Source organism: Eschscholzia californica, unplaced genomic scaffold, assembly GCF_041429995.1.
Source record: "Eschscholzia californica isolate CP2 unplaced genomic scaffold, dmEscCali1.0.p SCAF_1, whole genome shotgun sequence".
Classification (NCBI taxonomy): domain Eukaryota; kingdom Viridiplantae; phylum Streptophyta; class Magnoliopsida; order Ranunculales; family Papaveraceae; genus Eschscholzia; species Eschscholzia californica.
In genome coordinates this window covers 2501570-2552047 of record NW_028238198.1, presented here as the reverse complement: position 1 = coordinate 2552047, position 50478 = coordinate 2501570, and the positions used below count along the sequence as shown (strand labels likewise).

General features: G+C 36.8%; 4 protein-coding genes and 1 long non-coding RNA gene across 5 annotated transcripts; 3 read left to right on the top strand and 2 right to left on the bottom strand.

Annotated features, from left to right (window-relative positions):
• The first annotated feature begins 12473 nt into the window (after positions 1-12473).
• Positions 12474-17666, top strand: LOC147563172 (uncharacterized). Its single transcript, XM_086635419.1, has 7 exons — positions 12474-12534; positions 15276-15377; positions 15789-15878; positions 15971-16075; positions 16174-16510; positions 16631-16681; positions 17414-17666. Coding segments are annotated over exons 3-6 (501 nt in total). The 5' UTR covers positions 12474-12534; positions 15276-15377; positions 15789-15821; the 3' UTR covers positions 16633-16681; positions 17414-17666.
• A 2695-nt stretch (positions 17667-20361) lies between these two features.
• LOC147563171 (disease resistance protein SUMM2-like) lies at positions 20362-23579 on the top strand. Its single transcript, XM_086635407.1, has one exon. It carries the CDS (start codon positions 20551-20553, stop codon positions 23341-23343), a length of 2793 nt encoding a protein of 930 aa, XP_086491533.1. The 5' UTR covers positions 20362-20550; the 3' UTR covers positions 23344-23579.
• LOC147563170 (uncharacterized) lies at positions 23003-26216 on the top strand. The gene is made up of 3 exons (XM_086635412.1): positions 23003-24023; positions 24985-25803; positions 25911-26216. The coding sequence occupies exons 1-3, from the start codon at positions 24014-24016 to the stop codon at positions 25943-25945; spliced, it is 864 nt and encodes a 287-aa protein (XP_086491538.1). The 5' UTR covers positions 23003-24013; the 3' UTR covers positions 25946-26216.
• Positions 26217-39471: 13255 nt separating this feature from the next.
• On the bottom strand, positions 39472-41127 carry LOC147563169 (uncharacterized). Its single transcript, XM_086664706.1, has one exon. The coding sequence runs from the start codon at positions 40976-40978 to the stop codon at positions 39701-39703; it is 1278 nt and encodes a 425-aa protein (XP_086520832.1). The 5' UTR covers positions 40979-41127; the 3' UTR covers positions 39472-39700.
• A 624-nt stretch (positions 41128-41751) lies between these two features.
• LOC147563168 (uncharacterized) lies at positions 41752-49342 on the bottom strand. The gene is made up of 2 exons (XR_015223530.1): positions 48688-49342; positions 41752-41896 (listed from the first exon to the last, which is right to left on the bottom strand). It is a non-coding gene; the product is annotated as an uncharacterized LOC147563168 (long non-coding RNA).
• Positions 49343-50478: the final 1136 nt, after the last annotated feature.

Below are 50478 nucleotides of genomic sequence, written 5' to 3'. Positions count from 1 at the left end.
TAAGTGACAATTCCAGCCTTCACATTATCAGGTTCGACATATATCTGCTTACGTGGGCTAGCAAGATGCACCTTAGAAAGAAGATTAAAATCATAATTTCGTCCTAACATGACTAGAACAGAACACAATTCGATTCTTGAAATAGACATTACGAGAGAACTAAAGAATAACAACTATTAAGAGAAGAGCGAAATAACATAACGAGCAAAGAACTTACCATTGTTCTACCCAGCTGCAATCAGGGTCAATGCCCACAGCTCCGGCTGAAGTTGGCGAGGAGTATTTCTCATTTGATGACCTAGTACACACAAGATTTTGAAAGTGGCTCAAACCAGTTGCGCATTGCACATAAGATACACGCCTTTAAAAGTGCCCGATCGTCCTCATTCCCATATCTATTTTTCCTCTCCTCCAGCATACTACCACTTTTTACCAATTGAGGACCTCTGTGACAAGCAAACATCGTATACAAATCATATGTTTGTTAAGTAGTCGAAAGAGTAAAGGAAGTCTACAAAGACAAAGACACACAAAAAAAACTACGAAACTCACCAGTTGTATAGAGAGAATATTTGTTGTAGTAGGAAGTAAAAATAAATATTAATCTTGTTTGTTAAGTAGTAGGAAGTTTTATAATTAAAACTCAAAAAAAACTTTTAAGATTAATATTTAAAGTTTTTAATAAATTAATATTTGTTGTAGTAGGAAGTAAAAATAAATATTTGTTGTAGTAGAAAGTTTTTAATAAATTTACTTCAAGATTAATATTTAAAGTTTTAATCTGAAAAAAAAGTAAATTTAGTTTAGGGTTATTTCTCTAATGGCCCCCTACTTTGTGACCAGCTTCCCGCCTGGCCCCCTACTTTACAAGAAATACCCATATGGCCCCCTTCCGTTATAACACCGTCACTCTCTCTCCTCCATCATGTTTTCTCTCTCTGCCAACTCACGCCACATCATCTGTTACGCCACCTCATCACCTTCTCCGGCAGAGGTCGCCGGCCGGCCAAATTTCCGGCCGACGACCTCCATTTTTTTTTTCTCTCTCTAAAAAAAAATTTTTTTTTTTTTTTTTTTTTATTCTTCTCACGTCTCTCTCTCTCTCTCAACTCCATTTTTTTTTTTAATTCTTCAAGATTAAAGTTTTTAATAAATATTTGTTGTAGTAGGAAGTTTTTAATAAATTTACTTCAAGATTAATATTTAAAGTTTTAATATGAAAAAAAAGTAAATTTAGTTTAATCTTGTTTGTAGGAAGTTTTTAATAAATTTACTTCAAGATTAAAGTTTTTAATAAATATTTGTTGTAGTAGGAAGTTTTTGATAAATTTACTTCAAGATTAATATTTGAAGTTTTTAATAAATTTAGTTGTTAATAAATTTAGTTTTTAATAAATTTAGATTAATGTATGTATGGAAGGCCCTTGCCCTCCATTTTTGTAACAACATGTGTTTCCACGTTATACTTATAAACAAACCCTAACGAATGGAACATCACCTCCCCATTGGCACTTTGGTCAAATGGGTAGAACTTCAACAAGGGGCAATTTAGATACATATATTCTTCCTTATCCAAATTGAAAAAACCCCACTCTACAGTCTTAAAAGTTTTAATATTTATAATTTTAAATATGTCTTCCTTCATAAGTATGTCTTATTAACAGCAACTGCTAATTCTCCATTGTAAAACCAAAACCGGTAAACTCGAAACGTATAATCATACCGATTGATCGAGTCATACATGGATAGACAATTTAAATATTTTAATCTTAAATGTTTTAATATTTTAAGTTTTAATTATAAAAGTTTTAATATTTAAAGTTTTAATCTTAAAAGTTTTACTAGTATTTAAGATTAAAACATAAAATTTACAGTTTTAATCTTAAATGTTTTAATTTTAAAAGTTTTAATATTTAAAGTTTTAATAATAAAAATTTTAATATATAAAATTTTATTCTTAAAAGTTTTCAATATTTTAAGTTTTAATTATAAAAGTTTTAATATTTAAAGTTTTAATCTTAAAAGTTTTAATATTTTAAGCTTTAATTATAAAAGTTTTAATATTTAAAGTTTTAATATTTAAAGTTTGAATCTTAAAATTTTTAATTTTAAAGTTTTGATATTTATAATTTTAAATATGTCTTCCTTCATAAGTATGTCTTATCAACATCAACTGCTAATTCTCCATTGTAAAACCAAAACCGGTAAACTCGAAACGTATAATCATACCGATTGATCGAGTCATACATGGATGGACAATTTAAATAACTATAGACTTCAGTTTCCAAATTAAACACACCAACTAGTCCATCCAAAAGAAACCAATACAAAGAACTCATGAACTCAACACTACTTATTAAACTACGTGACCTGCCAACTAGTTCTGGTTCTTGGTAAATCTTTCTCCATTCAAGATCTTTCTCCCCTGAGATGAAGCTATAACTCTTCCTATACTTACTGAATCAACCAACTCAAACTTGATGCCGTTTTTTTTTGTCTTCTTCCATTTCAAAAAACAACTTTTTAAACGTAAAGCCTCCCTTCAGCTGATTTTTTAGATGCAATATAGCAAAAATTTTCCAATTCATATCTTCAATAGCCTGTAACCAAAATTTGTTAAGTAACTTAAACTGGATGACCTTCGTTGCCAGGACCGGTCCTGACATTTTGGAAGCCCGAAGCGAGTTGTCAAAATGTGGCCCCTTTACGTTTGTCATGATTTTTACACGAATATTTATTAACAAGATTTTTTTGGCTGCAATGGAGATTACATATTGTTGATTTCAAGTGACGATACTCTGATTACAAACTTAGATAGAGTGTTCAAACATTACATCTACGCATATTGGGAACCATCTGACAATTTAGTTGTAACTTAATATTTTAGGATAAGTCTTGAATTTGAATTCGAATAATTCCAAAAAATAATTTATGTTTGACATCTTGGTGGAGAGCAATTTCTATTTTTATTTTCTGATTACATAAACAAATCCTACCATATTTTGACATCTGTCAGGCACAATTGGATGTCAGATCAACATCAGATAGTAATAAAAAGCCAAATCGATCAGTTGGTCACACCAAAACGAAATTAATCCATCATTTTTTACCTTATGCTTACATGTCTACCTGTACCTTGTCTACAAAAGCTAGTCATTTTTTTTACGTAGCCACCAAACTAGATGAGTAAGATACATTATAAATATATATTATGTACATGCATCATGAATTGAATAAGTTCCATAATTGTCATCATCAAAAATATGTTAAAGTTCTAAAAGTATACAAACCATTAGGGTCATCTTAGTGGACCTAAAACTTATTTGTTCATTTCTTTATTTTATTTATATTCTTCATAATCTAAATTCAATACGGTTTCTTCTTCCACTAAGAAACTTGAGACCTCCCTCTCGAAATAGATGTCTAACTACTACACCCAAAATAGCGTGGACCATTATTGTCTTATTAACCATGTCTACATTAGACAAATCAACTTTAATATTGTAACTACAAAAATAAACCTAATAAAATAGACAACTCATGTGTAGTTTTTGTTATTTAGTGATACGTCTTAATACTTGCTTACCAACAAACATGGAAAACAAATGATGGTTTGATGTAGAACGCAGCGGAATTAAAGAAGACAATAAAATTAAACAAAGAACGATAAAATAACGATGAAATAACTCTAAATACTTAAAACTTTATTAAACTTCAATGGGGTTTCTCTTCAACTTGAGAATAATGGACAAATTAGATATCCTTTTCTAGAATTCTGGACTTTCCTAGATAGACTTGAATTAGACTTTCCTAAATAATTAAAGGGATATTTTATAGGGCCTCCCCAATTTTGTTAAAAGGCCTCCCCATGAACCATTTTACTTTATAAATTATCACTGGGGGTCCTTTTAACAAAAATGAGGAGGCCCTATAAAATCTCCCATAATTAAAATACTGCAACTTCCTAAATAACTAGACTCAAATCTGGACCTTTCCAATTATTGGAAATACTAAAATAACATAATTTCCTAAACCTAAATTCTCTAATAATCATACTAGAATTGGAATTCCTAAAACTACTCTTCATGGCCGGATGGCCCATGGCCCGGTTTGGTCATGGAAAAAGCCTCCACGCCGGGTGCCCCTGCATCAGCTTCCCTTTCTCCCACGAGGTTCGTCCCGAAACGTTTTGATAAAGAAAATAATTTGATGCACCCGCATACGGTGAATTCCGTCATGGCAATCCGTAATTCCCACTTTGCTCGAAAGGTGCATGAAAACCAAAAGACACGATCATGAAATCTATCATTAGCTTCAATCTCATATTGCAAGGAATCTCGAAAGATCGATTGTGAGAAATAATCTTTCAACAAATTTTGACATCTCCCGTCATCTAGTAAGTCGATGAAGAAGATTATACTCAACGCCGTTGAAAACCCCAAGTCTACGGTCATCTTCTTTGCAATATCACTTGTTGTTGTAAGTCTCCCCGAACGACATAAATAAGTACTAATAACAAAAGAGTAATGCTCTTTGGCTAACTCAACTAGGTGGTTTTGCATTCTAGCCATACAAATCTCTACGCCCTTCTCGAGAAAACCACCATGAGTATAAGAAGAAAAAGTTGTAGTAAAAGTAGAAACAACTCTCATAGACAATTCATCGAATACCTTCCGAGCCAATTCTTTTTTTAACTCGTCTAATACAAATTTCTCCATATCAGAAACCAAAACCACACTCCCATCAGTCCACATTGTGAATGAACCAGCACCTGCCACATTATCATGAACAGTTACCGGTGCCGGCCAGCTGTACCCCTTCGAGTTCGTGTCGTAATCAGCCTTAACAAGTCCAAGATCCGTCATCGACCCCCTTCCACCGACATTGTCACTACCCGACGAGTTCACCGCCATGGAGATTTCACTACCAAAGTATGATTCTCCATAGCCATTGCTAGATCTCCCATTGCTTCCCATTATAGAAGAAGAAGGTCTCATACGCATTAGTCCATGAAGCATTGTGGGTTGGTTTTGAGAAAACCCTTGATTAAACTGGGTAGATCCTTGATTTAGTGTACTGTTACAGTTTTGGTGAAGGTGAGTGTGCATATAATTTTGATGAATTTGAGGGTCGTGAGTGAAGTGGTAACTTTGTTGGTTTTCTACAGCTAGTAATGGTTGAGTTTGCACAAATGGTGGAACCACTGGATAACCTTGAAAACCAATTGAATTTCCATTGTAGAAGCTCGAATCGATAGATTTTATCTCCTCTCTCTTTCGTAGTGTTTCCGCATCTTGGGTCTCCTGTAATATCTTTGAAGCTCCTCCAATCGGCAATGTGTTGCTTTCGAGAATGCTTTTAACGTCGTACCGATTCATGTCAAAGTTAGTTACTGCATCCAGTCCTCTAAATATTATTGCAGCCATGATATAAGCTTCTGTTGCTTCCTCTTCAGTACTGAATGTTCCCAAGTGAGCTTCATATCTCCCGGTCGATCCATGCTTCGTTACACCTAGATATATCGATGTTTGCTGCCCAAATGTATAGATAACTCTTCTTGTTGCTTCTTTAACCACATTAGTACTTGTACCAATACTAGTACTACCTTCACCATTAATATTGGAACCCTTACCAGTACCCATAGACAATGTCACGGACTGTAGATTTTCAACAGTTCCTTGAGATTCGTAGTTTTTGCTCAACAATGGAGAAAGGTCTGTGTGGTTGTCGATTTGCTCAACACCGAGAAAACCCTCAATCTTTGGTACTTCGTTGCTGCTTCCACCGCCAAGAGATGAGTTCATGAAATTCCAATATGTGAAGTCTTGGTTTTGGAAGGAATGATCCATGTTATCATTAACCAATCCAAGAGAGAACTGATTAGGCTGATGGGATGGTAGAGTACTTGGTTCCAACTGCTGCTGCAAAAGTTGTTGTCCTGTCTGTACAGGTTCTATCCCATGATTCGTGGATAACAATTGACTCGTGAAATTTTGAGGATTTAGAGGACTCACAACCAATTGATCCTGAGTGAGCTTAGGAGAGGGAGTCAATTGACATGGTTGATTTGATGTCATTATAAACGTTGGTACTGGTTTATCAATATAGGGTTTGAGTGACGTTGAGAACTGAGTTTCAATTTTAGTAGAAGATTGGCAATTTTCGGGTAAAAGTGTTGGTGATGTAGAATAAGAAAGAGACGGTTGTGGTGGCGGTTGTGGTGAATTGGAAAGAAAAGATGATTGAGTTGGTGGTGGCGGTGCCGAAGATGGTATAAGAGGTGGTGTAAAATAAGAGTACGAAGGTGGTGGTAGTGGTGGTGTTCCGTATGGTGTTGGATGATAATAAGAGGGATGTGATGGTGTAGGGTACACTGGTGGTGGTGACGGTTGGTATTGACAAGGAGATGGTTGTGGAGGGTTTTCTTGTACGATTTCTGCCGGATTCCAATGATAATTGTACGAGTCGTTATTCGCATATAAACATGATGAGCATGAACATCGATTCGTTATCTCTTGATGAGTATAATCTGGTTGATTATAATCTTCTTGCGGGATAGAATACGATCAATACTGATGTAACTGGTCTGGAAAAAAATTTCCAGAATCATTCACCCAAAACTTTGGTGGCTCTGAATACCACATGATGTAGAACGCAGCGGAATTAAAGAAGACGATAAAATTAAACAAAGAACGATAAAATAACGATGAAATAACTCTAAATACTTAAAACTTTATTAAACTTCAATGGGGTTTCTCTTCAACTTGAGAATAATGGACAAACTAGATATCCTTTTATAGAATTCTGGACTTTCCTAGATAGACTTGAATTAGACTTTCCTAATTATTAAAATACTGCAACTTCCTAAATAACTAGACTCAAATCTGGACCTTTCCAATTATTGGAAATACTAAAATAACATAATTTCCTAAACCTAAATTCTCTAATAATCATACTAGAATTGGAATTCCTAAAACTACTCTTCATGACCGGATGGCCCATGGCCCGGTTTGGTCATGGAAAAAGCCTCCACGCCTGGTGCCCCTGCATCATGGTTGCCATCAATTACATTGTGTGTCTTTTCCACAAACATAAAAAAATTAAGTGTGGTCAACAGTTAGTAGCCCAAGTGGTTTCAAGGTGTTTACATAAACTCCAGAAATCTCTGAAGATCCCAAGTTCGAATTCCAGAGAAGGTGGAATCTTTGGTTATTTGAATTGGGGTTATTAGGGTGTAAATAATGTTGTTGGGCTTTAGGCCATGTCTTGTTGGGCTATAGGCCCGGTTCTGCTAGTGTTTGAGTGGGCGGTTATCGAGCTTATCACATCTATGATGTATCAAGTGGCAAATGTAACGACATACGTAGACCGTAGTCGACTTCCACAAAAAAAAAAAAATAAATAAAGTGTGTGAAATTAGATTATAATGTACAACCCCACATCCTAAATTAAATTGAAAAAATCATCAAGTTGATCCAAATTATATGGACCCACTAATTAATAACATTCATCCATAAAGTCACTATAAATCTTGTTGGGTGGTCCTGAGTCTTTCTTACCCCAAAAGCTAGCTCAAGAGGTAAGGCTTCTCCCACGCTTATTAACACATCTAATGCCCCTTCCACAGCAAATGTGGGATTAACCTAACAATCTCCCCCTCACACATTGACTCTCTTCAATAGTTATTGGGCCGAGGCATGTCATTACTTGGGATTAACCTAACAATCTCCCCCTCACACATTGACTCTGATACCAGTGTTGGGTGGTCTTGGGCCTCTCTTACCCCAAAAGCTAGCTCAAGAGGTAAGGCTTCTCCCACGCTTATTAACAAATCCAACTCATTTCAATAACCAAGAGCTCCATCAACCAATCCAAACTTTCTCTTATCTTTTTCTTCAATCTTCACTTTCCCCACAATTCCTTCAACTTCAAACTTCCTTTCTTGGGTTCTTTTTGTTCTTCACTTCTTGTTTTCTCCTAAAAAGACCAAATCCATCTCTTGTGGGTCTTCCTCAAATAAGCAAATACAATTTGTGGTCAAGTCTATTTCCTCATTTTTCTCCCTTATTTCGGCATTATACTCTTGAGTCTTGAAACAAGTTCTTAAATACCATTAGAAAGTTTTCTCATTTTCATACTCATAGAGAGATATTTACCTTCTTGAGCTCAATGGCTACTCTAGCAATAACATCAACCTGCAAAACCAACCCATTAACCGTCGAAAATGGTAACTTGGAACTTAGAGAACCTTCATTTTCTTCTTATCTTAGTACTGCAGAAGAAAGTTTTGCCCGAAAACTCGCCGATTCAACTTATAAACCAGTATCCATAAATGTTCCTCAAGAGCCTATTTCTCTCTACCAAGTAAGTGTAGGAAAAGGGAAAACAAAAGATGGTGAAATTAACATTTTTGGTGCTGAGAAATACTTTAATGCTGTTATGGGTGATAACAAAACTAGAATTGCAGAAAAGGGGTGGAAGGAAAACCCAAAGAGTGGGTAAAAGTTGGTCGACGAAATCGTCTAAGTATGGAACTCCAAGTACTTATTCAGATTTGAGTTGGACTAGCCAAAATGAATTCATAACAACTCCGAATCGAAATAATAGATCAAACAGTAAGAATATTTTCTCAATTTTTGGTTGCAAGTGTTATTGTTCTGATAAGAAATCTATCGATGTCGATGATCATTTCGAAGAGAATAAATCGAATTACATTGAAAAGGAACATTATGATTCTGCAAAAGTTTATAGTAAAGAACTCATAAAATCGCCACTTCAAATGGAGCAGAATTCAGTTGATTTCGCACGAACAAACCAGTCTCAACCAGAGCCTTGGTTCAAGGAAGAGATTCTCACTTCACCAAATACGAATCCTGGACTGGAAAATATGAAAAGGAAACAGTACTGCACCTTAACACATGATTCAAGCGAATTCGTGAATGAGAGTTGAATGCAGTTGGAATGTGAGATATCAGTGGATCCAAGACGTTCTTGAAGAAAAAAGTGTTGAAGATCAAGAAAATCCATATAGAAGACAATATTTCAAATATGATGAGAAAACCGTTGCCCAAAGACAAGCATGAGCTACATAGTAGTATTGTTGAGTTTGGAATAGTGGGTCCTTTTCCTATTCTTCTCTCCTGCATACCATTTCTAGTCAATCTATTGGAAAATGTCGGGAGGGGGAGTTTGTTGGGGTCCCTCCTTATATAAAAAGGATTCCTAGTTGAAATAAGATTTCTCTTATTCCTTATTTGGAGAGAAATAGAAGTTTCTATTTCAATCCTAAATAGGAATCTTATTTTTAGTAGAATACCTCCCTAATTATCATTATAAAAGTGAATGAAAGGGAAGAAATTATTCATACTTTCTGGTCAGAACGTATCCTCCCAGTTGGGAGAGTTACAATAGAATCCTCTCAGATATATCTTCTCAGGTTAGAGAGAGAGATGTGAGAAACCGAGAAGTTTGCAGCACTTGGGATGTAATTTTTAATTACTTTTCATGTGTCTTTCAGGACCTAGTGACGGGATAGAAGATTGGACGTGGTGATCCTAGAGATGGTCTCTACTTCCTTCTCACGGAGCCTTTAGTCTCTTTTTCTAAGTTTTCTAGTAGTAGTTCTAGCTCGGACATATGGCATGGTCGATTGGGCCATCTTAGTATTTCTCGTTTTAAATTTTTAACTAGTAAATTTCCTTGTATTCCGTTTGGTTCAATCAATAAAGCTCCGTGCATGATTTGTCCTTTATCTAAGCAAACACGATTACAATTTCCAACTAGTTCTTCAACGACTACTAAACCATTCGAACTACTAGATGCCGACTTATGGGGGCCCTTCTCTATCCCATCATTTTCGGGGTGTCGATACTTTTTAACTCTCGTCCATGATTTCTCTCGATGTACTTGGGTATTTTTACTTTCATCTAAATCCGATACTAAAACTTATTTATCTAATTTTTCTAACTTTATAAAAACCCAATTTAATTCTAAGATATCCACCCTTAATACGGGAAAAGGCGATATTGTCTTTCCTCCCATTCAAACTTTTCGTTCCGATAACGAAATCGAATTTATGAATAAAGAAGTACAATCTTGGCTCCAACATAATGGAATTATATTAGAGAGAGGGGAATCCTAAAAAGCTCTGCATAACCGTTTTTCCAGGAGAGAGAAAGAGAGTTCGTGTTCGTGTGTTCCGGCGAGGGGTCTCCCCTCGCCGGATCTTCCCCTTTTGCTTTCCTTTTTCGTTTTTCTTTTCCTTTTTCTATCTTTTAGCGTTGATTGATCCGGCTATGGTGGTGGTATGAGAGGGGGTTTGGCTTCAGAGTTGGTGGTGTTTAGAGGGACTGGTGATGGAGTTTGGATGGTGGTTAGGGACGGTTCTTGTGTGTAGGTGGAGGTGGTTGTGTGGAGAAGTGAAGAACATGGAAGTGTTTTAATGGTGATGGTGGTGGAGTTGTAATTCTGTGGGGTGGTGGTGGGTTCTGTGGTCTTCCTTGGGTGGGTTATGATGGTTTAGTCATGGAGGTGTGTTATAAAGGTGCGTTCTTTCTCTATCTGTTTGTTGCTCATAATCTGTTCGACGAAATTCCTGACTCGAGAGTGTTGCTGTTTTGCCTTACTCATTTGAGTCTTTTATTATGGTTGGATGGTGGTATGGAAAGCCTCATAATTACATCTTCTAGTATCCCAACGTCACTTGATCCATGTTCACTTCAAATGCGACCGACATGTATCAGTTCTTGCATAAGTTTTGCATTCCTACTCCTCAAGTTAGACATCATAGAAGTCAAAAATCGATCCAGTTAGTGATACAACGCAAGGGAGACGAAAGAGTTACTAGTTTTTATTTTCTTAGTACAATAAAAGTTTGTTTCTTTATGTCTCTTTGTTGGTCTTTTAGGGCCTGTTATGTTGGTCTTTAGGGCCTGTTATGTTGGTCTTTAGGACCTTTTGTTACTTTCATTTTCTCCAGGGTCGAGTGTTTTGATCATCAAAGAAGAAGGTGAACGAAGCATCGACTATATAACTACCCTTAAATGGCGAGTGGTGGTGTACTAGAAGTAGCCCACCAGTTAGACCAGGTAGTTCCAGAGGCAACCCAAGTGGGCATATCTTGGCTTGTTGGCTCGTTTGGTTTTGTCTTTGTTATTTTAAACTTCATGTTGTAATTCTCATTAGCCTTTTGGCCGTTATATGAAGTTTGATTTCCAAAAAAAAAACATAATGGAATTATTCATCAACGTTCTTGTCCTTACACACTCCAACAAAATGGGGTGGTCGAAACAAAACACCGCCATATCTTGGAAGTGGCTAGATCTCTCCAACTTCATGCTAACTTACCACTTGACTTTTGGGGAGAGTGTGTCTAATCGGCCGTATACACTATTAACAAACTTCCCACACCCCTCCTTGATGGTTTGTCACCTCATGAGCGTTTACTTGGCTCCCCACCTTCTTTCTCACATTTTAAGGTTTTCGGTTGTTTATGTTTCGTTCACAACCCTCATTCGAAAACTAAACTCGATCCACGCTCTTTACCCGGCATTTTCGTCGGATATCCTCACGGTCAGAAAGGATGCAAAATCTATTGTCTTTCTACTAAACGAATCATCTCTCTCGAAACGTTATTTTCCATGAACATCGTTTCCCATTTGCCTCGTCTTTTCCACCTACATCATCGAATCTTCCTGTCCGACCCTTTATCAATCTCAACGATGACGGTTCCTATAGGCACGCCCTTGTTTCTCTCCCAACAGCACCGTCCCCTCAGTCCCTGAAAACTCACACGCCTGTTATAGGCACTCCCACCCCAGCTGACGACTTACACATGGACTCTCCTGTTTAGGCACTCCTGTTTTGTCTCCCGAATTGGCACCAACTTCCGCGTCTTCTACCGACAACGACATTGCTTAACCTCTTTCAGATTTCATTTATCACTACAAAAATCCGGAGTTTTCGTAACGACTTATTGTAACGGCCACCGTGGACGCCGTTACAACAATAACTTTTTATAACGGCTCTCTCCAGTAAAGCCGTTACAATTAACACAAAAAACTGGCGCCACTTCTCGCGCCTATAATTGGTGTTTTATAACGGCTTTTATTTTCCAAACGCCGTTACAAAAGCCGAAATAATGGCGCCAGAGTTGGCGCTGGTGGCAAAACAGTTGTAGCGGCCCATGGCCGTTACAAGAAGTTCCTATTATAACGGCTCTTTTGCGTAAGGCCGTTATAAATGTGAAACACCTAAATTATTTCGTTTTAGCAGCCTTCAACTCTTTCATCTTCTCTCTCTAACCGTGAAGGCGAAATCCGGAGTTCACTACGTCAAATCTTGGTCTCCCTCTCTCGTAGTTAGGGTTCTATCCTGGTAAGATCTCTTTCTCCTCTCATCTTCTCCTAGTTAGGGTTCTAACCGTGAAGGCGAAATCTGGAGTTGACAAGAAATTCTTATCTCCTTCTAGCAGTTAGGGTTCCAGGGAAAAGGGGCGAAAGGTCGATCTCTCGTTCTTCTCGAGCTGGTATCCAGGTTTAGTTTGATTTTTACCTAATGTTAACTTGATTTTAGTTTGATTACTACCCAATATTGATTTTAGTTTGATTTTAGTTTGATTATAAATCCACTTGATTTTAGTTTGATTACTACCCAATATTTGGTTGCTTGTTGTTCTGTTCCAGTACTATATTAAGAACTCGACAGTGAGGAACGTACTTGGTGCTAGGTTTTGGGACTGGAATTTTCCACTAGAAATTTTAGGGTTCGGAAGCATAAATAGGGAGGGATTAATGTTGGATCTTACTAAAAAAAAGAAATTAGTACCTCAAATTGTGGAAAGAAAAGGATGTAAACACGAAGTTCTTTTGTAGTATAAACTAATCTAGATTAACGAAAAGTTTAGTTCAATAAATCAGTGAGAAGAAGTTTGTAACTTGACTATAATACTTGCTGTGTATATACTACAACAATTGACACAAAAAGCACATTTTTATCCATCATTTATTATTTTCTTTATACTTATTTCAGAAAGGACCTTGCTAATATAGTGAGAAGAGGATATAAACTGATCAAAGAGCTTCTTACAAGCACTATTGAAGGACATACAGTTACCTCCACTGAGAATCAGGAATCAGGTAATGGTTATGAAAATCTCCCAGTAGGTCTGCCATGTTTCTTGTTTGTTTTCCTTTTTCTTACAGGGGTTCTCCCCTAATTTCATTGTTATCTTGTTTTTTGAAGTAATCTGGTGTTCTTTCTCTTGGTACCTATTTTCTCCTTCTCTTAATCCATACAATTTAATTTTGACAAGTAAATCATATAAGGAATAGCAGTAAATATTTATTACCATATCTTATTGATATTGATATTGATATTGTTAGTAGTAATAGTAATAGCTTCATGGATGAAGATAAACAATGTTGCTCAAACTATTCTTTACTCAAAAGAATGTTGTGTTTACTCAATAGAACAGTTGATTTTGCTTAACAACAATTTTCATCTTAATCAAATGTCTTCTTCTTCTTCTTCGTCTTCTTGAAATCGCGATCATTGAAAGTACTTTAATGGCTTAATGGATGGATATAACAGTATTGTTTTTATTGTTGTTGTTGTTTTTCTGAATCTGGGTTTTAGGGTTTTAGTGGCCAGATTCAGCAGAATGTATCAGGTTTTGGCTTATTATGGAGTATATGTTTAAAGCAATAGAACTTTGGGTCTGTTAATTCTCTAACTAATTTGATGCATATATTTCTTGAAACCTTTGGTAATCTCTTGTCTTGTTTTTCACTAATTTTATTTTTTCTTTATGTTCTTCAATTTGTTTATCTTGTAAAATTTGGATTTAGCAATCAGCAATGGTGGAGTCATGTCTTGGTTTATCGTTCATCCTCTTCCAAAAATTCAGGAAGAGATTGAAATTTTCTTTTAGCAATCAGCAATGGTGGAGTCATAGCAATCATCCTCTTACTTCTGTTCATATACTCTGGGCATTTATTTCTTTCTTACTTTTGTTCATATTAGGTAAACTTTGTTTTGCAAGTGAGTGGAATTAATCCATGTGCTAGTAATAGGACAGTATATAGTTTTCGAGGAGATTTGTTTTCTTTGTAGTTGTGAATTTGTGATGATGGATTTCACTGAAGGACCTATGGGTTTAAGGATTTTGGAAGAGAAAGATGTATATTTGCCCGTTAATCGCGAATTTAGAAATTTGATTGCATTTGAAAGTTGATCATGGCAATACTATGGTTATAATTTATAAACACTTTACTGTTTAGTGTTTAAGAAATTGTAACAACTATAATCCAACATAGCTAGAGTTGGGACATTAACTGAACCTTGGGCATGATTCACATGAAGGATTTGTATTTTTGATTTGTGTAGATTATCCAATTATGTGAGTCGCCTCCTACATCGGATGATCTTGCAATTATAATGTAATATACATATATCTTGTAAGAGTATTGTTGTTAGATATGTTTGGTAAGTCATTCGAGTTTTCATGTTTTTCTTACAGGAAACATGGTTAGCATTGGGTGGGTTTCATGATATCTTGTAAGAGTATTGTTGTTAGATATGTTTCTTAAGTGAATTATTCCAGATAAATAATATACGATAAAACTGTGATGCCAGTCACCCGCTTTATAGATCTGACCTTATTTCTGTCTATAAGGATCTTTTAGCATCGAGGTTGTGTTACTATTGAGCTTTCAGTGATATCAGTGTCTTTCTTATCTACTTCTATGTTTAGTTGTTACTGTTATGAGAGCATCAGTTTCTTAGTATAATACTACTGTAACACAATGACAATCCCAGGTAGCTTTTCCGTGTTTGTACTAAATCGTAGTATACTGAAAATATTGCTGAAATTCAGGGGCATCGATTTATCTTTTCATAGCACATCTCATTGAGCTCTTTAATATCTCCGTTCCAGCTAAGTCCATTCAAGTTAAACTACTTGCTGCTTGAAGCGATGTCTTGCCCTGGTTGTTTAGGTGCAGTTCGGCTGTGAATGGAAATTAGTGTTGCTCTCTTGAGTCTTCACATATTTGATTTGAATTACGAATTTTAATTTCTGTCTCTGTCAATGTGAATGGAAATTAGTGTTGCTACTTTAATTTCGCATCTTAATGATCTGACTCAAGTTGTTTTCAGAATGCTTTTGACTCGTATGCTTGATCCAACAAAAACTAGGACTAGTCTAGTAGTGTATTTTAGATAAGGAAATGACCAACCCTGATTTTTCTAAAATTCTCGTTCTCCATCTCTAGCAGTTGCTAATTGCTCAAAGTCGAAGGAAACTCGGTAGCGACGGCGATAAACCGGAGAAGCTTTTATACACGGATTTGGCTGTGAATCTCAACTCTTCGAACCAGGTTCGGTCTAAATGTCTCAAAACTCAAATTAGTTGTCTTTGTTGTTTATGGTTCTAAATGTCTCAAAACTCAAATTAGTTGTCTTTTATACACGGATATGACAGTTGTTATACTCTTACTTAGGCCTGAATGCTAATGTCAAGTAACCCATTTTTGATGAAATCATATGTCACAATATTGTGCTGATAATGTGTCCCTTTTCAATTCCTCTCCTTATGAAAAGTTTACAAGCATCTATAGTTGTTACTTCTTAATACATTGATATGTTTAAACATTGAGTTTAAATTTTAGTTTGATTAGCTTCAGTTTTTGTCTTTAGTATGTTTTACCTATCATCTTAGAATTTTAAGCTTGAACTATGTAACTATACCTTTCATAGGTACTAACAATGTACCATCTTCCGATATACAGAAGGTAGCTGAGACCAACAAGAAAAACAAAGCTATGACAAAACATCCTTATGTTGGAGGGCGTCAATCTATGGCCCAAATTGGGCATGCGGTAAAAATTTTCAGTTTCTTTTACAATTTTTGGTTCAATTCAGTTGGTTTTGTTTGAAATTGATAATTGTCATTTACTTTGTATATTTGCAGTATAAAAAGAAGTATGGCACTCAACCTAGTCGATTTTGTATGTTCCACAAGACTAGATTAAGAGCGGATGGAACTTGCGTTAACCAAGTGACAGCAGATATAATTGTAAAGTTTTAATTAAACTCAATTAAATTTTATTTTGTTCATATAATGTGTAAGAACTCAATCTTATATAGGTAATCAAGCGCATGTAATGTTAACAGGAGCTGATGGAGGAAGATCAGGAGAGGCGACGAAGCGAGAGCTCGAGCGAGTTTGTCGACGCCCCTGGTCCAAATGATGTTTTCGGTAGTCATATGCCACCAGAGTCACGTGGGCGAATCCGAATGATGCCCTTTATCTCACCTACGGATGCAGGTTTTAGAAATTCAAGCTCGGGTGGTGTTTCAGGTCTTCGAAAAGAAAATGACGGGCTGAGAAAGGAATTGGCTGAACTGCGTGAAATACAAGAGAGACAAGGAAGAGATATGGCTGCACTTATGGCACTCATTCAGCAGCAACAACGACCACCATCAACTTCAGAATCTTCACAACAACTCTGTAAGCATGTTTTCTTCTTCAATTTCATCTTGTTCAATTCCTCAACCATCTTGTTGTAGTCCTTAATTTGTGAATGCGTGGTTTAGGCAAGTTTTATAAACAACTTTTCTGGTATTACAGAAGCGGGGACTATTGAAGGAGCATGCAACTTTTTGATCAATGTTTTTGGAGGTTTGGTCTCTCCTTCATGGTTTCCCATATATGTGTACTGTGTTTTGAATTTGTTTTGATGACCATCTGAATTTGGCATGTAAACTACTAAGTCTAGGTTGTGTGATTCCGATGTTAACAAGATTCCATTTGCATCTGAATTTTCCATGTAAACTAGCAAGTTTAGCTCTCTAACCCCATCATCACTCTACTAACACTACCCACTCTAATTCAGTTAAGTCATAACACCAACACATTAGAATTTACTTCACTTTTGCATCTGTTTTATGCTATGTTTTGTTGTATTTCATAGGGAAAATGTGATCGAGAAAGGCAAACTCTTTAGTGTAAAACGTACCCTTATAGTGAGTGTGTATATGAAAGAGTACTTCTTAGTATTTTTATGAATTATCATTTCCATGCCTACAGGTTTTATGCTTACATTTGCTTTGATGACCATTTGAATTTGACATGTAAACTACTAAGTCTAGGTTGTGTGATTCCGATGTCAACAAGATTCCATTTGCATTTGAATTTGGCATGTAAACTACTAAGTCTAGCTTTTTAACCCCATCATCACTCTTTTAACACTACCCACTCACTAGAACCAACTGTAATCATATTGTAATTTGGTTACTTGTTTGTGCTTAAATTGGTTGTTTCTGAAGAATTCTCTACTGATATCTCTGTTTCTGAAGAATTCTTAATGTCATGTTAAATGCGCTAATGTGTATATATTCATCGTTTTGGCAGGGTTTTTAAAGTTTTGCGCAATGATGAATCCACACCGATTAGAGATTTTGCTTGAACTCTCATTGCGTATGAAATCTATCATCACCTAGTACCTACTTGTTATCTCTATTTCGTAAGTAGTTGAAATGCATTTAGGGAGCTGAACCGTTAGTTTAGTTTATGATATTGTACTCAGATAAACAACTATCGACATCTTGTGAAACATATTGACATTATAAAGTAGTTTACTAGTTAATTCATCATCTTTTCTATATATTTTCATCTTGTGTAGCTTAAGTTCTATATTGTGTTTGGGTTGAATGTTTAAAGGTTTTGTGTGGTTGGGTTGAATGTTTATGACTTTGAAACAGGGAAATGTACAGCAAGTAAAAGCAGCAAAATAGTGCTGCTGGTTTTCAGATTTTGCTGCGGTTTTTTTTTTTAAAAACAAACATTTGCAACGGCTCAAAGCCGTTACAACTATTTATTTGTAACGGCTGGTCCTCCCTCACGGCCGTTACAAATTGACTCCCGCCAACAATTCCCGCGCACTCAGTTATAACGGTTTAAAAGAGGACAGCCGTTACAATAAAACTAGTTGTAACGGCTTCTGCTCGTTACATTTTTTATTGCCACGGCACTTATTGTAACGGCCTGGTCATAAATAGCAACGGCCCGAGGCCGTTACAACTACACTTTTTGTAACGGTTTTTCCCTTGTTGTAACGGCTTAAAGCCGTTACAACTAGTCCGTATTTTTGTAGTGTATTTTGATTCATTTTTCGTTTCTCATCGTGTTTTCCTCACTTCGGTACTTACAACCGTATAACCTCGCAATTTCACTCAAGCTATGACCTCACCTCATTGGGCGAGGCTATGGCCAAGAAAGTTTAAGCATTAGAATCTAACAATACTTGGACCTTAATAGACCTTCCTCTCGGAAAGAGACCCATTGGTTGTAAATGGATACACTCAAATTGAAGGATTGGATTATAATGACACATTTGCTCCAGTTGCTAAATTAGTAACGGTTCGTGCTCTCCTCTCTATTGCCGCCATTAAAGGTTGGTCTTTACATCAATTGGATGTTAATAATGTCTTCCTTCAAGGCGATTTAGACGAGGAAGTTTTTATGAAACCACCTCCCGGTTTTTCGCTTAAGGGGGAGAATCGCGTATGTAAACTTAACAAATCACTCTATATCCTCAAAAAAGCTTCTCGTTAGTGGTTTTCTAAATTCTCTTATGCCTTACTCGAACACGGCTTCGTTTAGTCTCTTGCAGATTATTCCTTGTTTACCTATTCCAAGGGTTTTGTATCTCTTTACGTCTTAGTCTATGTAGACGACATTATTACACAAATGCTATTTCAAATCTAAAAACTTTTCTTGACAATACGTTCTCTCTCAAGGACCTCGGCAAACTCCAATATTTTCTTAGAATTGAGGTCTCTCGCTCATCCAAAGGGATTTTTCTGTGTCAAAGACGATACACTCTCGATATACTTGAGGACTCTGGATTAACGGTTGCCCGTCCTTCCGCCTTTCCCATGGAACAAAAATCTCGTCTAGGTCCCGATCATGGTACTCCATTACCTGACCCCATAATTTATCAGCGTCTAATTGGTCGTCTCATTTACCTCACGATTACACGCCCCGACATCACATATGATGTTAATAATCTAAGTCAATTCATGCAATCCCCTCACAGCACTCACCTTGACGCCGCTCATAGAGTTCTTCGTTATCTAAAAGGATCTTTAGGTCACGGTATTTTTCTCTCTGCTTCTAGTCCTCTTCACATCACTGGTTACAGTGACTCTGATTGGGATGGTTGTCCCACGTCTCGCCGTTCTACAACCGGTTATATCACCTTTTTGGGCTCTAGTCCACTTTCATGGAAATCAAAGAAACAACCCACTGTTACAAGATCTTCAGCTGAAGTTGAATATAGAGCTTTAGCCTCTCTTACATGCGAGCTTCAATGGCTCAAATTTCTTCTTCATGATCTCAGTATTAATCATTCGTCTCCTATGTCTTCTACTGTGACAACTGAGTTGCCTGACATATCGCCGACATTCCTGTTTTTCACGAACGCACGAAGCACATCGAAATTGATTGTCACTTAGTCCGTGAGAAGATCAAAACGAAGTTAATTGCTACCCACTTCACTCCTACAACGAAACAATTGGCTGATGTCTTCACCAAACCATTGGGTGCAGATAACTTCAAGAAGATCATTAACAAGTTGGGCATTCTCTCCATTCCTACTACAACTTGAGGGGGGTATCACGGATCACATATCCGACCCACATGGTCGGATCACCAACCCGGTCGAAGACCCCAAGAGAAGACCCATAGACCAAGTCAAATAACTAACTCAGATTTGTATCTTGTGTATCTTTGAATATCCTAGTATATCTTATCATAACATAAACTATAAATACTTGTAACCATAACACATATGAATACAAGAGAAACTTTTCTCATTTATCTCTCTCATTCTTCTCCCCTACTCGGTTTCTCTCTCTCTTCATTGACAATAGATAGACCTCACGGTCTATCCCTCTCAATCTCGGTTTACTAAACTTCACAAAATTGCTTCAGAACAAATTGAACATCATAGTCCTATTAGTATTAATAAGGGGGTCGAGACCAAAATCTTATTGGAAAGAAAAATTCTAGTTGCATGAATTTTCATCCTATTCACAACACGTTTTAATTTACAACATTTATTATGTGCAAATAAGAAACGGTCGGACATCTTATTATATACAAATCTGATTCCAATCAATAAGATTTAGCTTGTTAAAGAAATATTCCAAGAACACTTCACTAGCTTGGGTTTCAAGCATTATTTGGACAAAAAGAAAAGGAGTAGGCCCAAAGCTTGCTTCAACTTGGATATTATACCAACCTCTTCTTTGAACTTCCTCTTTATTTTCTCATCTTATAAGTTATATCCCAACTCTTTTATCTATAAGAAGAAATGATTTATGCTAGATTCCTACTTTCATGGCATAAAGAAGAAGAATGAAGGCATGCATAGCCAACTGTTTTTTTGACATTTATTTCATTGTACCATCTCTTCTTCACTTCTTATCTTTCAAATACAAAATTTACCATTACTTGACTCTTTAGAAACACAAACCTTTCTTCAAATGGATATTGTAACCTCTATTATCGACCTCATATCCCGTCTATGGGATTGTTGTTCTCCTCATCTTACTAACCTTTGCAACCTCAGAAGAAATCTCGTTTCTTTGAGATATACGATTGATCAATTGAAGAGTAAAAGAAACGATGTCATGAAGAAGATCCGTCTTGCCGGGTCAGACCTAGTAGAACCCAAGGAACCCACTGATGAAGTCAAGAATTGGCTCAGAAGGGTTGAAGCTATAGAGCTAGAAATTGATGAAATTTTACAACAACCAATAACTACTCAAATACTCGATTCACATGGTTGTTTTTGTCGTCCTCGTCGTTCAAATAATTGTTGGACTGATTACAAGCTTAGCAACTTAGTGGTTGAAAAGCTATCAACACTTAAGGAATTGATTAATGAAGGGGATCGATTTAGTGTTATTGCTGAAAGATGTGTACAAGAACAAATTCAAGAGATGCCAACAGAAGCTATGGTTGTTGGTATGGAACCAAAGCTTGAAGAGTTGTGGAAATTTGTTAATGAAGATGATAAAGTCAGGAGTCTTGGGATATATGGGATGGGTGGAGTTGGAAAGACTACACTCTTGAAGCAACTTAACAATGAGTTCTCCAAAAGAAGCCATGATTTTGATTTGGTAATCTGGGTTGTGGTTTCTAAGGATCTGAACTTAGAAAAAGTTCAGAAACAAATCGCGAATTCGCTTCGGTTGACACTGCCTGCAGAACCAGATTTAGCCAGAGACGCGAAAGAAATATTTAGGGTGTTGACAAAGAAGAAATTTGTGTTGTTTTTGGACGATATTTGGCAACGCATCGATTTACAAAGTATAGGAGTTCCTTCTTGTGACAATACTACTGATCATAAAACTAACAAGTCTATGGTCATCGTTTTCACTACTAGATCTGAGGTTGTTTGCGGGCAAATGGAAGCCGATAGAAAGATACAAATAAACTGCTTAAAGTGGAGCGAAGCTTGGAATCTGTTCCAAGAGAAAGTAGGAAAAGAAGTGATAAATGGTCACCCACAAATACCTGTGCTTGCAGAAGTCGTTGCAAAAGAATGTCATGGTCTACCCCTTGCGCTCAACACTATTGGTCGAACTATGGCTAGCAAGAATACGGTTCATGAATGGAGGCACGCGATAAATGTACTGCGAAAATCAGCATCAGCCTTTCCTGGTATGGATGATGAAGTTTTAGCAATTCTGAAGTTTAGCTATGACAGTTTATTAAGCGATAACATCAAATCTTGCTTCCTCTATTGTTCATTGTTCCCTGAAGATCATCGTATTATTATAGAAGAACTTATCGAGTATTGGATAGCCGAAGGATTGATAGATGATTTTGAGAACATAGACGAAGCTCGGGACCAAGGTTATGACATCATTGGATATCTCAAGAGTGTGTGTTTGTTAGAGGGAGATAATGATGACACGAAAGTTGTTAAAATGCATGACGTAGTTCGCGATTTAGCAATTTGGATAGTCTCTGACTATGGGAGAAGGAAAGGAAGACATCTGATAGACAATGGTGTAGAACCAAAACTTGATCAGTGGGAGAAAGCTGAAAGGATATTAGTACTTGATACATCTGGCAATTACCGCCTACATATTTCGTCATATTGCTCAAATCTCTCAACTCTGATATTCTTCGGCCGGCTAAAGTACAGTACCGAACTTGGTGAGGCTTTCCACAATATGCCTAACCTTAGACTTCTAAGAATGATTGTAGAGAATGTTTATGGATTGCCAGCAAGTATTGATCAGTTACGTGAATTACGATATCTCGAAGTAGGGGGAGTTGATCGATATTCAACTTTTGGTTTACCTAGTTCATTGAAATTTTTGGTGAAGTTGATGTTCTTACGTTTGGGAAGGTGTAGGATTACAATACCTAATGGGGTAATACATTGTCTTTCACAGTTGCAAGTATTGGACCTATTTGAATGTGAGTATATTCATTGGAAAGTAGATGTTTGTTTAATGGAATTGGAGAGCTTGAAACACTTAAATGATCTTGGAATCACGATACACAATCTTGTGGATCTTCAAAAGTTGGTTGGCATCTACAAATTTCAATTATGCACGAGGCGTCTATTTATTAACCAAGGTAAAGATATCACCTCCCTCACACTATCAATATCACGATCTTCTTCTTCATCGACTTCACCCTCTTTATGTCTTGCTAACTTGAAGAATTTAAGGACACTTAAGTTAAAATCTTGTTTTGAGTTGAAAGAATTGAAAATCAGCCCTTGGGGGATGCAAACCTTGGAGTGTCTAATTCTGATTAACTTACCGAAGTTGGAGTTTGTGTGGGATAATAAGCTTAAAGAGGAACAATTGTGTCTTTCAAACCTTCAACATGTAGCAATTCAACTGTGTGAATCAATAAAGAACCTTACATGGCTTGCTTATGCTCAGAACCTTCAAAGCCTTAGTTTGAGTCGGATGGGTGGAATAGAAGAAATAGTTACTGATGGGTTTCGAGTGGACGGGCATTCAAAGTTAAATATCTTTTCGAGTCTGACACATCTACAATTGTTTTCTCTAAAGAATTTAAGGAACATATGTTCAGATAGTTTGGCTTTCCCCGTTTTGGAATGTATGGACGTAATAGGTTGTCCTAAATTGAAGAAGCTACCACTCCACAATAATAGTAACAAAAATAATACTCTAAAAGGTATTCGTGGGGAGAAGGAATGGTGGGATAGCTTAGAATGGGATGATGACGCCGTCAAGACCACTTTCTTTCCTCATTTCAAGTACGATCGATATGGCTTTTTCTGAAAGGACTGAACACAAGGCAATAAAAATCTAGCTTCACATATGGACCCATTGGTGAATGACCTGTAAACATGGGCTATGTTCATGCAAGGCCCATTCGCCAATTTTCATGAACAAGACCCATTAGTATGTCCCATACAATAAGACCATGTATAAACTTATTGGGCTAAAGGTTTGTTGGGCTCATAAAACTCATTCATGTATTGAATCTATGGACACTAACTATGTGTTGACAACAAGGCCCATCTATAAGCATGAAGTGTATAGACTAATGAGGTATGTTGTCTTGTCTTGTGTCTTGACACCTAATGGTCTTGTGGCTTGACACATAAGAGACACTTGTCTTGTATCATGACACCTAATGACACCTAATAGACTTGTTGCTTGACACATAAGGGGACACATGACACCCATGTCTTGTACAAACTCTATGATGGATTAGAGAATTGTATAAATAGAGATGGAGAATGAGATGGAAAGCTATGCTCTTGCTCAATAATTCAAGCTAGTCTCTCCATCACTAGTGCTTGAAGAATAGAAGAGAAAAGAGTATACAAGTTCATCTTCTAGTAAGTAGAGATTTAAGGAGTTAAAACTTATTGAAGTAAAGAGCTTATATTGGTTATAAGGAGCTTATATTGGTTCTATTAAGAAGTTGTTTCTAATCTCTACAATGGAGAAAGGTATGTAATTATTTCATGTTAATAATTACCTAATGTTCATATTTCCATATTGATTTTGTGACAAACATGAGTCCCTAGATTCTTGTGTGTTCATGAGAAGATTTTTGAATTGCTAACTTGTCTCATGAACACTACTTATAGAATGTATAACATGTGGTATCAGAGCTATGGGTGTGGACTTCATGTTTGTTCAAAATCGTTTTGGCAAATTATCGAATTTTAATCTATGTTTAGTTGCCATATTGGAAATATATTTTAGAAGCTATATGAGTTGATTTTGAAACTTAAAATCTTTTGTATTAAGGAACTCATGTAGTTTCATAAAAGTTGTTTTAATTGAGTTAAAAGTTATTAAAAACCACTAATGAATTTTGGTTTGATTTAAGAGAACCTTTCTTTATGTGTTTTATCGCCTTATGAATTTTCGATAAAAACGAGCAAAGGTTAATTTTAGAACTTGTAAGGAGACAATATTAAAGTTCATTATGTTGACTAATTAAAGTTTGGTTATAGTCAAATAATTAAAGTATATGAAAATTGTCTTTTATAAAAGTTTTAAATGAAAATTTGACATAAGAATAAAAGTTTAACCATGATATGTATAATTAGTGAAAAGGTTGCCAAAGTGACTTTTGAACTAATCTTACATATCTAAGAAGGTTAATTAATGTTCAAACTTATGTCGGATAATTTGCATTAAACGATTTCGATAACGTGTAATTTTTCCAAAGAAGAATTATAAGTTGATTAAATATTATTGTTAATGCTTTGTACCGTCTAATCAACTTGGTTCTTTTGCCCAAAGGTGATGAACTCTTTTGTGGTTAGACGATACACTAATGGACTCATTTATGTATGAGATTTAAATGATGAATGGTATGGTATATATCTTAATTTAGACCCAAAGGATAAATTTTGATATAGTTAACTTGCTTATAGTATATTGTCTAAATGTTTGCAGTATCTGCGCCGATATCCCTACATTCGCAAGCTGCGTCTGTTCCCTTGCTTACTGGCTCAAATTTTTCAGAATGGAGCGAACATGTCAAGTTCACTTTAGGTGTTCTTGATATGGATCGAGCCCTTATGTCTGATAGACCTGCTACTCTAAATGTATCAAGTAGCACTGATGAGAAAAATTTGTTTGACGCTTGGGAAAAATCAAACAGACTAAGCATGATGTTTATGCGAATGACTATTGCAAGCAATATAAAGTCATCGCTTCCTCAAACTGATAATGCTAAAGACTTCATTAATGCAGTTGAGGAGAGATTTCGTGCAGCCGATAAGTCTCTAGCTGGCACGCTAATGGCTCAACTCACTACCATAAAGTATGACGGTGTGAGAGGTATGCAAGAGCACTTAATTGAAATGACTAACATTGCGGCGAGACTTAATGGACTTGGTATGAATGTTGAGGAGCCTTTTCTTGTTCGTTTTATTATGAATTCCTTGCCTCCTCAGTATGGACCATTCCAGATGAATTACAATTCACTTAAGGAACAATGGAATGTGAATGAACTATCTAGTATGTTAGTTCAAGAGGAGACAAGGTTAAGACAACAAGAAAGTTTCTCTACTAATCTTGTTACTCAAGAAGTGAAAAGAAAGAATTTGAAGCCCAAGAAAGGTAAGAAAGTTGTCGCACCAAAGAACCACGAACCTGCTTTATCTCCCCAGGTTCATATTAAGAAGAAGGAATTCAGATGCCATTTTTGTAGAAAGATTGGACACTTTCAGGCAGATTGTCCAAAGCGTAAGGCTTGGTTCGAAAAGAAAGGTGAGCAGTTAGCTCTTGTATGTTTCGAATCAAATCTTGTTGAAATTCCTTCTAATACTTGGTGGCTCGACACGGGCGCTAATGTTCATGTTTCTAAAACGATGCAGGGCTTTGTTTCAAGCCGAAACCCAAGTCAGACTGAGCGTTTCATTTTTATGGCAAACCATATTTCCTCTGAAGTTTTATCTGTTGGAACCTATCGTTTAAAACTTGATACTGGTTGTTTTTTGGATTTGTATAATACTCTTTTTGTTCCAACCGTATCTCGTAATCTAGTTTCTATGTTTCAACTAGATCTTTTGGGTTATAAACTGTCTTTAGGAGATCAACGTTTTGAATTGTATAAAAATAAATGTGTTATAGGTTCTGGTGTTTTATATGATAAACTTTATAAAATCAGTCTTGATAATCAGTTTGCTGAATCTATTTTAAGCCTGCATCCTAATGTAAGTTTTGGAATTGAGCATAAAATAAATGAGAACTCTAGCAACTTGTGGCATAAAAGATTGGGGCATGTCTCCAAAGAAAGAATGATGAGATTAGTGAAGGATGGGATTTTGTCAAACCTAGACTTCACCGATTTCGGGATGTGTGTCGATTGTATAAAAGGAAAGACAACAACACACACCAAGAAAGGAGCCACAAGGAGCAGAGAACTTCTTGAGATCATCCATACTGATATTTGTGGACCTCTCTCCACTGCAAGTATTGGTGAAGAGAAATATTTCATCACATTTATAGATGATTTTTCACGTTATGGGTATATCTATTTGTTACATGATAAATCTCAGGCAGTAACTGTTGTTGAGATTTTTATCACTGAGGTTGAAAGACAATTAGATAAAAAGGTGAAAATCATCAGGTCAGACAGAGGTGGTGAATATTATGGAAGGTATGACGAATCGGGACAACATCCTGGTCCATTTGCTAAACTCTTGGAAAAGCTTGGCATTTGTGCACAGTATACAATGCCAGGAACGCCTCAGCAGAACGGTGTTGCTGAAAGGCGTAATAGAACTCTAATGGATATGGTTAGGAGCATGATGAGCAACTCTACTTTACCCATTATGTTATGGGGTGAAGCTCTTAAAACTGCTGCATATGTCTTAAACCGAGTTCCTAGTAAGTCAGTTCCTAAAACTCCTTTTGAGTTATGGACTGGTAGGAAACCCAGTTTAAGGCACTTTCGTGTTTGGGGTTGCGCAGCAGAAGCTAGAATCTATAACCCACAAGAAAAGAAATTGGACTCAAGAACTATCAGTGGGTTCTTTATTGGATACCCTGATAAATCCAAAGGGTATAGATTTTATTGTCCTAACCATACCACTAGAATTGTTGAAACTGGCAATGCAAAATTCCTTGAGAATCATGAGAATAGTGGGAGTACTGAACCACGAAATGTGGTTATTAAAGAAGTAAGGGTAACTGTTCCCATACCCTTACCTATTGAAAATATTGTTGTTCTTCATGAAAACTATCCAACTGTTGATAGTGAACAACAATTGATGGACCCACAATCTCATGATCCAGTAGAGTTACGCAGATCTCAGAGAATAAAGAAGTCTGCGATCTCTTCTGATTATTTAGTATATCTTCAGGAATCTGAATATGACATTGGGACAAGTAAGGAAGATCCAGTTTCATTTTCACAAGCAGTAAATAGCAATAATTCTTCTAAATGGATTGATGCAATGAATGAAGAGTTGAAATCTATGAAACAGAACAAAGTCTGGGATCTGGTTCAATTGCCCAAAGGGTGTAAGAAAATCGGGTGTAAATGGGTCTTTAAGACCAAACTCGACTCTAAAGGCAAAGTTGAACGATATAAAGCCAGACTTGTTGCAAAAGGTTTCACTCAAAAAGAAGGCATTGATTATCATGATACATTTTCGCCTGTATCAAGAAAAGACTCATTTAGAATCATTATGGCTTTGGTGGCTCATTATGATCTAGAGCTTCACCAAATGGATGTGAAAACAGCTTTTCTAAATGGGAGTTTAGAGGAAGAGGTCTACATGGATCAACCAGAAGGTTACTCAGAAATGAGTATGGAACATATGGTGTGTAAATTGAATAAGTCAATATATGGACTTAAGCAAGCCTCCAGACAATGGTTCCTTAAGTTTAATGATACTATTGTGACCTTCGGATTTAAAGAAAACATTGTTGATCAATGTATATATCAGAAGGTCAGTGGGAGTAAGTTCATATTTTTGATCTTATATGTGGATGACATACTCCTAGCCACTAATGATCTTGGTCTACTGTATGAAACCAAGAAATTTCTCTCTAAGAACTTTGAAATGAAAGATATGAATGAGGCAAAATTTGTGATCGGGATCGAAATTTTTCGAGATCGAAAACAAGGTTTACTTGGTTTGTCTCAGAAGAGCTATATCGAAAAAGTTTTAGAGAGATTTGGCATGAAGGATTGTGCACCGACTGATACACCAATACAGAAAGGAGATAAGTTAAGTCTCATGCAATGTCCTAAGAATGACTTGGAAAGAAAAGGAATGGAAAGTATTCCTTATGCTTCTGCAGTAGGAAGTCTTATGTATGCGCAAGTTTGTACCCGTCCAGACATTAGCTTCGCAGTAGGAATGCTTGGTCGTTACCAAAGTAACCCAGGGATGACTCACTGGAAAGCAGCAAAGAAGGTGATGCGGTACTTACAAGGAACGAAAGACTATAAGCTTACTTTCAGAAGAAAAGATAATCTGGAAGTAATAGGTTACTCAGACTCCGACTTTGCTGGATGTACTGATAGTAGAAAATCCACTTCTGGATATGTGTTCCTATTAGCTGGAGGAACGATATCATGGAGAAGCATTAAGCAAAGTATTTATGCATCTTGCACAATGGAGGCTGAGTTTGTGGCATGTTATGAAGCCACAATTCATGCTTTATGGCTGCGGAATTTTATCTCAGGACTTGGACTTGTCGACTCTATTGCCAAGCCGCTGAGAATTTATTGTGATAATACTGCCGCAGTATACTTCTCTAAAAATGATAAGTATTCGAACTCACGAGGAAGCAAACACCTTGAGCTCAAATATCTTATTGTAAAAGAGGAGGTTCGGAAACATACAGTAATTGTAGAACATATTAGTACCATGTGTATGGTAGCTGATCCACTAACTAAGGGTTTGGTATCTAAGACCTTTAAGGAACATGTTGCAACGATGGGTCTTAGTAATCCTTGTATAGTAGTGGATTGATATGTATGTAAGTTTCTACAAATACTAATTGAGATCTCATGAATGTTATGTTTCCAAATTCTTGTTTACTCATATGTGCATATTCGAAATGAGTGAAAGTGACAAGAATAGTCTTGATTAGACAGGAATAGTCTTAATCAGACATAGCTGAATTGAAACAAAACCACTTATGTACTTGGTTTTGTATCTAATCTCCAATGAATGGTAATGTTAGGAAGTTGCTAATGTCGTAGTACATGGAAGGAAATATGTCGCTTTAAGATATATAACCGCTATGACTCGCACTAGTAGCCTACCTGTTAATGAGATTGTGTTCACTAGATATGAATGGAGTTATTTTTTAAAAATGCGCGCATATATGTTTTTGAGCCTAAGCCTTAACCAATACATTTACTAAAAGGTTTAAATGATCTTTGAAAACCTAAAATTTTGTTTTCAATTGTATGGTCCAAGTGGGAGAATGTAAACATGGGCTATGTTCATGCAAGGCCCATTCGCCAATTTTCATGAACAAGACCCATTAGTATGTCCCATACAATAAGACCATGTATAAACTTATTGGGCTAAAGGTTTGTTGGGCTCATAAAACTCATTCATGTATTGAATCTATGGACACTAACTATGTGTTGACAACAAGGCCCATCTATAAGCATGAAGTGTATAGACTAATGAGGTATGTTGTCTTGTCTTGTGTCTTGACACTTAATGGTCTAGTTGTTTGACACATAAGGGACACTTGTCTTGTGTCTTGACACCTAATGGTCTTGTGGCTTGACACATAAGAGACACTTGTCTTGTATCATGACACCTAATGACACCTAATAGACTTGTTGCTTGACACATAAGGGGACACATGACACCCATGTCTTGTACAAACTCTATGATGGATTAGAGAATTGTATAAATAGAGATGGAGAATGAGATGGAAAGCTATGCTCTTGCTCAATAATTCAAGCTAGTCTCTCCATCACTAGTGCTTGAAGAATAGAAGAGAAAAGAGTATACAAGTTCATCTTCTAGTAAGTAGAGATTTAAGGAGTTAAAACTTATTGAAGTAAAGAGCTTATATTGGTTATAAGGAGCTTATATTGGTTCTATTAAGAAGTTGTTTCTAATCTCTACAATGGAGAAAGGTATGTAATTATTTCATGTTAATAATTACCTAATGTTCATATTTCCATATTGATTTTGTGACAAACATGAGTCCCTAGATTCTTGTGTGTTCATGAGAAGATTTTTGAATTGCTAACTTGTCTCATGAACACTACTTATAGAATGTATAACATGACCACCATATCAAGCGCACTCCCACACGCAGAGAAACATAACTCAGTAAAATTATCACTTTACACGTCTTCTAATCAACCCGACCTTGTCCTCAGCCAAAATCCACTAGACTTCCGATCTCAACTCAGTAGCAGACATCACCTTCAAACCAATACAAGCATCTATCTATGTAGACCTCCAAACCTGTGCAGAAGAGCATGTAGTAGGTTTTGTGCTAGGTGCAAATGTGTTCCACCAGGTACTGCTGCTACTAAGGAAGTGTGTGGCTCCTGCTACACTCAGTACGCCCACCCATGGTAATAGATCCAAGTGCCCCCTAAATATCATTTCGGTGTAACACTTGCCGCATTTCTCGTAGTTACCAGCAGTGCCTAGTGGAACACATCTACATCGTCGACAACACGTCTCACATTCTCTCTTGCACCTCAGCACCTGTTCGGCCTTGAATGAGCTTCACACCTTTTTACGCATGGTCCTGGGCAAGCTACAATCACCATCCAACCAATACAACCATCATTTTATCATAAATTTGCAAATTTCTAACTTATAATCTTTTACTAATTTAACATACATGGAAATCTAATGGTTTTTTGCTCATCTTCTTCCTCTCTGTATACATAAAGTAATTGGTTAAAATTGAGACTTAGAAATAGTGTTTCGCAATGGAACAAGGCGGCTCGAAAACCGCCGGCCATGGCCTCTTAAGTACACGCAAGCAGTACATCACGACCCGGACCCGTTCATAATCGGGCGCACCAACCACCAAATCCTTTTTAGATACAAATTCAATTATGCTTCAACTATTGTAATTTTACTAATCGAGCTAACCAACCACCAAAACAAATTATATTCCTTCTTTCAGATTGCTAGAAATAAATTTCATTTTTCCTCTTTCAAAAGGGAATTAATGATAAAGTGACTTAGAAATTGGTACTTAGAGGGTGACATGTTTCCTCATTTGGAAACAAAAACGGTCCCCATTGTAACCAAACTTTGACTTTTAGTGAATTCCATGTCATTATGTCACCCTCTGAGTCATTCTCCAAGTCACGCTAGCATCTCTCCTTTCAATATACTAACAGTTACAAATCAAATTATTCTTAAAAATTACAGCCCATCAATGAGGAGATTTTTTTAACATACATGGCTATTTGGACGAATTTTTCAGTCCAATTTCTATGTAATACTCAACTGCTCCGGAATGAGGCAAGGTTCTACACATTGATTGGTGATTCTTTTCTTTTTTGGTTGATCTCTTTTTTTTTTCTCATTTACTTTCACCATTTGAGAATAGTCCAATATGGGAGAATGTGTCTCACAACCAATAATATAATGTCTACGTCCTCTCCATTCATTGTCAATTCGTTTTGAGTTGGATGACCACATACTTAACATCATATGATACCAAAGCCCCCATTAATTAGAGCAAACCAACAACTTAAGGTGAGTTAGTTACTTAGATGTGATGTTCTCTTTTCTAATCAGAGCTATATTTTCTTTGAATGTGCTCTCTTTTCTCGTAAAGAATTATAAATCGAATTACAAAATGGAACGAGTGAGTGTTGACGGGACAAACACCATGACAAATCATGATCGTTCGTTTTGTTTCGCAGATTATTGGGTTAACCATCCCAATTCCCACGGACACCTCTCCAATTATCATGCAAACTTTTTCGTCCATCCAAATAAAACCACACTACCTTTCTTATCTTCTTCATCAAATCCCAACTATTTTACCCCTCTAAATTAAACAACGACAAAATAGTTTCATCTTATTTCTCGTATATTTGTTTTCTTTCTAACGATCTTTTTCTCCCTGTTAACTAAACAACTACAAAAAATGGTTGCATCTTCTTTTTCATACTTTTCTTTCTCATGGCTTCGTCTTCTTTATCAAAAAATGATTTCACTTTTTTTGCTACGGGTGCTTCCGTAGTTGATGGACACTGATGGGCATTCAACAGTAAATCTTCTTTGAAATACATGACTTTTTGCTACGACAAATTCCATAACAAATAGATAGTTAACGGTCAAATATTTTTGAAAATTTAGTTACATCGAAATCCATAGCAAAAGGTTTAAATTAGTAGTACGAATTAAGTCGTAGCAAACAGTTCGTAGCTAAAACCTTTTGTGACGGCAATTTTAGCTACGAGAAAAATGGCGTAGCAAGAGATCTTTTGCTATGGAATATCAGGTAACAGCCACGACTTCTGTCCGTAACTAAAGGCCGTCTGTTTTGTAGTGCACACGTCGAACAATTCAAAAAAAAAATATTAATTGTCGAACACCCATTTAAAAGTTCTTGTACCACTTTCTCATAAATAACAAGTTGTAAGGGAGTCGTGTTTGAAGTTTATTTATTCATTGAATCTATCCCTATTTGCATTCGCTGATTAGAGTTTTGCTATGCAACAATGTGGAATCTTGAATAAGTCAACCTCTATTCTTATTCTCATCCCAAAACTCAGATGTCATAAAGGGTGCAGGACCTTTCTTCTTTTGACTTTATTTTTATTTTTTTGCTTGCTTTTTTTACAAGTGTTTTTGTCGGTTACTTGTAGTTTGTGATCCTTCGTCCGGGTCGAAAGAATTTTTTTTTTGTTTGATGAATAGTTGGATAAGGTTGATGACCATTTGTGGTATTTCAAAATTTTATAACAATGATCGAACTTGAAAATTTTGTCGCCATTGTTTTACTTAAACAATTTATGTGCAAACTTCAACTGCAAAATAAACTATTAAAAGTCCATAATGCATTTCAAAAGTAAAAAAATAAAGACACCAGTCTAAAAAGTAAAATATTAAGAATAATTATCCAATAATCGTCGTTTTCTTTGTTTTGGGGGTTTCTTTGTAACGACCAATAAATAACCACAAAATTTTGAGCATTGCTTGTTAATCTCGCTCTAAGGACATTTACGACCCTTCGAAGCACGATTTTGCTTTGTACTTTCGTTGAAGTGTAGGGCAGTTTTGTTCCAAAAAGTACCTCTTTTTTTTTATCATTTCCAATAATCGAATCGATTGCGATGTGTAAGTAACCACTAACGAGCACAACATCATCCAATGGAGTATAACGCTCAACAATAACGGATGAGTTTGGTGTTTCAGAAAAATCAAAAATTTCTTCGACCGTATCATTCGCTAAATCAACTCGAGAGGTCATATTTAACATATCTAAAACACTATCATTAAAATTAGAGTTCGGATTAACCATTGATGAAAGAAAAGAAAATAAATCAAGATTGAAAGAGAGGGAAGAAAATGAATCAAGATCCCTTTTTAAATAGGGGATCCACCTCAATTAAAGTTACCTAACTTTAATTTGACATTTAGAGTTCACATACTGGCAGAACATTGATTTTTTTTTTTTTTATGGTCACATTGTGATAGAAACCAGAGAAGATGAACTTTTATTAATCTCTTTAGAAAACTAGATTGATTTGATTATTACAAGCTAATCAATTTATATAGTTCTTCACTCATTCAGTTATAGAGAGAGAGAGAGAAACTATTCGTAACAACCTAACTAACAGAATTAGTTAGGAGTTAGTTAGGTCGTTATTTAGTCTATAGGCACCTCGGCCGACTACTCTTATAAGCATATTATTACACCTCTGTAACACCTTCTTCTTCCTTAGTTATTTATCTTTCTCACACTAAGTTTACACCACTAGTATACTCTAACATCCCCCCTCAAGTTGATGAGTCGAGAAGAACCATTAACTTGTCCCTTAGAGTAAGAAACAAATCTTTAGGCAGACCTTTTGTAAGCAAATCAGCAGGTTGTTCTTGAGTAGGGATATGCTGAATTTGAAGTAAACCAGAAGCCACTAGATCCCTTACAAAGTGATAATCCACTTCTATGTGTTTTGTCCTCGCGTGACAGATAGGATTAGCAGCAATGTTCTTGGCTCCTAGATTATCACAATATAAAACCATAGGAGAAGTAATTGGATGATGAAGTTCAGTTAACAAATAAGATACCCATAACAATTCAGCAGCAGTGGAAGAGAGGGCCTTATATTCAGCCTCAGTAGAAGACTTGGCAACAGTTGGTTGCTTCTTTGAGCTCCAATTCACCAAAGAATTTCCAAGAACCACACATACACCACTTGTAGATCTCCTGGAGTCTGGGCATCCAGCCCAATCCGAGTCAGAGTAGCCTCTTAATTTCGAAATATCTCCTGGTGTAATGGTAATCCCACAGTTGACTGTCCCTTTCACATATCTTAGAATCTTCTTAAGTAATTGAAGATGAGTTGATCTTGGAGATTGCATAAATTGTGCTGCATAATTGACAGCATATGCTAGATCAGGCCTTGTCATGGTTAAGTATTGAAGACCTCCTATGATGCTTCTATAAAAGGATGGATCAGAGATAAGTTCACCATCATTCTTAGATAGTCTGATAATTGAAACAGGTGTGCAGCTAGGTTTTGAGTCCAGAAGATCAGCTTTCTCTAATAATCCAAGAGCATACTTCTTTTGGGTGAGAAACAGTGCACAAGACTCATCCTTGGTAACCTCAATGCCTAGGAAAAAATGAAGGAAACCCAAGTCCTTCATGGCAAACTCCTTGCTCAGAGTAGTAATTAGTGATTTCATTAGGGAAGAGCTACTGCCTGTCAAGATGATGTCATCCACATACAATAATAACACTAGAATATCATCTTTTGAATGTTGAATAAACATTGAATGATCATGAGCACTCTTGACAAAACCAAGTGATAGGAGAAAGGTGCCAAATCTCTGAAACCAGGCTCTAGGAGCTTGTTTCAGCCCATAGAGACTTTTATGTAAGTGACAAACATAGGATGGATTAGAAGCATCAATGAACCCCCGAGGTTGTGTCATATAAACATTCTCTTGGAGTAGCCCATGCAAAAAAGCATTAGACACATCTAATTGTTGAATAGACCAACCATTTGAGACAGCTAAGTTGAGAACTATTCTAATAGTAGCTGCTTTTACCACTGGGCTAAAAGTCTCTGAGTAATCTAACCCATCTTTCTGATGATAACCCTTTGCAACCAATCGAGCTTTAAACCTCTCTACAGACCCATTGGAGTTGTACTTAACTTTGAATACCCACTTACATCCTAGAAGATTCATTGAAGGATTGAAAGGCACAAGTGACCAAGTGTCATTTTTCTTAAGAGCTGAGAATTCTTCTTCCATTGCTTTCACCCAATTTGGGTCTTGAGAAGCTTCTATGTAAGTAGAAGGTTCCTTATGATGTTGTAATAGTGTGAGATAAGTCTGAGAGATAGGATGTCTCACAGAAAGATGAGAAACATAATCAGGAACAAACTTTGGTTTAGAAATTCCATTTCTTAACCTTGTAGTCATCCTATGAGATGGTGCAGCAGCTGTTGGTGCTGAGGTTGTGCTAAGTTGTGGAGATAGAGCAGGTTGTGAAGATTCAGCAGGACTAATAGGAGGTACAGAATTAAGAGGTAATTGAATCATAACAGGAGTAGTATTATCAGAAGAAGAAATGGTGTTTGACTCAGCAAAGGGAAATGTAAATTCCTCAAAGATCACATTTCTAGAAATATAAATCTTCTGTGATTCTAAGTCCAAGCATTTATAACCCTTATGAGAGGTACTATACCCAATGAAGACACACTTAGAGGACTTAGGGCTCAATTTATCATTTCGAATAGCTCCTAAGTGAGGGTAACATAAACAGCCAAAAGTCTTCAAAAGAGTGTAATCAGGAGTTTTGTTAAAAATTACCTCATATGGTGATTTGCTGAGAAGGAGCTTAGTTGGTAGCCTATTTATGGTAAATACAGCTGCTGAAAAAGCCTCAAACCAATAGCACTTGGGAAAATTAGATTGAAATAGCAAAGCATTTCCCATTTCAGTGATTTGCCTATTTCTCCTTTCAGCTCTCCCATTTTGCTGAGGAGTGTAGGGGCAGGAGCTTCTAAATAATATGCCACACTCATCAAGATATTGTTTGAAATCACCTTTAGATAACTCCAAAGCACCATCACTCTGAAAATATTTAATACTAGTAGACAAAAGATTCTCATGAGTGTTCTTGAACAATTTGAAGTACTTCAAGCTGTCTGATTTGTACTTTAAAGGATAAATCCATAGAAATCTACTATAATCATCAAGGAATAGAATGAAGTACTTATCTCCTGTGAGACTTGGCTCAGGAGAGGGACCCCAGATGTCACAATGTATAAGATACAAAGGGGATTCAGTAAAACTTTCAGAGAGAGAAAAGGGAAGAAGCTTGCTTTTGGCTAATGAGCAGGAATGACAAAGAGTTTTAATAGGTTTATCTTGAACATGGATTAGTTTGTTCCTTGAAAGTAAATGAACAACTGAGTCTGAGGTGTGACCCAACCTTGTGTGCCAAATAGAGAATGGTGCAGCTAATGAAACCATATAAGAGTGATTAGTAGATGAATCTTCTATATCAAATATAATAGGATAAAGGTGATTTGTCATTGTGCCTTCATTTAGAACTTCATCAGACCAAAGGTCTCGAATTTGATAGCCCCATGGAGTAAATTTCATTTTAGCACTGGTTATCATGTGTGAATTTTGAAATGGATAATAAATTCCTTTTTAGTTTAGGAACATAAAGGACATTAAAAAGATCAAATGTATGAGATGAAGTTATAAGTTGAGCATTACCAGTAGCATTGATTGGAATTGAGAGTCCATTACCAACCATAACCGAGTCTGATCCTTCATACTTTTGTGCATTTAGAATTGTAGAAGAATCATTTGTCATGTGAGAAGTTGCACCTGTGTCTGCTAGCCAAACCTTCTCAGTTATAGTATGATTCACTTCATTAGAAGACCTCACCTGTGATGGTATTATAACCACCATATTTGCTTCTTCACAAGCAAATTCTTCTGATCCATAATCAAAATTAGATTCATATAACTCCTCATCAGTAGGAGTACAATTGAACACTTTATCATCTTTGAGTTCATCTGAACTCTCAAAGAGATGAATACCAGCAAAATTCCCTTTTTGAGGTCGAATTGGCTGATTGAACTTCTTATATTCACTTTTAGTATTTGGATTATATTCATTTTTAGCATTTGGATTTCGAACTGCATCATCAGGTGCATACCTATAACGACATTTAGAGGCAAGATGGCCCCATCTTTTGCATATTCCACATGGAATAGAGTTAAAATCAAAATCAGAAGCAGAATTATCTTGATTTTGAGTTGAAGATGAAGGATTAGGTCTATTTGATTGATTATATGATCTAACTTGATTATTAGAGTAGGGAGTTCTCTGTGATTGATAAGGAAAGGATGATCTATTAGGATTATGATAAGAATTTGTATTTCTAGATTGAAGATTTTTGGCAAAATAAGCTGTGGCTTCATCCTCTTGGACTTGTGATTTCATCCATTGTTCATGATGAATAATTCTCGTACGCAATTCACCAAATGAAATAGGTGTGTCTCGATTATGAATAGCAACTACAAAAGATCTATATTCTTTACCAAGTCCTTTCAAAACAATCCTACTAAGTTCCTTATCTGATAATCTTTCATTAACAGCTATTAAAGAGTCAGAAAGTACCTTGATCCTTCTGAGATAATCAGTAGCAGGAGAATCACCTCTCTTGATATTTTGGATTTGCTCACGAAGAGAAGCAATCTTAGCCTCATGTTCTTCAACATAATTCTGCTCAAGAAATCTCCAAATATATCTCGAAGTCTGAAGCCCTAACACATCAGACGAGATCGAGTGAGTAAAAGTGGCTTTCATGCACGATTTGACAAAGTTATCGGTTTTTCGCCATTGAAGAAACAGTGGATTTGGAACTTCAATGTTGTTTTCAACTATTGATTTTGCTGGAATCACGATCGAACCATCAACAAATCCATAAAGATCAGTGCTAATTAGAATAGCTTCAAACTGATCTTTCCAGATGAGAAAATTTGATCCATCAAGTTTTTCAGAGACAAAACTTGCTAGATTAGAGATTGAAGTATTTGGTGAGGTAAAATTAGGAGAAGAGACTGATTGAGATGATTGTGACGCCATTATTAAAGAAAGAGATGAAGATTTCTGTGATTTCTAAGAACAATCGATGAAGAAGAAGATCGAATGAAGAAGAAGATCGAAAAAAAAAACAAGGCTCTTATACCATGATAGAAACCAGAGAAGATGAACTTTTATTAATCTCTTTAGAAAACTAGATTGATTTGATTATTACAAGCTAATCAATTTATATAGTTCTTCACTCATTCAGTTATAGAGAGAGAGAGAAACTATTCGTAACAACCTAACTAACAGAATTAGTTAGGAGTTAGTTAGGTCGTTATTTAGTCTATAGGCACCTCGGCCGACTACTCTTATAAGCATATTATTACACCTCTGTAACACCTTCTTCTTCCTTAGTTATTTATCTTTCTCACACTAAGTTTACACCACTAGTATACTCTAACACATTGTTTTTCGGACATGCGGAAAGTGGCACATGAAGGATGTGTAAATCGCATACGTGCAATGCCACAGGACACTCATATATGTGCGTCATGGGGAGATACTGGTTACGTGCAGGTTGGGCTATATAGTTGTGAATTCTCGAGACATTTTTTTTTATTAATTGACATCCATTATCTTGTTCTAGTCCTTGGTATTGCAGTGTCATGAATCAACGAACGAATTGGGAGAAGTTCATTGAAGATGCTTGTTTGATACTAGTTTCAGAGGTCTTTTTTTTTTGTGTGTTGAAATAGTTTCAGAGGTCTTAGATGCTATGCTTTAATTTGTAAGGTAGTTAGATAACACAAGGGTAGTGATGACAACAATTCTCGAACTGTGAAATTGTGTTAGATAACTTCTCCACAAAGGCTGACTGATGACCACCGGTTTCGAGCAACTACAATGTTTTTTTTTCTAGCTAAAAGAAAACTAAAATCAGATTTTGGGTTTTTTATTAAATTTGTTCATGTTCTTCGCTTTCCTCTTTTAGTTCCTCTACTTAATTAATTCTTGTGCATTACTATGGAGGTTTGCACTCACAAACTACTCCATGCAGATATGGAATTTCAGCTCCCACATAAATTGTTTAGCTGGATGAGAAGAAAATGTAGGAACAGGAGCTTGTACCGTTCTGTATCAGGCCCCATTGATGAAGTTTGGTGGGCACAAAGATGAAGGTAAAAAATTCCGAGTTTTGCATTGCTGATAATCTAATCATTTGCTAAGATTACACAATTTGGGTATAAAAGGTAAAAATCAAGAAATACTTCATTGTCTCCTTTGACGGAAGGAAATGGTCTGGATTTTCTAAGGCATTGAAAATTTCAGCTACCAAAAACTAAACATCCTCTCTCAACAAAAAAAAAGAAAAAACTACACATCCCTTTGATGAAATCCAAATTTAAACTTTGGCAAGAAAATCTGGGATAAAAGGTAGAGCCAAATCACAATTAAAATGAATCTCATCCCAAGTCTTCATAGGAATGGTATGTAATTCCTTAAATTCCTTGATGTTAACCTCTAGTAAGTAATGTTTTCTTGCACTACTTAAATAGCCATGTATGAAGTTTCCATAACTAGTGCACTTGATATCCCGGTTTGTCAATAGATCATATTCATGATCGAATTTGAAAAATGGCCTAACTACACGCACATCCGACCAACTGGGTCGCCACCCATACTTATTATCACCCGTATCTTTGATCTCTATAATAAAGAAATCATCCTCACAATCAAGAATTACCATAAAAGCCCTACCACCACATTCTATTAAGTCTGCCACTAAAAGTCCCCCTGTAAAATTATAGAAACGTACGAATGATATATGTTTTTTGGTATCTAAACATATTAAACTTTTCTTAGTTTTGTTAATAAAATATACTATTATTTGACCTTCACCACCTAAACTTGTCAAACCAACTAGTACTTCTTCCCTATCAGGTTCTAACAAAAACTTTGTATAGTCAGTGGTTATATCTTCATCACTTTTCACAATAAACTCATCCCAATTACTACTACCACTATTATTACCTTTTTCTTCTTCTTCTTCTTCTTGTGAGGATGATGAGAAAACTTTAACACTCATAATGTAATTAGGCTCACAGTATCTACAGTAAACTACGAAAACTTTGTAATCCCATCTTGACGAAGAAGAATCTCTTGATGCTCTCATGGCAATCCCCAAAATTTTATCAGAACTATTTGTATCAAATTTGGGTAATAAACGAGAGTTTGTTCTGCTCAGAGGATTTTTAACCACAAGAGAATTAATATCATTACCTACTTTTGATGATATTTTGTAGCAGACAAGTCCAGATGAAGCAGGAAATACAGAAATTGTTTCGGATTGTGGGTCATAAGCTGGTAAAGATATACTTCTTTCTTTGGAAATTTCCATATCGTAAATGATATTGTTGGTTAAAAGTGATTGAGAATCAAGATTGAATAACATAGGACGACTATGGTGATTTTTGAAGACAGAGTCTGAATAATTTAAAGAATGGAGGATGATTGATTCCCATCTTTTACAGACGGATTGACATGAGACAATATCTCCGGTGGGAAGTTGAGCTAGTATTGTTTCGATTATCGGATCGTCGAGTTTGTTCCATTGATTTTGATCTTCCTCCTTCTCCTCCTCGTCTGTATAATTTCTATCAGAATAATGAGATTGCTCCATTGATTTTGATTATGGGTTCGAATCTACCCTATTGTTGTTGTTGATGATGATGGGTCGGTCTTCTTTAGTTTTGATCCTTTTCTATTTATATAGAGAGAGAGAGGGAGAGAAAGTTTGATTAATTAGAATCTTGGAAACTTGCTTGTAGAAAAGATGAATGTTTTGGAAAGAATGAATGTTTTCATTCTTAAGATATAGTCCTCCAAACTTTATAATAAGGACAATTGGATTTTATCAGTGGTCCAATTTTGATCGATCAAAATTATTCGCGAGTTTTAAACCAAACCGTCCACCCTATATATTGACCATCACTAGCAAGCTAGCTGACCTGGCTCACACAGTCGCTTTCTCTCTTGCCCCAATTAGGGTTTCATAAACCCCGTAAAAAAGGTGATAATTCTCCCATCCTAGTTGCTTTTTATTGGCATACTTTGATTTGTTTGAGTTTTTAAGTTTGAGCTTGCATGTTTGTGAATTTATTGTTCCTGATTTGTGGTAGGTTTGATGAGTGCAAGGTTAATTATAAGTTAGTTGGAAATGTTAGAAGATAGAAAATTGGTTGATTTTGTGAGAAACCCAATACTGTTTTACTTCAAATTCACCAAGTAAGTATTGATCATCAAAACAAGTTGTAAATTTCATGAAAACTAGAGGTACTTGATCAAATCCAGGGAAAGAAAGACAATAATATATCATAAACGTTGGAATCCATGCATTTGGAAAATCTACCAAAAGAATTTTAGATAATAAATGCAGAATGAAGTAAAACTGGATAAATGAACTAAAATATGATTTAATTAGGGAAATAAGTAGTTACCATAATAAACTAAAATATGGATTTTGAGGGGAAAAAACAACTACCCATAAACCTGAATTTAATCCAACATCCAGGATCCTCATCTTCTTCTTCTTGGACAACTTTTCTGTTGGAATCGGAGCCAATTTTGGCTTAAGCCGACTCGTCAAACTCAGAAACGGAACGCGCCATTGCGTTCGTCTCGTCGAGCTCTACAATTTAGAGCCAAGAATCACTCAAATCCGATTCCGGATGAATGAGAAATTCAAGGTTAAAGTTTGAACGAAAAACGGTTGAAATAGGTACTGAACTGTCAAAGAGGAACAGTCATGTCAGGGGGCATTTGCGCGAAGAGGACGCGCGCCAATCTGGACGGTCAGCGTTCATCGCGCGGGATTTCGCGCGATCCGACAGCTGGCGTTCGCTCCGCGCGCGGGCACGCGTCTGGCTACGATCTAACGGTCGTTGCGTTTCATCGGCGGGACAGGAGCGGGATTTCAAATCCAATCTAACGGATCGCGTTAACTCCGCGGGATTGAAACAGATCCAACGTCCCAAGATCGAACCGCCTCCTATATTCAGTTATAGCCCCTGGTTTCGAACAGCTATGTCTTTTGAACCCAAAAGACATTATACACCTATTCAATTCCTATATAAACCCATCAAACCCACTTCATTTTTCATCAATTCAATTCATTCTCTTCTTCTCTTCCCTTCTAACAATTAGAGGTTCTGGTTGGCCTAGAATATCTAATTAAAGAAGTTTTTTCTAGAGGTTCTGGATAGACTAGAATATCTAGAAAAGGAAGAAAGAAGTCTCGAGTGAACTTGAATTTCAGAAGCGTCTAGAAGATCATCCGCATTAGTCCAAGAGCTCATAATACTGACACAGGTTCGTCCGCTTTCAGAATATAGAAGTACCATCTTAAAATTCTGAAAGGTTAGTCGTTGTATCCCGAAGGCATTCACCCCAACGTTTGGTACTGTTACGGGGGTGTAAAATGTCTTAAGGAAAGAGAATTTATTCTTGCCTCGACTAAATTAACACCTATCACGGTTAGCCCGAAAGAAGGAATATTAATTATTCTTTATTAGTTTATCTCTCTATAAGTTAGAGAAAGGAAACTCTGTCTAAATCAAGCCAAGACAGAGAGAAATCGACTTATCGATTAATAACCAGAGAACAACAATCTTAAGACATTTTATTATTATTTCTCTGGTTATAAGATATTAATTTGGTTTACTTTCTGTGTGTTTCAGAAAAGGAAATGGCACGAACAAGAACCACTCTGCGAGTTATTCCGCCTAACACAAATAATGGGGAAAAACCAGAGAAGTTCAAAGGAACTGACTTCAACCGATGGAAGTTGAAGATGATGTTCTACCTAACGACATTGGGTCTGGTTAAATACTTAACCGAGGAGAGACCCACCCATGCAGAAATAGAGGATGAGGCACAGCGTACCGCTGAAATAGAGGCATGGAAACAAGAAGACTTCTTGTGTAAGAATTATATCCTGAACAGTCTAGATGACGGACTCTATAATCTATATTCGGTTATAGAAACATCTAAACAACTGTGGGACACCCTTATCAATAAGTATAAGACTGAGAAGGCGGGTGTCAAGAAGTTCATCGTAGGACGATTCTTGGACTACAAGATGACTGATTCAAAACCAGTTATGATCCAGGTCCAAGAACTACAAAGTCTCCTACAGGAACTACAGGCAGAGAACATGATAACGAATGAACCTTTCCAGGTCCGAGCCCTAATTGAAAAATTACCCACGGGGTGGAAAGACTTCAAAAATTATCTCCGCCACAAGAATAAGGATATGAGCCTTGAAGAACTCATCCTAAAGCTTCGAATCGAAGAGGACAGTCGCATTGCCGAGAAGAACTCTGAAAGACTCTCGAATGTGAACGTCGTAGAGACCGGTCCGAGTAAGAAGCGTAAGCATCTGTCTAAAGACGGAGGAAAGCCGAAGAAAAAGACGAGGTTCGGCCTATGCTACAACTGTGGCAAACGAGGTCATATGGCAAAGGATTGTCGTTCCAAAACCGGCAACAGACAAAAGAAGCCGAATGACCAAGCCTCGCTGATAGAAGATACCGAAACTCAGAACCTGTGTGCTATGGTTACTGAAGCCGAAGAAGTGACTGAGAAACTTCAGAACTTGAACCTCTGTGCAGTGGTATCTGAAGTCAACCTGGTTAATAACCAGAGAGAGTGGTGGGTCGACACCGGAGCTACTCGTCACATTTGTGGTGACAAAGGCCTCTTCTCCTCTTATAACGAAATAAGTGAAGGAGAAACCCTGTTCATGGGAAATGACTCAACCACCCAGGTCAGAGGAAAAGGGAAGATCATTCTGAAGTTCACTTCAGGAAAGGAAGTAACTTTGAACGATGTACTTCATGCTCCAGATATCCGAAAGAATCTGGTTTCTGGTTCTCTTCTAAGTAAGAATGGGTTCAAGCTAGTCTTTGAGTCAAACAACTTCGTCTTGTCTAAGAATGGGATGTATGTTGGGAAGGGCTACTTATGTGGGGGGTTATTTAAACTAAATGTAACCTCTGTAACGCCAAAGGCGTCTATTATTAATAAAGTTAATAATTCCGTTTATATTGCTGAGTCTTTTAATATTTGGCATGAAAGACTAGGACATGTGAATAACAAGTCATTAAAGAAATTAATGAACTTAAAGTTAATTCCAAAAGTCGAAATTGATTCAAAACAAACATGTCAAACATGTGTAGAATCAAAGATGACTAAGACATCGTTCAAATCAATAGAACGAGACACAGAACCTCTAGACTTAATTCACAGTGACATTTGTGACTTAAAGATGGTTCAAACCAGAGGAGGTAAAAAGTACTTCATCACTTTTATCGATGACTCCACTCGGTTTTGCTATGTCTACTTACTAAGAAGTAAGGATGAAGCAGTCGATAAGTTCGAACTTTATAAAACCGAAGTGGAAACTCAACTTAATAAAAAGATTAAGGCTTTGAGAAGTGATCGAGGTGGAGAATATGAATCTCCTTTCGCCGAGATATGTGCGAAGAATGGCATAGTTCATCAAACAACGGCTCCTTATACACCTCAACAAAATGGTGTAGCAGAGCGGAAAAACAGAACCTTAAAGGAAATGATGAACGCTTTCTTGATAAGTTCTGGTTTACCTCAGAACTTGTGGGGGGAAGCGATATTATCGGCGAATCACTTATTAAATAAGTTACCCCATAGAAAGACCGGTAAAATTCCATATGAGTTATGGAAAGGAAGGATGCCATCCTTTAAGTACACGAAAGTGTGGGGGTGTCTGGCGAAGGTATTAGTCCCTCCTCCTAAACGGGTCAAGATAGGACCTAAAACTGTGGACTGTATATACATAGGGCCCGCAATAAATAGTGGCGCCTATAGATTTCTAGTACAGAAGTCTGAAATCGAAGATATACACATAAACACCATTCTGGAATCGAGAGATGCTAAGTTCTTTGAACACATCTTTCCTTTCAAACAGAATTCAGAAGTCTCATCTGAAAGTAGAAAACGTGTAAGAGATGAGGAAGAGGAAAGTCTAGAAACATCTAAAGAAGATGATATGGAAATCGAGGAAACAACACTCGAACCTCGAAGAGGGAAAAGGACAAAGAAAGCTAAGACATTTGGTCCTGATTTTCTAACCTATATGGTAGAAAATGAACCTCGGACTTTCACAGAAGCAATGGCTACTCCAGAAGCTCCATTCTGGAAAGAAGCTGTTAATAGTGAAATAGAATCCATCATGGGAAATCATACATGGGAGCTAGTAGACCTCCCACCAGGTTGCAAGCCTCTAGGCTGCAAATGGATTTTCAAAAGGAAATTGAAAACAGATGGATCTATAGACAAGTATAAAGCAAGACTTGTCGCACAGGGATTCCGACAAAAAGAAGGGTTAGATTATTTCGACACCTATTCTCCAGTTAGTCGAATCACCTCAATAAGAGTGTTAGTAGCTATAGCATCCTTATATAATCTGGAAATTCATCAGATGGATGTGAAAACCGCTTTCTTAAACGGACAACTCGAAGAAGAGATATATATGAACCAACCAGAAGGGTTCATAGCTCCGGGACAAGAAAAGAAAGTGTGTAGGTTAGTGAAATCACTATACGGGCTAAAGCAAGCTCCGAAGCAGTGGCACTTAAAGTTTGATGACACATTATTATCAAACGGATTTAAGATCAACGAATGTGATAAATGTGTCTATACAAAGGTAACTGCTAAAGGATGTGTTATTCTATGTTTGTATGTAGATGACATGCTAATTATGGGAAATAATTTAGATGTCATTAATACAACTAAAAAGATGCTTTCGAAAACTTTCGATATGAAAGATTTAGGGAAAGCAGAGGTCATTCTTGGAATTAAGGTTTCCAAGACGGCTGAAGGGATAAGTCTATCTCAAACGCATTACGTTGAGAAAATCTTAGAAAAATTCAGCAAAGATGACCTCAAAGTGGCGAATACTCCGATAGATCCAAGTATTCACTTAATGAAGAATACAGGGAACGCAGTAAGACAATTAGAGTACTCTCGGATTATTGGAAGTACCTAATGAACTGTACTCGACCAGACATAGCCTACTCAGTTAGTAAGCTAAGTAGATTTACGAGTAACCCGAATAACACACATTGGAACGCCATAACGAGAGTGTTACGGTATCTAAGAAAGACGAAGGAGTACGGACTCCATTATACCACATATCCCGCAGTCTTAGAGGGATATGCAGATGCAAATTGGATATCAGATACCGACGACACTAAGTCAACCAGTGGATATGTGTTTACACTGGGAGGGGCTGCCATATCATGGAAATCTTCGAAGCAAACGTGCATTGCTCGATCGACAATGGATTCAGAATTCATTGCTCTAGATAAAGCAGGGGAAGAAGCAGAATGGCTGCGACAATTCCTTGAAGATATTCCAATATGGCCAAAGCCGGTGCCTGCAATCAACATACACTGCGATAACCAAGCAGCGATTGCACTGGCACAAAGCAAGATGTACAACGGTAAGTCTCGACACATTCGTCGGAGACATAATACCGTTAAGCAACTTCTCTCTGAAGGGATCATAACTATAAATTATATAAGATCCAAAGATAACCTAGCGGATCCATTTACAAAAGGGTTATCTAGAGAGTTAGTAGTTGCATCATCAAAGGGAATGGGGCTAACGCCTAAGTAAATGAGTAAAGGCATGGTGAAACCCTACCTAGATGACTGGAGATCCCACGATCTAGGTTCAAAGGGCAACTGAAGCTATATCCTGACTCGACAGTAACACTGTAAGAGATCTCTATCTCTTACCCATTCCTAGGATGACAACAGTGTTACCTGCGTTGAGAGGTTAAGCATTAAGCTTTTAATTAATCCGAAAACTTAGAACTTGATTCTAACGTGAGGTATAGCAGGATACCTTAGTACGGATAACCTATATGTGTGTGAATTGATGCCGGTTCCGTGAGAAGGTCGTCTAGGCAGACTTCTCTAAAGCACACACGAAATCGGGAATGTTCAGGGCCGAAATGAACACAACCGAGAACCTAAGTTAGTAAGGGATTAGCTGTGTGATAACTATTTTGGATTACAATTCCCAGGACCCAGTTCAAGACGTAAAGTTCACTGCCGTCCTTGTAGACCTGGTAGTTACTCACTAGGAAAGGTTCAAAGTCGAAAGACTACCTTCTTCCGATGCAGCGAAATTCCGCTTATGAGCTCTGTCAGTGTCAGTCTGTCAGTATAGTATGTCTGCATATATCATAGCATAAAAAACCTCAAATTTTCATTCATGTGGGGGATTGTTGGAATCGGAGCCAATTTTGGCTTAAGCCGACTCGTCAAACTCAGAAACGGAACGCGCCATTGCGTTCGTCTCGTCGAGCTCTACAATTTAGAGCCAAGAATCACTCAAATCCGATTCCGGATGAATGAGAAATTCAAGGTTAAAGTTTGAACGAAAAACGGTTGAAATAGGTACTGAACTGTCAAAGAGGAACAGTCATGTCAGGGGGCATTTGCGCGAAGAGGACGCGCGCCAATCTGGACGGTCAGCGTTCATCGCGCGGGATTTCGCGCGATCCGACAGCTGGCGTTCGCTCCGCGCGCGGGCACGCGTCTGGCTACGATCTAACGGTCGTTGCGTTTCATCGGCGGGACAGGAGCGGGATTTCAAATCCAATCTAACGGATCGCGTTAACTCCGCGGGATTGAAACAGATCCAACGTCCCAAGATCGAACCGCCTCCTATATTCAGTTATAGCCCCTGGTTTCGAACAGCTATGTCTTTTGAACCCAAAAGACATTATACACCTATTCAATTCCTATATAAACCCATCAAACCCACTTCATTTTTCATCAATTCAATTCATTCTCTTCTTCTCTTCCCTTCTAACAATTAGAGGTTCTGGTTGGCCTAGAATATCTAATTAAAGAAGTTTTTTCTAGAGGTTCTGGATAGACTAGAATATCTAGAAAAGGAAGAAAGAAGTCTCGAGTGAACTTGAATTTCAGAAGCGTCTAGAAGATCATCCGCATTAGTCCAAGAGCTCATAATACTGACACAGGTTCGTCCGCTTTCAGAATATAGAAGTACCATCTTAAAATTCTGAAAGGTTAGTCGTTGTATCCCGAAGGCATTCACCCCAACGTTTGGTACTGTTACGGGGGTGTAAAATGTCTTAAGGAAAGAGAATTTATTCTTGCCTCGACTAAATTAACACCTATCACGGTTAGCCCGAAAGAAGGAATATTAATTATTCTTTATTAGTTTATCTCTCTATAAGTTAGAGAAAGGAAACTCTGTCTAAATCAAGCCAAGACAGAGAGAAATCGACTTATCGATTAATAACCAGAGAACAACATTTTCTTCTTTACCTCTGATTTTCCCACATCCCATGTTTCCACTTGAATAGCATCAGTCAAGAGGAGTCAGGACCACCTAATCCCATCTTTGAAATCCTAAAACTACAATCTCTTATCACAAAACCCCCCACAAATCTTCAAGTTCTAAATTCTCCTTTGACAATCTTAAATATCAGCACTCCCAAACACAAACCACACCCCTGAACTTCTTGACCCAAATTCTACACAAGGATTAAAACCCAGTATCAAAAACAGTTACAGAAAACTCCTTGAAAAATCAAACCCAGAATCAATTCAACTGTTGGGCATTTAGAGAACACGGACAAGACGGGCAGATGATGATGATGGTATTTACCTGCCCCAAAACCAACAAACAAAGGCGATATTATTGTCAGAGACACGATGGTTGCAATAATGGGGAAAGTGGAGACAGTAGAGAGAGAGAATAGGAGAGAGAGAGTATGAGAGAGAGAGAATAGGAGAGAGAGGGTATGAGAGAGAGTTGAGAGAGAGAATAGGAGAGAGAGAATTGAGATATTGCAAGTTATTGTCAGAGACGCGAAGGTTCCACTAATGGGGAAAGTGGAGACAGGAAAGAGAGAGTGGGAGAGAGAGTTGAGAGAGAGAATCGGAGAGAGAGAGAATAGGAGAGAGAGAGAGAGAAGGGCAAACGATGGTGAGCCTAACCTAACAAGAGTCGTCTATGGCATGTGTTGTTTTTGTCTCATTTGAAAATTAGATAAAGAACGCAATGAACATTATTATCAAAACTAATCCAGCTTTTTCAGCAGCTTCTTTACTATGGCCCATTGACAGTGAACATACTAATGGTGTAATCTGAGTGTGTCAATATCAAGTGATGAATTTAGAAGATGGTATCTCACTGGTGTGAACTTACAAATAAACAACTAAATAGTAGTGGTGCCTATAGACTAAATGGGTGAACAACTAATAGACTGTTTTCATAACTAACTATGTTAGTTATTAGTTGTAACAACCTTTTCTGTTATTCTTTCTCTCTCTATAACAGTTTTCTTGCAATCAAAGCTATATAAGCTAAATCTCATTGTAATTGAATCATTCCTTGATTGTGAGATTAATGAATAATATTTTCTCTTTAGTTTCTATCATGGTATAAGAGCCAGAGGTGATTTTTTTCCCGATTCTCTTCATCTTTTTCTCTCACTAGAAATTATAATTTTCTTCATCTTCATTGATCTCTAATGGCGTCACAATCCTCTAATTCAGCTTCTTCTCCAAATTTCTCATCACCGAATTCCTCCATTGCTAATATAGCAAGCTTTGTATCTGAAAAACTCGATGGATCGAATTTTCTTATATGGAAGGATCAGTTTGAAACAATTCTAACTAGTACTGATCTTTTTGGATTTGTTGATGGTTCGATAGTAATTCCAGCAAGATCTATCATTGATAACAATATTGAGGTTCCAAATCCTTTATTTCTTCAATTGCGAAAGACAGATAACTTCGTCAAATCCTGCATGAAGGCAACATTTACTCATTCAATTTGTTCGGATGTGCTAGGTCTTCAAACTTTAAGAGATGTTTGGAAGTTTCTTGAGCAAAATTACGTTGAGGAATATGAAGCTAAGATAGCTTCTCTTCGTGAACAGATACAGAATGTCAAAAGAGGTGAGTCGACTGCTACTGATTATCTTCGTAAGATTAAATCTCTTTCTGATTCTCTAATTGTTGTGAATGAAAGAGTCTCTGATAAGGAACTTAGTCGAATAGTCTTGAAAGGTCTAGGCAAGGAGTATAGATCATT

Coding starts and splice junctions, on each gene's coding strand:
- LOC147563172 (XM_086635419.1), top strand. CDS start 15,822: ATGACAAAACATCCTTATGTTGGAGGGCGTCAATCTATGGCCCAAATT. Junction 15,879..15,970: donor TGGCCCAAATTGGGCATGCG/GTAAAAATTTTC, acceptor GTATATTTGCAG/TATAAAAAGAAGTATGGCAC. Junction 16,076..16,173: donor AAGTGACAGCAGATATAATT/GTAAAGTTTTAA, acceptor TAATGTTAACAG/GAGCTGATGGAGGAAGATCA.
- LOC147563170 (XM_086635412.1), top strand. Junction 25,804..25,910: donor GGCTTGGTTCGAAAAGAAAG/GTGAGCAGTTAG, acceptor AAAACGATGCAG/GGCTTTGTTTCAAGCCGAAA.
- LOC147563171 (XM_086635407.1), top strand. CDS start 20,551: ATGGATATTGTAACCTCTATTATCGACCTCATATCCCGTCTATGGGAT.
- LOC147563169 (XM_086664706.1), bottom strand. CDS start 40,978: ATGGAGCAATCTCATTATTCTGATAGAAATTATACAGACGAGGAGGAG.